At 45.4% G+C, this 60,948-nt stretch overlaps 6 protein-coding genes and 1 long non-coding RNA gene across 8 annotated transcripts; 6 read left to right on the top strand and 1 right to left on the bottom strand.

Moving 5' to 3' along the window:
- Positions 1 to 7,965: 7,965 nt before the first annotated feature.
- On the top strand, positions 7,966 to 11,015 carry LOC307247123 (claudin-7-A-like; the record flags this gene model as incomplete). The annotated part of the gene is made up of 4 exons (XM_080023189.1): positions 7,966 to 8,188; positions 9,860 to 10,024; positions 10,532 to 10,616; positions 10,817 to 11,015. The coding sequence occupies 4 exons, from the start codon at positions 7,966 to 7,968 to the stop codon at positions 11,013 to 11,015; spliced, it is 672 nt and encodes a 223-aa protein (XP_079879315.1).
- A 1,152-nt stretch (positions 11,016 to 12,167) lies between these two features.
- On the bottom strand, positions 12,168 to 15,944 carry LOC307247155 (uncharacterized protein). Its single transcript, XM_080023229.1, has 3 exons — positions 15,453 to 15,944; positions 14,716 to 15,043; positions 12,168 to 13,876 (listed from the first exon to the last, which is right to left on the bottom strand). The coding sequence occupies exons 2-3, from the start codon at positions 14,897 to 14,899 to the stop codon at positions 13,797 to 13,799; spliced, it is 264 nt and encodes an 87-aa protein (XP_079879355.1). The 5' UTR covers positions 14,900 to 15,043; positions 15,453 to 15,944; the 3' UTR covers positions 12,168 to 13,796.
- Positions 15,945 to 17,685: 1,741 nt separating this feature from the next.
- LOC307246852 lies at positions 17,686 to 19,526 on the top strand. Its single transcript, XR_013844717.1, has 4 exons — positions 17,686 to 17,804; positions 18,015 to 18,071; positions 18,299 to 18,403; positions 19,386 to 19,526. It is a non-coding gene; the product is annotated as an uncharacterized lncRNA (long non-coding RNA).
- Positions 19,527 to 20,765: 1,239 nt separating this feature from the next.
- On the top strand, positions 20,766 to 27,134 carry LOC307247122 (cornifelin homolog B-like; the record flags this gene model as incomplete). Its single annotated transcript, XM_080023188.1, has 4 exons — positions 20,766 to 20,862; positions 22,522 to 22,629; positions 23,543 to 23,697; positions 26,973 to 27,134. The coding sequence occupies 4 exons, from the start codon at positions 20,766 to 20,768 to the stop codon at positions 27,132 to 27,134; spliced, it is 522 nt and encodes a 173-aa protein (XP_079879314.1).
- Positions 27,135 to 40,107: 12,973 nt separating this feature from the next.
- LOC307247121 (UDP-glucuronosyltransferase 2C1-like) lies at positions 40,108 to 41,691 on the top strand (the record flags this gene model as incomplete). Its single annotated transcript, XM_080023187.1, has 1 exon — positions 40,108 to 41,691. One exon carries the CDS (start codon positions 40,108 to 40,110, stop codon positions 41,689 to 41,691), a length of 1,584 nt encoding a protein of 527 aa, XP_079879313.1.
- A 1,142-nt stretch (positions 41,692 to 42,833) lies between these two features.
- On the top strand, positions 42,834 to 46,731 carry LOC307247296 (UDP-glucuronosyltransferase 2C1-like). Its single transcript, XM_080023423.1, has 2 exons — positions 42,834 to 43,022; positions 44,736 to 46,731. Exon 2 carries the CDS (start codon positions 44,744 to 44,746, stop codon positions 46,340 to 46,342), a length of 1,599 nt encoding a protein of 532 aa, XP_079879549.1. The 5' UTR covers positions 42,834 to 43,022; positions 44,736 to 44,743; the 3' UTR covers positions 46,343 to 46,731.
- Positions 46,732 to 47,583: 852 nt separating this feature from the next.
- Positions 47,584 to 51,085, top strand: LOC307247311 (putative G-protein coupled receptor 132). 2 transcript variants are annotated; one of them, XM_080023452.1, is made up of 4 exons: positions 47,584 to 47,700; positions 47,834 to 48,165; positions 48,319 to 48,704; positions 49,214 to 51,085. In XM_080023452.1, the coding sequence occupies exons 2-4, from the start codon at positions 48,124 to 48,126 to the stop codon at positions 49,635 to 49,637; spliced, it is 852 nt and encodes a 283-aa protein (XP_079879578.1). In that variant the 5' UTR covers positions 47,584 to 47,700; positions 47,834 to 48,123; the 3' UTR covers positions 49,638 to 51,085. The 2 variants fall into 2 exon arrangements, with proteins under 2 accessions (XP_079879578.1, XP_079879577.1); XM_080023451.1 differs by having other exon boundaries at positions 47,834 to 48,704.
- Positions 51,086 to 60,948: the final 9,863 nt, after the last annotated feature.

The following is a 60,948-nucleotide window of genomic DNA, read 5'->3' as shown; positions in this document are numbered from 1 at the left end:
ACTAACAGATCAAGTGCGTGTTTTAAGGAAAGCTCTTGTTTGCACGGGAGGGTTCCATTAAAATAACTCAATTTGGTCCAGGAAATACTGGGAACAAATCAAATCATCAAATCTGTAAGAACACAATACATTCACCAAAATTCACCCAAAACATGGTGAATTTCCAAAATAATGAATAATAATGAATGCTCAGAGATGAGTTTTAATGTACTGAGTATTTCCACATGTCGTGTTGAGACAGACTGACAGACAGACAGACAGACGGACAGAAAGATAGACAGCTAGACAGACAGACAGACAGACAGACAGATAGACCGATAGATAGATAGATAGATAGATAGATAGATAGATAGATAGATAGATAGATAGATAGATAGATAGATAGATAGATAGATAGATAGATAGATAGATAGAGAGGCAATTATAACAGTTTCACAATCAAAATAGGGAAAAAATAGCAATACACAATAAACCTAAAAATGAACAATACAACCCTGCATCAACAATTCACACTTTCAAAAACGGGTAATCGTGCATGTTGGCATACATATATACAGTATAAAGTCAAGTTTTCCATGGAAACACTATACGTAGAAATGTTTTCGTAAAGAGTGCAACAATTTAAATATGCCTTATATGAGCTTATTGTACCAGACACCAAGAGCTGCTGTCGGATTTGCTTATTGATAAAGACCTGTTTTTAATACAAAGAACAAAGTTATGTAATATGGAGAGGTAATGCACCACAGTACAAACATATCCCGCTGACCAATTTCAACAATTACAGTTGTAGCTCGCATTTCAATTATATGACAGAATGCACTACTATAAAACACTTTTTATACCTTTTACCTGGATAACTGCAGTGCAAGCCTTGACGCTATATCCGTATCGATCTGTAGATATCTGGTGCATGGAACGGAGACGAAAACCGCACTCCAGCAGGCAGTGATGTTGCCTGTCAGGATGCTCTCCACTGCTCCAGGGCAGAAGGACTTGAGGATCCTCACGAGACCCGGAATTTCTTCAGCTGCCTGAGATGGTAAAGACGCTGCCTCGCCTTTCTCACCAGAGTGTGTGTGTCTATAGTCCATGTTAAGTCCTCCATTGTGTGGATTCCCAGGTACTTGAAGCTGCTCACCCTGTCGTCATTTGTTCCAACAATCACCAACGCGCGTGTGTCCTCGTTTGTAATCCTCTCCTAAAGTCCACAATCAGCTCCTTAGTTTTGTTGATGTTCAGGTGGAGGCTGCTGTCCTGGCACCACAGTGACAGGTCAGCCATCTCCTCGCGGTAGGCCTTCTCGTCGTCGTCGGTGATCAGGCCCACCACGACGGTGCTTGGTTGATCATCACTTGATGGTGGTGTCGGAGATGGACCTGGCCACACAGTCATGTGTGTACAGGAAGTACAGTAGGGGGCTAAGGACGCAGCCACAGGGGGATCCTGTGTTCAGGGTGAGGGAGCTGGACGTGTGCCTCCCCACCCTAACCACCTGGGGCCAGGCTGTGAGGAAGTCCAGAATCCAGGCACACAGCGGAGTATTCAGTCCTAGCTCCAGCAGCTTGACAGCCAGTCTGGTGGGAACTGTGGTGTAGTCAATGAACAGCGAGAAGGTCTTCAATCCGTTCTTGTACGGTGTGTAGCAGTGGTCCAAAGTTCTCCCCTGGTGGCACACATGATGTGTTGATGGAAATAGGGCAGAACTTTTTTTAGGGTTCGCCCTGTTAAAGTCCCTAGGCACCACCACAGCTGCGTCGGGATTGTTTTGAAGTCCGCACAACACATCATACAGGTCCGATAGTGCTGCGTCGGTGTCCGTTTGCGGTGGAACATAAACGGCTGTGATGACCGGGCTGAATTCCCGGGGGAGGTAGAATGGACGGCATGAGATGGTCAGCTGTTCGGGGTTCGGCGAGCAGGAGCTAGAGAGAGTATTGATGTTGTTGGGGTTACACCAGCTGATGCTAATCATGAAGCAGACGCCTCCACCCTTGGATTCCCCCCCGATTGCGTACTCCGTCAGGCAGAGCACGCAACAGTTTCTTGTGTCCCGTTGGAATGTAATCCTCGCCTGAAGGTCATCCATTTTATTTTCCAGGGACTGGACATTGGCAGTACGGATGCTGGGCAGAGGTGGACGGTAGGATTGCATCCTCATTCTGGTCCGAATGCCGCCTCGCCTTCCGTGGTGCTTCCTCCAGCGGCGCTCCCATGGAACAGCGACCCATTGATGCTATTGTCTTTGTTGATAAAGTTGCCGCGTTGAATCTCCGCCGGCCACTCTGGATCAGCGGATAAAATGTCCCAAAGTTGTTCTTTCAGGGAATCTTTTATACCAACGAGTGCATCGCACTCGTAGGAGATCACTGCCGATGAGTTTTTGATAGACATGGTGTAGTAAAATGAAAAAAAAAAAAGTAAAATGTGCGTAATCTACGCGGAGCGTCCGCCCAGGCGACCCCATTGGGCGGCGCCAAGCAGCTACCTCCCACCTGGCACTTGGGCTGCAGGGACAAAATTTTAATATTAATATAAGTTCATCCAGTTGGTTGCACAGTGGACATTAGAGAGCACTCTCTTTCCCACTTTCATCGCCACATCCTTGAAATTACTGGACATTTTGGTCAAAGATGCACTCTCCCTTGTACACACAGTGAAAGTGGATTTGGCACACCGTTACCGGATATAGGTTCCCTAACCACCGACCCGCAGACTGTGCCGGGCTACCGAGCGTGAGAACACGGGCGGCATTTTTTCAGAAGCAATTGGCTCCACAGCGGAGCAGCAGCAGGAAACGGAGTAAATTAAAAATTTCATCTAGAGTTTTTATTTGCTTTGTTTTTGGAGAAAAGATCGCTCTGATCAGTTTGATGAGTAACTTAAAAGCAGTGTAGTAAGTAACTTACTGGTTTTTATTCTTAAGTCTAGTTTTGCTAAAGCTCTTAACTGTTTAGGTGTGTTAAATATTGTCATATTTTTGTTATTACCTCAAATTTTTTATGTTGAAATAAAAGTTACGTATTGAGAAGCAAGTGTTTTTCCTTACAAATCAAGACTCGATAGTAAAATAATGGCATAGCCATCAGTGCTGAAAAAAATACATGTTTAAATCGAAAATCAAATGGAATCGTGACCTTGGAATAAAAAGTCAAACAGAATCTTGGATTTGAAGAATCGTGACACACCCACTGTTCTACCTCCGGCCAATTACCACAGATGGCACAGTAACCAATCAAACAAAATATGAGATACATCCAAGCGCGTCTGCGCTTATGCACGCTGCCGCCGTATCGTGGCCGGTCTGTTGCACTTAGCGTCCGTGTTGCTGGGTCTGATCCTGTCTCCAAAACCCACGCACCTCCTCCACTGCGGGGAAAAACAGAAACTAAATATATATATTTTTTCCTTATTTAATTCACAGCTGAGTTTGCCTTCAATATTGTTTATAACTGTTTATCGTAACTACTTATTCAGCATCCCACCTTATTTATCACTAAATGATCTTAATCTCTCAGTTAAGCAATTTTTTCTTTTATTCAACTAAATTACTTCCAGTTGAATTGCTTTCTCATTTATTTCCATCTAACCTTCTTCGGAACAAACTTGTTTTAATCCCTTACTGTTACACCATGCGAAATAAGTAAGCAACACAAGCTGGGACACCTGCAGGAATTGTTTGTATCCACGTTCAAGGCTTCATTCACTTCCATCTGTAAGTTGTTCAACCCATTACTTGTTCCCCGAAAAAGGCATTTTTTTTTTATAACTGTGAAATTGACATTATTTTTCAGTTTTTGGAAACCTAAACTTTTTTCTTTTCAAACCTCTGGCAGCTTAACCGTTGTACCATTTCAGGTTATTTACTTCACTTGGATTACTCTAGTATAAATGATTAATGCAAAAATAAAGCATATTGAAGCATTTCTGATAAATTTCTGTAACATATACTGTAGTACATATACAGTAAAGAACTGCCGTGTTGGTTTTGTAATGGAATGCTGGTTTATTTGTACAGCAAAAGATCCTTTTTAGGTCATTGTGTTATGAGTGGCAAAGTTTTCTTGGTGGGAGAGAACCCTTGCCGGTGTTTTAATAGCGGGCAACGAGTTGATTTTAGGATAATATCTTAAAATCAATGCACTAGAAACTAAACTAAGAAAAAACACTTACATACATATGATAGTGTTTTGGTAGTTTCGTTTCTAGTGCATTACGGTTGCGAGATTAACTGCTGTGTTGGTAAAGAGAACTCAGTATTGAGAAATGTGTCTCACCAATTGTAAAAAAAACAAAAAAAGAAAACAACTGTAATGAGCTAGACGTACAGGAGTGACGAGCCCACCAGGTGGGTGCAGGGGAGGTGGAGGGAGGCGGAGGGACAGCGTGTGGCGCGGTCGGGTTGTCTCGCAGAACTAGCGCCACATGGCGTTGCGTAACAAGGCTGCCGGGAGAGGGGGACAGGAGGAGGCATGCGGAGCCACTTGTTTGCCCCCGCTCCGCTTTGAGCTTCTCAGAGAGAGAAGAGAGAGTGGGAGAAAGAGAGCTGTGAGCCAGGCATGGTTTATTGCCGACGCCTCAGTGGCTTGCCAAAGGCGACTAGCAGGACTTTAATCATTGGATTTTCGCTCAGCTTGCTCACTTCAGAGCCTGGGGTTGTTGGGTGGGGGGGTATGGGGGGGTTGGCGATGTGTGTGTGTGTGTATGTGTCATTGCTCCTCTTTGGGCTGATTTAGCTGTTTTTCCTCCACCTCCTATTCAGCACTGGGCAGGGGCTTCTCCGAATGAGACAAAAGTGTGTTAAAAGTGTGTGTGTGCGTGCGTGCGTGCGTGTGTGTGTGTGTGTGTGTGTGTGTGTGTGTGTGTGTGTGTGTGTGTGTGTGTGTGTGTGTGTTTTTATATGTGTGTTGAGTGGAGGAATTAAGGGGAGTGAAAAGGAGAAAGAATCCATAGAGGTGGGGGGAGAGAAAGGGGCGTTCTTTGTGTGTAGGGAATAAATTGGGCGCCGTACGGCAATAGTGGCCAAGGAACCATCCCATAAATCTGGTTACCAGCGGCAACACCTTGTGGCGGGTGTTTGGTGAAGGGACACTGTGCTTTGTTCTTCACATATCATCTGCTTCCACCTCGTCCTACCATCCTACCGTGACCTTCTTTTGAGGTGGGTGAAAGCGATGAAGTATGTTGCTCTACATACTCTCCTCTTATATTATTCAATATATTCAGGTTTGATAGACAACATTGAATAAAACCTTAGAAAAGCAAAGAAACTTTTTGAAAGGTGGTCTATGTTGCCACTGTAAAGTCTTCTTCTTGCCTTGCGCCACAAGTGGACTACGCACATGCCAAATGCAGATGTTCACGAAAACTTCCGCTGCTGAGGGTCAGACTTGAGGAGGTCCGGATTTTGTCTGCGCCCGGGTCCTTATCGCACTTGAAGGCAGCACCTGAAGCATCACACCACCGCACTGCACCGGCCTCCACATTGAGCCCTTTTCAACACGCACTTGTGTTGCCGGCTTTCAAAAGCTCTCCTGGCATTGAACCCTCACGTGGTCCAACCCTGAAGTTCTCATCAAACGACTTAGCTTTTTAACAAATGAAGTGTGCATGTCTCCTCCAATCATTTGAATCAAGGAACAGGACTTGGATGGAAAAATAAGGATTAGAACATCAATCTGCAGCACTGGAAGGGGGCATCTGAGGCAGCTCAGCCCTGGGCTCTTGGCACGTTTAGACACACACCTGTGTTGCCCGCTTTCAAAAGCTCACCTGGCGTCAAACCCTCAAGTCAACACTGATGTTTGCATCCAACAATTTATCTATTTGAGCCACTGAGTCTTATGATGCTTAGTCGTCTCCTGCAATCATTTGATTCCAGGAACAGGACTTGGATGGGGGAATCAGGACTTCAACCTGTAATGGCAGCGTTGTCATCCTATAGCAAGGTCTTTGTTATGGTCAAGGTCATTGTTCACCTCTGGGGGCTCTAGATTGCAGGAAATGGTGTTTCAGGTGTCAAAACAACCAACATTTCCCCTGCCGCTGAAGAGGAAGGTTTCTTTATCCTGACACCAGTAGTTGTTTTTTTTTTTTTATGTTTCCATTAACCTGCTGGTGGGAATGCCTTCCTCCAGACCCAAATGTTATCACCCCCCCCCCCCCCCCCCGCACCACCACTGCCCATTACCGCGGGACAATCATCTCACCACAGCGTGCGGCATCTAAGCCCCAAGAGCTCCAAGGACAATGAAGCGCATTGTCTCTGTTTTTTTTTTGTTTTTTTTCCTGATCACCACAGGAAGTGACCACAACTCTGTGTGTGTGTGTGTGTGTGTGTGTGTGTGTGTGTGTGTGTGTGTGTGTGTGTGTGTGTGTGTGTGTGTGTGTGTGTGTGTGTGTGTGTGTGTGTGTGTGTGTGTGTGTGTGTGTGTGGCCACAGTATCCACTCTGGGCCAAGGCCTCATGAGTGGATAGTAAAACTTTGAATTGGAATATGTTTGGACTGATAAAGCAATTGTCAGGTGGTGGGCAAACATAGGTTTGTATAGGCTCTTCAAAATTAAAATCCTAAGCTTAAATTCTGAGCTACCTCCTTACTGGACCAGAAACAAATAAACACTTAAAACTAACCACACCTCCGAGAATCTCCCGTAATAAACTCAATCCCATTAAGAAAGCAACTAAACAATCACAACCCTTTCCTACCGAGACTCAACCATGAAAACACCGAATTAAGTCGGTCAACCACTTCAGAGAGCTCTAGCTCAGACTCAGAGACACACACTTCGCCGTGTCCCAGAATCATAGTTCAATAAACCTGTAAACTTTGCAACCATTGCAGACATTAAGTGGTATTTTTAGTTCAGTTACAATGTGCAAAAAGAACAAATGATTTGATCAGCCCAAATAGGCAGATGGTTATGGTCATTTTTTGCAAAGGTCATTGACAGGACCTACAGCAGAACCGTACAAATCAACAGAACCAAAGTAAGATAGGCAAATAATATGTGGCTCATTGTTCATTCATGCTGTAAGTATCAGGAAAATAGCAATTTCTTAGAAAACGATGCAATATGGCCATAGACACAGCCTGGAGGACCCAAGCAAAGTACACTCTGTGACATTTTTTTGAAGTCTTCATATATATTTCGTAAATAGAGTCTTGTCAAAGTGGAATAGTTTTTCTAACTGCTAACTAAATGCCTACCCATATCCTATCCCCCTAAACTATTTAACTTTATTCACAGCAAACTTTATGGTCATTCAGATAGAGACAAAGAAAAAGGTGTGATGCCCATAAGGTTTGTGGAATTGCTGTTAACCATCGTAACTGTTGCCTAATTTGATACATATTGGGCCTCAGATCCCATTTCATGAAGATATTTGAGAATATATATATATATATATATATATATATAATTTTTTGTTTGTTTGTTTGAGAGGGGTGGGTATATAAGGGGATTTTCTGTGGACACCCTGGAACCTCTTGAGGGACCCTTGGCCGGTCCCCGACCACATGCTGGAGACCCCACTGCTCCATATTACTGTATACCTCTTTCTAACTCCTCGAAGGAAAGTGTGTTAAAAGGAGAGTGCCAGCAGCAAGAGAGTAAAAATGAAATAGGAAATGATGCGAAAGGAATAACAGTTTGACATCTGCTCGAAACCTGTTGCCTTCGTTGGATCCCCTAAGAAAAGAGCCTGGAAAGAGCTTGGTAAAGATCTCTAAGTTCATCCCCACGCATCAGCAGGCATGACACACACCCACTGCGCACATCATCACCACCGAGCCCCCCGATGCCCATAAAACATAAGACCCCGCGACACAGGAGGACTCCTAAGGCAAATCGGACTACTTTGCTGCTGCAGCAATTTTAAAAGAAGATTTGGGCTGAAACGAGACAATTAATATTTATTCTTTTTTGGGGGGGTTGGGGGATTAGTTTTGTTTTCCTTCAGAAGATGGCAAATTCGGGAATCCAGCTCCTAGGGTTTGCCATGTCTCTCATCGGCATCATCGGACTGATTATTGGAACTATCTTGCCCCAGTGGAAGATGTCCGCGTACATCGGGGACAACATCATAACTGCCGTGGCCATGTACCAGGGGCTGTGGATGTCGTGCGCCTTCCAGAGCACCGGCCAGCTGCAGTGCAAGATCTACGACTCCATCCTGCAGCTCGACAGTAAGTCTGAGTTTAATGAAACAAAATACAAATACACTTCGCGGAAAAGGGATCAACAAACGACTAGAGCCGACAAATCTGTATTTAGACCTGTGTGGGTGATCGGCAAAGTAAGGCGCATTTGGAAAACTTGGCACCGAGTTAATTACGCGGCACACTGCGCGCATTACGCACGGACCGGACACTGCGTCCGGTCAGCGGTCGCTCACATACGCCCGCGGATTTGAGGCATTTGGTTATTTTTTACGTCTCGTGGTCTGTAGGGGTTATGCATTTCGAGTCAGGAGAGACGGGGTTTGATGAATCCCTGTGGTGAAACACGGCGGTGCTGCGCTCACCGTCTCCAATCGCCAAGCGCGCGCAGTTGAAATATTGACACGGCGGACGTGGCTTTGTTGGAATGTTTGAAGCTGCTGTTGTCTAGGATGGATGAAATAATAAATGACGAATGAAGAAACGAGTCTTACTCAACTGTGATTAAAATTAAAAAAAAAATCTTTGTTTAGCAACACCACCCAATGACCCCCTGATTTCAAGCCCGTTCCGCATCGCCAACCATCATCCAGGCGCCCTAGCAACAGGCCTAGGGCAGGGTGAAAGTTCCATTTTCAGTTTGGCGCTCATTGGGTTTAGAATTGCCTGGTTCTCAGTGCCACTTGCGCTCAAACGCGCTCTTTCTCATGTCCTCCGCTCGCTCTTCCCTGAATTATTTGTCTCCACTTCCATTCAATTGCTTTTCCACCACAACCCCCCCCCCCCCCCCACCCACCCACCCACTCCACCCCACCTCACCCCACCCCACACCGCCCCACCCCGCCCCACAAACCCCCTCGCATCTTCACACCTCCCACCCCGTTGTTCTGCAAAGCTTTTGTTTGTTTGGGGCAGGGCAGGGATGGCCTGGACTGGCACAGACTGGTTCTAGGTGGAGAGGGCAGGGGGGAGGAAGAGGTGGTGGTGGTGGTGGTGGGGCAGTACTGTGTGCTGGGGTGTGGAGGGGGGAAAGGGGGGGGGGGGGGGTCTATCCTGGGATATGTCTATAGTTAACAGTAGACAGAGCAGAGGGTGTTTGCGTGTGTGGGTGCACGCACACGTATCCAAGGGATTCCCTTCCAGGAAAAGCCGGCATTAAAGTATGCTCACACACTAATGTGAGTATAATTCACACCGCATCAGGGGCCACACATAAAGCCTCATGATAAATCTCGGCCTGTTTATTTGACGCTGTATGTGTGTGTGTGTGTGTGTTGGGGGGCTGGAGGTTGGGGGTCTTTCAACGGTTTTTCAGTTTGTGTATCCAGATTTACCGTTGGGGGGGGGGGTTCGTACTGTATGAGAACCCAGCGCTTGAGTTGGCTCATCCGTCTCTTTTCATATTGAAAGAGGTCCTGTGCACTGGAATGTGTGTGTTTTTTGAGGTGTAAAGTGAAATATATGACTGTCCTCCGATGAAACACATTGATCATGATCGCAATGTTCACAATTTCTTTCACAAACGGCGTTACAGATAGGAAGGTAGGTCGGTGTCGTCCAAATCCCCGCCGACCACCCCCTGGAACCGCGGTATCGGTATCGAGACAGTTCTTCGAAAAACCGAGCCATTGCCCTTGGGTTACCCATTGTCCCATGATCTCTTTCTCTCTCTCTCTCTCTCTCTTGCTCCCTCTCCAGGCGCCCTGCAGGCCACCCGTGCCCTGATGATCGTCGGCATCATCGTGTCCATCGCTGGGCTGGGCGTGGCCTGCATGGGGATGAAGTGCACCACCTGCGCCGGCAACGACAAGGCGCGCAAATCCCGCATCGCCATGACGGGGGGCATCATCCTGCTCATCGGAGGTGAGGAACCATCGTCCCGATGGCGTGCGTTGTCACTCCGGCTCTCGCCCGGGGCCCCTATACGAGGGCGTCCGATCCGGGGGCCGGATCAGCAACCGTACGTTTTTGGGGACTGCGTTTGAAGTCTCTGAGCCCCCCTTTTGTGCTTGTGTGACTGAGCCACGGCCTCAGTTCTCGCTTCTGAGGAGAAGATGAAAAGGAGGAAAAACAGCTCTAGTCACGCAACTCTTCACGGGGATGAATAGACCGGCTTCACTTAGGGTGTCTTCTGTGGGAGGCAGGCGTGGTCTCCTGCTCTTTCATCCTCTCTCCACCACAAGGACCATTACGGCCTGCACTGATTCTAACTTAAGAGGCGTCACGGACCGTACGGTACGGCGGGAGGGGGTAACAGCCGCCTAGTGGTCGTAAAAGGGACACGCGCCCTAATGGGGCTTTGCTGTGATGGACCGATTGATCGTCAGGCTTGACTCATTATTTTAATGACCCCTCCCCTCGCTCCAACAGGGCTGTGTGCCATCGTGGCGTGTTCCTGGTTCGCCCACAATGTCATCCGAGCTTTCTACAACCCCTACACCCCGGTGAACACCAAGTAAGCAAGCGCAGAGCCGCATTCTACCTTTCCTTGAGAAGCCGTTTCAAGTTCGCTTGTAGCGTTTACACCCTTGACTGGGTGTTACAGCTCATCTCTCTGAGAGTCTAACCAATCTATCCAGCTATAGGTTCTAAGATCTAGCGAGTAAACGGGTCACACTGATCCCCCACCAACCCCCTGGGTTCCCTCCTCACCAGGTTTGAGTTCGGCATGGCCATCTTCATCGCGTGGGGCGGTTCTCTCCTGGACGTCCTGGGCGGCGCCATGCTGGCGGCCTCCTGTCCCGGGAGCAAGCACGTGTCCAAGTACCCGTCGGCAGCGAGCGCCCGCTCGGGCCCGCTCAGCAGCGGCGGTGGAGGCGGCGGTGGCGGCAGCGGCACCAAGGAGTACGTCTAGGAGCGCCCCCTGCTGCCTTCAATGGGGTCGGGGGGGATGGCGGGGGGAGCCTTGCGATGGACAATTAACTACCGAAACAGGATTTTCCTGTCGCCTTCCTCGATATACCTTAGAGAGCCCCTGATTTACCGCGCAGCACAACATTGTTTCTTCGACTAATGTTTCTCACCCCTTCCAAACATTCCACAATTGTTTACAAGTGGCCTTCACAAACCCATTATAATTGGATAAGCGGTCGAACGGTCGGCCCCTTAGGGTTGCACCCTCTTGAATTTGAGCCATAATCGTGGGTTATGGCCAACGCTGGCACCTCCTTGCTAGGGCCGGCGTCGATTAGCACGGCCCGTTTAATTGGAAGTTATCAATTCCAGGTTCCAGTGCTTCGCAGCGGCCCCCTCAGGGGTTCCCGACAACTGTGGGACTTGTCATGTGTCGATACAGTGTTTTTATATCAACCGTGCCAATCACCGAAATAGATCTAAACCGGGAGCCGGGTGTGACTTCGCACACAGAGCTGTGTATTGTATATGGTGACTGTATCGCGCAGGCCTTTCACAGCTCGGCTCACCGTGGGGCTCCGCGCACACTGCTTTTCATACCAGGCTGTTACAAGCCCTGCTCCGATATGAAATTACTTCTAATGCAGTCACCGTTCCACTTCGGGGCACTAAGTTGTGTTATACCACTACTACTACCAGCTATTTTCTATTTGATTTATGGAGTGTGTAACGGGTGCTCTGTGTCCGGCAGAACCAAAGAAGACAGAGCCGCCCCCTGTGCCAGCGTATAGAAAGATAATTGGTTGACAATGTGATGGATTCACTGATTCATTCCTCATGTTCTCATAAATCAAACGGAACGGCTCCGTTGTGTAGCAACCTATAATAATACCTTCAAAACAAGACGCGTTACGCTTACAAACAGCCTTTCTTTTCGGTCGCCACGTTCGTCGGTCATATAATATGTGGGTTTTATTTCTGTATTAGCGTAGATGATGGTATAATGTAGATAGCTTCTAACTTTGAAGGATGTGTAATGGTTTTCTTTAAAAGGAAGAAAGATGCTGTCCTATATATATATCGTTTTTTTGGTTGTTTTTTTTACGTTTCGGAAATTTTGGATTTTCACACGATAATAAAGACAATACACACATTTGCAACACCATTTTATTTGTGATTGTGTCATAGCAGATAATCACATTTCTGGCTTGAGAATCAACGTGTTTCAAAGCTCCAGAGAAAAAGAGGAAAAAAAAAAAAGGTCCGTCTGTTGTTTTTCCCAAGATGCATTGTGAATATTCGACCGTTTCCATGCAAATGGTATGCACAAACCCCAAATAAATAAAATAAAAAATAAATAAAAAAAATCAAACGAATCAGAGTATGTACCTGGGAAACGCAACGTAGCCCTACACAACTCTCTCTCACACACACACACACACACACACACTAGTAACAGCTTCACAGTCAGCTGAGTAAGAGGACATCATCATCATCATCATCACGTGTCTTTGCTTAGAAGTAGGCCCCCGAAAATCATCAACAACTGACTTTGGAGTAGGGAAGGCCTTAAAAACGACTTCAAGAAGGACCATCGAAAGGCCTCGGCACTTCCGGAACAATGATAACAGCATGAGTAATGAACTGGTACCGAAAAGTATCGAGTCGCCCGTACGGACGAGAAGAGATCCACCACGACGGACAAAAGAGAGGATACGCAAATTCATTGAACACAAGAGAAGAAAATACCTCACCCTCCTTAATCCCACTCAAACCTCGAGAGGGAGCTGTTAGACGTCGTACAGAATGACGTCATACTGCCGAGTCCGCATCTTAAGCCACCGAAACCACCAAAAAAAAAAAAAAACAACAAGACGCAGCTTTTTAAAACACCAGAGAGCAGCTCTTAATAACGGGGATACCGCTTTCACGTTTATTTATTTTTTATTTTTTCCATTCCTCGACAAGATTCCATGCATAGATTTTTTTTTTTTTGAATCAAGTCACTGCGGAGGAAAAAAAAAACGAAACAAAATCGAAATACAGGCATTCCGAACAAAAGTGCACCGTTGCGTTATCCAAAAAACATCAGAAGTGGTAATAATCATCGTAGGCGATAAAAATAGAATCCAGCGTGAAACACAGGTTGAACAAGAATCATTAGCGCCGTGCGCACGCACACACACACACACACACACACACACACACACACCTTTTAGCTTTTAGCAATAAATAATAAGCAGGAAGAGCATTCCGTTTCGATGGATCGTCGGTCGGCCGTGGGAGGGAGCGTCCGAGCGGAGCTCAGTCCGAGCTTGAACTTTCGACCCCCGGGGAGAACCATTAACCCGGCCTTCCCCCCCGTCGGCCTCGATCGAACAGAGACTCCGCTTCAGAGATGACCCCCCGCCAAAAAAGGAAAAACTCAGTGCAAACTTTAGAGAAAAGTAGCCCTTTCTGTCAGAAGCTCAAAAGAATCCACACACACTGCGGTCGCCTCCGAGACACGCGGTGCGCCTCGTCCGCAGTCCAGCCGGAGATAAGAGCTTCAAACTATGTACAAGTGTGTGTGTGTTGTGTGTGTGTGTGTGTGTTGGGGGGGGGGGGGGGGGGCGTTGCCCGGGCAACGCATCCGCCCGCTCTCGTGCCCTTTTTTGCTCAGTGATTGGAAAAGCTCCCGTAGGTCGCTCGAAAAAAATCCTCCGGCCGGGGAGATCCGAGGTGGAGATAGGGTTTTTTTTTGTTGTTTATTTTTTTATTGTTGGGCGCATGGCGGCGCAGTTTAAGACACTGGCGACAGTGAGACGGGACACTGTCCGTTGTTGTTCATGATGTCTTCCAGGTCCTCATCTTGTAAGTCCACTGACGGGTGTCGAAGGGGGGGGGGGGAGGGAGGGTCAAAGGTCAGAAATGTGAATAGAAGTACACTCAAGTGTGTCATCCGAAGAAGCGCTTAGTGTATATTTTCTGCATTCACAATTTCGTTGAATTGAAACCACTGAAGTAGTACTTAGTGTGTTGGGAGTTGTACTTAAGGATGCGCTATAAAGAAGATATAAAAATATAGTGTATAAGTGTTTCATTTCTTTCTGTTGACCAAAACGACACATTTTTAACATGTAAATAGTACAGCTTAGGTTAAGGTCAATGTTCCGATATACTTTTTAAAAGTGTGCTTATACTACACTAACAGCACTTTAACTAGTATACTAAATATATTAGCCAGGTACAATTAATAAGTGGTACTAACAAGTATACACAAAAAGTATATATGTGTAGGAGTATATATTGATATAAATACAGTTTTTACACTTTAAACACTAAAAGTATACGTATAGTATTGATCCTCACTCACAAAAACTAATAAACTGAAAAAAAATACATCTTCCCCCAAATCATTCCGCAGGCCGGATGATGCCCTCACTGCGGGCCGAATCCAGCCCACGGGCCGTACATTTGACGCCCCTGTGGTGGTCTAGTAATCTAAAGGTTGCTGGTTCGATCCCAGCCTCCTCCCGCTAGCATGCAGTAGTGTCCTTGAGCAAGACACTTAACCCCCTAATGGCTCCTGATGGCTGCGTCCGTCGGTGTTTGAATAACTGTAAGTCGCTTTGGATAAAAGCGTCTGCTCAATGCAATGTAATGTCAAAAAATAAACACATACTTTATAATATCCAGTGCCACTGAATGTTTTAACTCACCTTTCTTCGACCGGCCGATTTGCCCCAGCTTCGGGGCCCTCTGCCCGAGCCTCTGGGGGTTGGCCCCGCTGTCCCCGTGGCCGTTCACCCGGGGGTGCCCCGGGTTGTACTGAGCCGCGGGGCCGGGCTGGCGCGGCGGGGCGCCGGGCGGGATCAGCTCCGGGATCCCTGACGCTCCGTACATCGCGGCCCTCTCCGTTGGCGGCCGCCAGACGTCGCCAAAAAGCACGTCGGAACCGACCGTTCCCCTTCTGCCGCGACGGGATCCGACAGCGAACGTGTGGAGCGGGGAGAGGGAGAGGGCGACAGCGGAGAAGTTGCCCGCGGCCTGTGAAGAAACGAAATAATCAAAGAGACGCCAACACAGCTTGAGGTCGCCCGACCTGATCACAATCGGAATCACACGCGGATCCGCTTGTGAGTCGGTGCGCACCGACTGGTGGGATCTATTTATATCGAATCACATTTCCCAAAGTAAATGGACAAACGGCTCCAGCGTTTGGCCAGATCCAACAGGTGGAACCGCCCCGACGGCTACGCATGACGAGTCCACGCCAGACGTTGTTGTTGCTGCTGCTGCTGCTGCTGCTGCTGTCATTTCTGTTTCTTTCTGAATCACTCAAATCAATAAACTACCCGCGACAACCCCACCGGGTATGAGACGAAAATGAACGTGAACCAGGGCCTGGCGGATGGCGTGCCCTCCCAGCGCTCACGGCCCCACGCACGGACCTCACCTCTCCCGGCTCCCGGGCGGTGATATCGGAACAAGGGGAGACGCGCTCCGTGGGAACGCGGCTGCTGCTGCCGCCGCTGCTGCTGCTCCTGCCGCCGCCGCCGCCGCCGTTGTTGTTGTTGTTGTTGCCCGGACCCGCGAGTGAGGAAGTGCGGATTTAAAGGGGCAGCGCCGCCGCCGCCGCCGCCTCCTTCCCCGGGCCGCGGGGGGGCTTCCCTCGCGCGGTGGCCCCCTTGTCCTCCCCGAGCGTCGCCGAGCGTCGCCCCGAGCGTCGCCGAGCGCCGCCGAGCGTCGCCGAGCGTCACGCCGAGCGTCGCCGAGCGTCACGCCGAGCGTCACCCCGAGCGTCGCCGAGCGTCGCCGAGCGTCGCCCCGAGCGTCACCCGACGGGCGGCTGTTATACTCGCCCGCGCCCGCGCGCGCGCGACTGTGACGGCGCTGCGGCGTGATGACGTCGCCGCGCCGCTCCCCCCGCGTGAGCGCGCCGCCGCGGTCGCCTCAGTCGTGACTCGGCCGAGGCGCGCAGCGCGAGGCTCAGCGCGACGTCACGCACGGAGGCGTGTAGACGATGAAACGATAATGAATGATAAGAATGATAATATGTATAATAACATAATAATAAGCGACGTTTAGGCTTTTTTTTTTTTTTTTTTTTTAAAGGGGAAGGTTTGTGTGGGGGAAAAAAAAAACCACATTTGTAAAAATCAATAAATAAAGGCGGATATAAAATTGTAATTGTATTTGTATATATAAATTGTATATATATATAAATGTAAGCTTTGGGTGGTCAGACATAATTTTATATATATATATATATATATATATATATATATATATATATATATATATATATATATATATATATATATATATATAAATAAATGTAAGCTTTGGGTGGTCAGACATAATTATATATATATATATATATATATATATATATATATATATATATATATATATATATTATATATATATATATATATATATATATATAGATAGATATATATAAAATTATGTCTATGTGTGTGTGTATATATATATATATAAATGTAAGCTTTGGGTGGTCAGACATAATTTTATATATATATATATATATATATATATATATATATATATATATATATATAAATGTAAGCTTTGGGTGGTCAGACATAATTTTATATATATATATATATATATATATCAGTAAAACTTAAACAAATATAAGGAAAGATTTGTAAATAAATTAAAAAAAAGAAATGTGTGTAATATAAGAAAAGGATTTTCGAAAAAGGGAAATTTGTAAAATAATTCTAAAATAATAAATAAGATATGATTCGTTTGAAAAAGGGAACATGTCAAAAAAAGCGTTTATAAAAAAAAAAGAATAGAATTGTGAAAAAACGAATGGACAAAGATTTGTGAAAAAAAAAAAAAAAATGAAAGTTTGGGGAAAATGAGGACATTTGTTCGAGTAAAGATGCTTGAAAAATGTACTTGGGTACAGTCGCAAAGTACTTTTACCCCGTTTCTTTCAACCAGTTCTATCTGATACTTAATAAAGAAGTCTGCCGTCCGTCACTGTGTGGCTATTGCGGAAAAAAAAAATAAAATAAAAGTTTTCATTTTGTCTATTTTTGTAACATGTACGGCTGGGCGATATTGAAACAATCGAATATCACAATATGTTTTGACGAATACCTCAATCGATCGATGATTAGACGATATATTGAGATGACCGGAGCTTTCATAAGAATATCGGAGAAACATAAACTAGTAATGTGATGACCAAGCAGGTATAGAGGCATTGATTAAAACAGCTAGAACAGTCTACGCAGTTCATAAAATTGCATTTCTTTACTGTTATGCAGCCTTAAATACATATACACTATCGAGGATATATTTTTAATTTTTTGTGAAGAAGAACTACTTCAATAGTGGCTGCAATCGCATGTGACTGTTGACCTTTCTCTCGGCCATGCACAGACGTGTTGTTTTCAGCAAAGAAAAAGTCAATGGGTAACCTACGGTCATCACCTCGGTGAACTATTTGTACCCTACAGCGGAAGAAAAACAACGAAATGTTGTGTGGCCACATAATGTGAGTTTGTGTGTGTCTAGATTTGGCTTCATCTCAATTTCATATGAGCGACAAAACTATGAGGAAATAGCTGGGGACGCGCTGCGACTCGCCTTTGTGTTGAGAAATCTCACAACCGCCTCAGCTGACCCGACAATTTAAATAACCGCCATCAGTTTAGACTCCAGAGAGTGAGGACCGTTGTCATCCCATGAAAAGCTGCCGCCATGTCAACAATCCTATATCTGACTCTCCTCCTTGTCTTGCTTGCTCCCATCCGCTGTGAAACGACAGGTAAATCATTTTATTTATCCTTATTACATTGTGATATTATTTCTTGTACCGCTGCTACCTCTCAATACGGGAAGCTTGTACCGCTCGCGTTGTCAGTGGGTTAACGTTTCCGGCCTCGAGTGTTTGAGGCAGCTGATCGGTGATGTATTATCCCTCCAGCGTGTCAATGATCCGTTGCAAATCCATGCTTTTATTTCTGCTGCGCCCTAGTCCCACTTGCCGGCATGCGCGTGGACGTCCGACAGCTCCGCAGGTGCAGGTGCAAAGGTGAGCGGGGGCAACATTTTGAATTAACCTTCCCCTCCGGTTTGACACTCCTACAGGTTGGGAAATGTCTCACCGGGCATAGGGGGACGGTCTCTTCTAAGGAAAGCAGCAATGCTCTGCTCCGTAAAGAAGAGATTTGGAATTTAGTTTTGGTTTTGGTCCATGGCCCCCCTCCACCGCCCGCTCAAACATGTTCGCCGTCGTGGCGTCTCATCCCCTCGTTTCAGCCCTTGCCAATGGGAGACGAAAGTGTCCCCGTCCGCTGTTCCCCAAAGAAGCTGCAGAGCAACGGGAGCTGGTCACATGCATCTGCAGCAACAAACATCTACTGCGTGAGTCGTTTTTCAGTCGGTGTTAGCGAGGTATTGTGGGAAAGAAAGGAAGAAAGAAAGAAAGAAAGAAAGAAAGAAAGAAAGAAAGAAAGAATAGAGAAAGCATTATGAAAATATAGAAAGAAAGTAGGAAAGAAAGAAAGAAAGAAAGAAAGATAAGAATCGATAGAAAGAAAGAAAAAATAGAGAAAGAATTATGAAAATACAGAAAGAAAGTAGGAAAGAAACATGGGATAGAAGAGAAACAGGTAAGGGAAGACAAAGAGAAGGACCCAAGAGAATGGCAGAAGGAAAGCAAAAAAGAAAGAAAATATATAGAGACAAATTAAGAAGGAAAGAAACAGAGATACAAACGAAGGAAGAGCTACAAAGAAAAGGTTGAAGTAAAGAGAAAAAAAAGTAGGAAGAATTAGAGGGAAGGCACTAGAAAGAAAAAGTAAACATAGAAAGAAGGAAATAAAGAAAGAGAATATTCAACATTCAAGAGGTTTATTCGTCACATACATAATCATACTTTCATACATATATGCAGTGAAATGTCTTTGCAACGCACCCGGAGATTACGCACAATAGTTACTAAACCGAACATAATAGCTAACCTAATTCCTACCTAGCAACTAACTGAAACGAACTGGTTCCTAAAACGTAACGCAGTTAGTGAATATAGTAATATCGATATCATAAAAAAATAAAATAAAGATAATATAAATAAATAAGATAATACAAAGCAGGGGTACAAAATAGAAGGGAATAGAGTTATGTTCATGGGATAGGCCATTTGTATATACAGATATACAGATATGTAGATATGTAGATATGTAGATAGAAGAAGGAACGAGGAAGGAAGGAAAAAAAGAAAGAACGAACAAGAAGGAACCAGAAAGAATGACAAAAAAGACGGCAGAGTCGAAAGAAAGCGGTGAAGAAAGGAAGTCTTGCCTTTGAAGTGTTGATTAAATGAAGTGGGTCTGTCTGTCTGCAGGCTTGGAGAAGTTGCAGCGGCCGTGCAGACGCTGGCGTCCAGACCATCCACTCACTCTCACATGAAATATATATGTATATATATATATATATATATATATACAGTATAATGGTTTTCCAATAAAGGAGGCTTTTGTATTCAGTACGACAGCTGTGTATTATTCATTGGCTATTTTGAGTCCTGTCCAAACGTGTGTCTCGCCCACCCAATCCAAATTTAAGCAGGCGCTTCAAGTTTGTATGGGGTTAAGACGAGAGACAGCGGGAAGTGATGCTGTAAAAACTCGTAGAAGACTGTCATTCGCGTCGGCAGTCCCCGGGTCTGTTGTCTTGGTAGACTCGGTTCATTTCTTCCCCTGACTTGGCTTCACCTCTGACCCGTGACAATGTAAGATGTTCGCCCTGCATTTGGGAGGAGTCCGTCTGCGTCGGGTTGCACCCCTACGAAAGGGGAAACGATCAAGGCGAGGAGGGACCCGAGTGCACGACACAGAGACGGTAGGCAGACGGACAGGGCTAAACAAAGGAGGTTTATTACGTCCTCGGTGACATGAACATCCACGTGGACAGTGCGAGCTCGGTTGACTTCCTGTCTTTGGTTCGCTCATTCGACCTAAGACAGGTCCCGATTCCACCGACTCGCCAGGCTGGCAAAGAGCTGGATCTCATTCCTGCTCGGAGCTGCACCACAGACAACCTAATGGCCACCCCTCTCCATCTCCCAGACCACTTCTTCATCCGCTTCAATATTAAGCTTCCAGAACAACCCTCTACCCCCCCCCACCCATGGTTTCCATCCACCGCAATCTCCACAACCTGTCTCCCACCCACTTCTCCTCTGTGCTCTCCTCTTCTCTTCCGCCTCACGGCACTTTCACTTTGGTCTTCCCGGCCAAACAAGGTATTTATCACAACATTGATATCAAATGTCAAATCCAAGGCTGCAAGGAATCTACTGTAGGTGTCATTATCGATGACCGACTGACATTCTCGGACCATGTTGCCGCTGTCTCTCGGTCCTGCCGTTTCGCACTTTTCAACATCCGAAAAGTCACGCCATACCTGACCCAATATGCCACTCAACTGCTGGTACAAACAAACAAAAGGAGGGATCCTGGTTCCCTGGGTGGAGGGACGAAGAACCAGGCTGGACGAAGCAGGACGGAAAGACTCGAACGAGGAGAGAACACAGGCAGGTTGGGACGAGAGCGAGATACTAGGACACACAGACTAGGATCTACAGACTAGGAAGGAGCCAGGAGAGATGCAAACTCTTAGCTGACGATCGATGAGTGACATCCGGAGGATGAATACGGCGGTTGATGATGATGATGATAATGATAGGTGTGTGTGTGGAGTTTGCCGGAGGGAGGAGTAGCAGATGAGGAAAGAGCAGCCTCTGGTGGCGCCGGGAGGCCGTGGGCTTGACACCGACCTCACGGGGGTCGTGGAGAAACCGCAGGGGCGTCGATCACAACGTAGGTTATTACCGGGAGGGCCTTGGTTGTAATATCATCGCCGTCATCACAACAGCTTATTATCAGACCGTGAGTTGCTGTGTAAGACGAGGGCGAATGAGTCAGATGGTCAAAATAAACAACAGCCTTAACACTGTGTGACTGTTATTATTGCGACCTGTGATCATATCGTGTCACCCTTGGTGTGGGAGACATTTTCACATCAGCGAAAAAACTCTTGTAGAGGTTCCATAGGGGCCAGTGCTAATAGTCAACACACCGAATCAGCAGAAAGCGGATGACTGGACCACGATGAATCAAATCTCGGCACCGTTTCAAAAGGGAGCCGGAATCTCTCTCGACTATCGTTTGAAGCGTAAGTGAGCGAAATAATCCACATTGTGGTTGACTAGTCCTGACACCGGGTCCCGCTGTTCTCACCACCAGGTGGTTGGAACAATAGGACACCGACCCGATCAGTGTTTACACCAAAACACCAACACGCCCGTCCGGTTGCAGGAGCTGAGCGGGGCGGAAGTAAGGCATTCACCGGAGAGCAGGAAAAACTGCCCCCGATTCTTCAATTTCCAAAAGAGGACTTTGTCAACGGGTGAGTAAAATACCACGTTTTACGTCACGGTGGGACTTCTCTCTCCATCTAAATATGCTTGGTGCGCAAGTGATCTCATCTCCGGTCGCCACCTGTGACTTGCAGTGAATAATTAAAACGCACTCTTAGCCCAGCACTCCCTGATGCATCGCCTGATGGAGATGGGATCCAAGAGCTTTGTGGTATTCACGGTGAGAGGAACAAAATGCATTTAAGTGAAGAGCGCTGGAGAGAAGAAGAAAAACAGGGCAGAGCGTAACGCTTTGTGTGAAAGGTGTGGGAGCCCCCCCACCAGCTGCTTTTGTCCTCCTCCACTTACTGTAGATAAGTTTCCTGCGAGAACCTGCTTGTGTATAAAGAATTCAGCTCCAGCTCTAATTATTATTATTATTATTATTGTTATTATTATTATTATTATTATATCATCATCATTCAAATCATTACATGAGACGGGTGCCATTTGGCCTTTCTAATTTCAGAATCGTTATTTATTTTTGGACATTTCATCGTCTAATATACATGTTGAACTTCCTAGAAAACACGTTTTCCCACCTTTTATCATCCATGACAGAGGGAAAATAAGAAGAAAATAAGATGGTGTGAGGGGAAAGGGGGGCGCAAAACTGAGAGACAACCACAAATCAGCATATTTTAATTAAAGATAATGTTTTTATATCTGATTAATATGGGCTGTGGGGAGATTGTGATGTAACATATATTTTATTCTGTAATATTTCTGATGCAACTTCCATGACTCTTTATACGAACAGGAAAATAAACATTGTATAAGTTATAAAAATATTTTAATGTTGTGCACCCAAATGGCGCTCCTATCATGGAATGAAATATAATGGTGTGTGATATAATGTCATATAATAGGAAATCGTAGGAAAAAACCACTTAAAAATCGAACATAACTTCGCAGAATAGAAAACAATACAATATTATATAATGTGATATAATACAACAATATAATACTTCCGAGGCACAAAGCGTCAAATGAACAGTTTAGTTGGAAGTAAATCTCCACGTCATCGCGTTTTAATTGTACCGATGTACTTTTTGTCCAGGGATGGAGAAATGGGGGAGGGTGGTGCAGCTCCAGCCGCAGGGTGGGGTGCAGCATCCAGGGCAGTGGAGCAGCGGCCTGTGTGACTGCTGGAAGGACATGGGCGACTGTGAGTGGCTGTTTGAAAACCATATATTCATAATTGCATACAATAACTTTTGCACGAGGGATACATCTTATTTAGTTACATTTGATGCATGTGATGCACTACTTTTATATATTTATTTATTCTTAAACTGTATTTTATTATGTGCACTATTTTCATTTGTTTCTTCTTTACTTTACGTTTTTATTTATTACCATTCTTTTATTGTCTTTTATCATGCATTATTTTTTCATGTGCTTTTTTTCCTCGCTATTAAATGATGACTATTTATTTAGTCGTTTGTGTGAAGTGCTGCATAAACAAAGTATTATTTCATTACTTAGTTATTATTATTATTATTATTATTATTATTAATATTATATTGTGCATTTTTTGTTTTCAGCTATACTTTACTATACTATACTATTTTTTAGACTTGTTAATTTATTCACTTATTCACTAAAATGATATATTGAGTATGATTTAAGAAATGGAAAGAGAAAATAACTTGATTGATTGAAATAAATAGCATTGATTCAAATAAAATTGATAATATTTTCATATACATATTTCTTAACTGAAATTATTTTAAAATACACAAAAAAAAAGACATAAAAGTTGGTGTTGTATTTCACAATTAGACGCTCAGAAGCTACACTCAGTTTGCGTCTGCCTAGATCCGGGTCCGGACATATTTAAAAATGATCGAATTATACACTGGAACAGAAATAATATGGAGTCATGACACTGTGGTGTGAAAAGCCGCTCCTAGTGCAGAAGCACGTCATTTTGGAATAGTGCTGAGAAAAGCCTAAACAGCATGTGTTTGTGCACCCATGTATTGTGCGTGTGTGTGTGTGCGTGCGTGCGTGTGTGTGTGTGTGTGTGTGTGTGTGTGTGTGTGTGTGTGTGTGCGTGCGTGTGCGTGTGCATGCAGGCTGCCTGGCGCTGTGCTGCCTCCCTCTGTTCACATGTAAGGTAACCAGAGCCGTGGGGGCCTGTCCCTGCCTGCCCCTGCTGGACTGCGTCGGCTGCGTCCCGGCCGCCTCGCTCGCCATGCGCGCCTCTGTCCGAGAGCGCTACGGCATAAAGGTAATAATACACCCCGATATGGATGTGTGATATCAATGTCAACTGCGGGGATATTCAACTGCATTCTGTTGCCATTGCTGTGCACAAGCAACTACTGCACTTAGAGCCATAGGTGAGAATTAGGTAAACGGTGAGAACTAGTGTCTGGAGGATGTGACTCTGAAACAATAATTCTATTAATACACCACTGTACCCCATGCTCCGGAATTCCACCCAAGCGACACGTTAACTGTATCTGACACACAATTCTTCGATTTGATTTAAAATGATCTTTACCTTATTTGGCATCGTTTCGGTATGGGCATCCGGGCTCTACTGCTCACTGTGAAATTCTCCTGCGTGGTCGGTGAGGTTCATCTGCCCGCTACAAGAAAAAAACCCCAGAGAGTATTAAATCATATTTATTCTGCAGAATACAGAGAAAGAGTCAGAGGCGCTCCAAAGCGGTGTTCTGATCCGTTTGCCCCTACTACTGACCAAGACAGTTTTATACCAAAGAGAGGTTGTGTGCCTTGGTCAGATGTCATTTACAAGACGGTGCGCCTCAGTTGTCTCCCCTCAAACAGTGATTTCACAGGTACAATCAGACTCCAGTTGCAGACGCAGCCCCACTATCCCTTACAATGCTCTTTCAAGCTCCCCTGGGGTTAACTTTATCTCCGTACCAGGTTGAATGAGGATGAAATGTGATCAGTATTACAATTAACATTGTAGAGAAAGAACTCTTTACATAAACTCTGGGGGGCTCCTAAAAAACCCAGAGGCAATGTTTTAAACCCACGTAACATACAAAAAAGGCTATGGTCCTCATTCAAATAGTTGATGATATGCATTTTTCTCTCACAACGCCACTCCCGGCCTGGTGCACAGAAACATAGGCATGGGTAATCAGATAGAGGTTTTGGAGCGATGAGCTCGCCACGAATCCCCCCTCCGTTGGATTGAAACGTGGAGCCCGACAGATGGATGCAGGGGAGGCGGAGGGAGCAAAAGCATCGCGGCAAGCAAGGCAGGCAGGGCCGGAGGGACCCGCTGCTTAACAGGGCCAGCCCATAAGGGCGTGGAAGTGTGGTGGCGCTGTCGAGTCGTCTGACAGGACTAGCTCCGCAAGCTACGATTTTGTCACGTATCTAACGTATTGAAAAAACGACAAGGCAAGTCGTCTGGAAAAAAATCCACCGATCCACCAACCTTGCACTTGAGTGCTCACTAAATTCCCGCAGACGTATAAACTACTCTCATTGCATGTTACTGCGGAATACTCAATTCCGATTGGTTAATAGAGGCAGTCGGCGGTCAGTTATTCTTAAATAAAGGCCACTGTCTGTTAATAATGACCGGCGCCATGGGAAACCGCTTCTGCAACTTGCGATGCAACTCTTTATTCATTCTTAAATCAATAACTCTGTCCTGTGGACGACCTGTGGGATGACAAGAGCACAGTTGTTGGTTATGGAGAGCCACCACCAACCCCCCTCTTTGGAGAACTATTTATCTTATTATTTATGTTTGGGTCTATAAACAACTGATCACTGCTCCAAGAGGGGGAGAATCACCACGGGTGAGACAAATAAACTTAGAAACAAACAACATTTACACAAAAAGATAAACATTGGACGACAACATGTATTGAAAAACAATTAATCAGGTCCAGGAAAACTGGAAGTACTGGGGTGCACTCCAAGCAGGTGTGGTGATGTGTGCGTGTGTGATGAGACCGCCTGTATGTGTCTGTGTGTGTGTGTGTAAAATGTCAACCGGTGAATGTACATGACTTATCCCCATTGGTACTGGTGCAGGAAGACGGTATTATGCCGCGGCGCCTTCAAGCATTCGAAAGGGCCCCGAAGCCCCCCAAACTCCGCAGCCCTCTAGACACCCTGGAGGAAAGCCCCGAGCACCCGCCCGGCCCCGAGGGGCATTACCCACTCCCCGGGAGCATGAGGAGACCCCGCGCCCCAGGGGTGCACTCATACAACCAACCCCCAGGTGCAGGCACAAGACGCAGCTGCAGGCACAGAACCCAGGCCACGGGCCAAGGCACGGACCGCAGGCCACGCGGACAGACCGACACCCCGCCCGAGCCGCCTGCCCCGCGGGGGAGCCGGCGGGACCCCCATGCCCACCCACGCCCCGCTGCCCTCACACGCCCCGCTGCCCACCCACGTTTGCCATTGCTTTCAACTTTGACCCCCGATAGTCATCAGGTCTCGGTGCACAACAACCAAACTCAAACATAGATGCAGAGCAAACTACGGTTGGATTGTGGATGGATTTTTGCCTGGATCGTGAAGACGATGACACCTGAGATAACACAGCGGAGGAGGAGGGAGGGAAGGAAGGATTTATTTATGTGGGGGTTTTTTTTGTTTTTTTGTTTTTTTTTCAAAGGAGCAAGTCGTTTCATAACAGGCTGAAATGGCGCCAGGGAAGAACAGCGTGGTTAAGTTTGTTGGTTGTGTTGATTATGTTGCACGGAGGTGGAGTGGGTTTGCGCGTCGTGTCAACCTCACGCTGAGGCGTGCGAGGCACTGTGGGAAGCTTCCCAAGGATAATATAACAAGCCGTTTTTCTGTTGATGTGTTTATCAAATGCAATAAATCCATTATTTAAAAACGTCTCAATAGTTTGGGAGAAAAAGGGGGGATTTCGATGGTGCCCGATGTAAATCGTGAATCTGATCACACAAATTCAGCCTTCGACGCGAGAAAAGGGGGCCGAACGAGTTAAACGGGGCATCCAATTGTTGAAATCTATTGAATTCTTACGTAAATGAAAATACTGTACGCCAGCACTGACCAACGCACATGAGACGAGAATAACTGCAGCAGGGAGAAAATATGCTCGAAAAAGTGGTCGACACTGCGGCGTGCAGAGCTGACAAAGAGGAAACCAGCAGTTAATGTGCAGAATGTAGTCTGAACAATCAGTGTTGCTGTGTTTGAGATTTTAATGATGTAACGATGATGAATAACAATAATGATTATAGTGATGAGGATGCTCATAATAATTATATTAATAATGATGATAATATTTATTATTATATGTTATATAACATTAAAATATATAGATAATAATTATTATTCATAATTACGATTTATGATTCATAATTGTGATTCATGATCATTCGTCATTATTCGCGTTTCAGAGTACAAAGCCACGAAGGAAAACTTTTCCGACTTGAGTGTACATATGGCTCTAAACTCTCCCTTGCATCCTTTCACCCTGTGTTCCAACCTCCCACGCCCCTCCATCACCCCTCTGCCTCCCGACAGGGGGGCGTGTGGAGCGACTGCTTCTATGGATGCTGCTGCTACGCGCTGTCGTGGCTCCAGATCTCGCGCGAACTCAAGACGCGAGCGGCCGCCGGCGCCAGAAGCGCCAGGGGTTCCGGACGCGGCGCCCCGGTCGGCCCGCAGGGGGCGCACCTGATCTAGGCAAAATAAAAACATCTCCCCCCCCCCCCCCCCCCCCCCCCCCCCCCTAACTTGTACTGACACTGACTTCTGCAGTGAGGGCCCAGAGAGGAATTAGAAAAACACCACCATAAACACACATAAAACACAGGATTTGACCTGCGCGCAGGAATTATACCACATCGTTTTGTACGATGAGAATTTATTTGAGGGAGTTGGTTATATATGTGCCCAACCTTCCTATACCCGCCCCAGTGAATACTCCGTGTTGTGTATTTTTTTTTTAAATACCACCATAAACACACATAAAACACCGGATTTGACCTACGCCCAGGAATTATACCACATCGTTTTGTACGATGAGAATTTATTTGAGGGAGTTGGTTATATATGTGCCCGACCTTTCTATACCCGCCGCAGAGAATACTCCGTGTTGTGTGTTTTTTTTTTTTTAAATACCACCATAAACACACATAAAACACAGGATTTGACCTACGCCCAGGAATTATACCACATCATTTTGTACGATGAGAATGTATTTGAGGGAGTTGGTTATATATGTGCCCAACCTTCCTATACCAGCCCCAGAGAATACTCCGTGTTGTGTATTTTTTTTTTAAATACCACCATAAACACACATAAAACACAGGATTTGACCTACGCCCAGGAATTATACCACATCATTTTGTACGATGAGAATTTATTTGAGGGAGTTGGTTATATATGTGCCCGACCTTTCTATACCCGCCGCAGAGAATACTCCGTGTTGTGCTATTATTATTATTATTATTTTTTAACTGTGATCTCTTCTGTGAGGTGGAAGAAAGGGCGTCGAGGGGTTTTATCCAGCAGCAGTCGTTTATTCAGCCGCTTCCCCACACATGGAATCCCTTGATGAACCCATGAAAACAATTGTGTCAAGTAAAATAAAGTACTCAAAGCTACGCCGTCTCACGTTTTGGGCCTGTGTATTAAACTCAATGCAAGCGCACTAGTAAGCTGGCACACATGTACGTATAACAGATATAAAAACATATTGTCAAACAATAAATATTATGAACACCTGGGCAGGCCCTCGGTGAAACCATAACACAACTGGCTTCACGGTAACCGGTAGTGGCCACGAGTAATGCGATGGCCACAGTTGGTAAACAAACAGAATTAAATGAACAGCGTGCCCTGTGGCAGCGACTTCAATGAAACACAGTCCTTCATCAATAAATCCCCAAAAATGACAATAAGCAATAATATTCAAAAGCAAATCAAAAATAGCAAACTGTGCAACGCTTCAAGATCCTCATCAGACATTTTGTTGACTTATAACACTGTTTTTGGATGCTTTTAAACAAGTGCCATAGTAAAGGGTTTACGTAACCACTGTCTGGATTTGCTCATAAAAATAATAATATTAATAAAAGCAAAGATCTAAACATTTTTTTAATCAGGAATTGGGTCATTTATGACAGCCATCAACGGCAAATTATTATGGGACCAACGGGACCAAAACCATAAATCAAAATTGAGCAATATGTTCAGATTTACTCTTATTTCCGCTTAATTAATTTGGCAACCAAATTCAAAGCATTATATGAAGATATCACACATGGCTTTTGTCTTGTGTGCAGGTGTGTACCACAGTGTGTGTGTGTGTGTGGTGTCTGTGTGTATAACCTTAGATTGTCAGAAACGGATCAAATGGATTCAAGCCATCTGCCAAACATTAAAAGGCTCAAAAACAAGACATCTGTGAGTCATTTGTTCCCCAGAGAATGTAACTCCTCTTCACAGGCCACCGCAGCCCACAACTTGGTCCAAATGATACACAAAAAAATTGTTATGCAATGTGTTCAAAAATGAAATGAATGCGGGACTTTCTCTCGGATAAAACGCGCGGACCACCCGTCCTCCCCCTGGCGCCCACGGCCCCTTTGTTTTTCCGGAACTCGCAACCTTGCACGCCGCGCGACCGGACGGCCGGCTCTATTTCCCCGGAAAGCAAAAGCGAGGCCTATTTCGCTGCGTCTCGGGCTGCGGTGTCGCTGGGGAGCTCGGTGTGGAAACAGCGCGTTACTGACTCCGCCAAATGTCACTGTGGTGAATCCTGCATTTGCTTCGACTCCAATCCGCCAAAATGTCATTTTGACACGGAGGAGGCTGCTGCGCGATTTCACACCGAACGGTCTTAACCCCGACCTGAGCGTACAGCGCCACTGTTCCTCACATCCATCCGTTTTTTTTCCCCCCTCATAAAGCAAAAGCCACATGTGCTATTGTTCGTGTTTTGCCACCGCTGCGCGTGTAACTCATGATCCGCGGCGACGACGTGGATATGGAACGTCAATATCCTCCTGGCTTCCTCATCCAGGAAGAGTTTGGCGATCCACGGCGGGGCCCCCGGCGTCTGGCGGAAGCGACATCGTCGCGATGACGTCCGAGCTCCGTGAGAGGTCCATGGGGGTCGAACGATCTGATGTCTGGGAGTCTCCGCGCCGAAAACCGGACGGACTGGTAGGTGACGTGCAGCCGTCGCCGGCCCTGTCACGTTTGCACCGCTCCGCCGCCCCTATAAGTTTCCCGCGCCACCTTGAAGGGCTCACACTGTCGTCCGCCCTTGCGAGTGAGGTCAAATACCGTTTCCTTGGAGAGAGCAAGAGGTAAGGTCGCCCGGCTCTTCCGCTCGCCGCTCTCTTTCTTTCTGGAAATTGGAAAAATGCAATTGAGATTTCAATATGGTGCGGAATTTGCATTAAATTCCTCATCAAAGAAGGACGCTACGCAAACACATTTTTAGCCCGTTTTCTAGTCCGCACATACATTCTACATAACCACTGGCCATTTCGCTGATGAGAGCTCACATTTTTAGATGTTTAATATTTTCACAAGCTTTTTAGCCGCCAGAAATGTATTGGTGTCACAATGTAATTGTTATCGTCGTCGGTGTTGGAAGCCTCACAGGAGGTTTGTATCCTGCGTGCAATTATTTTATTTTCCCCACATATACATTGAACACCGGTATTTCACCGCTCCCGCCGCTTCAATTGCTGTCCGTGTGTCTCCGTCAGAAGCCGCCGCCATGTCAACAAAGATGGTCATCAGCCAGCCCAAACCCTTCATGGTGACCAGCCCCTACAACCAATGGAGCTCCGGCATCTGTGACTGCTTCCAGGACCTGCCGCAGTGTGAGTGTTCGCAGCGGTGAAGGGACGCTATTAACCGAGCGCGCTCTTTAACTCCGACTCGGGAACGCCGACGTACGGTCGGAACCTGCAGCGGAAAAGAACAACCCATCTGGCTCTTGTCAGGTGCCAACATTCCGCGGTGATGATCCGTGCGATAGTGCGAGCCATTTATCTCTCCTGATAACGGCCGGGTGACACACAATCCTTGAACCTCCCGCACGAGGAGTCCAAAACCAACAAGAAGCGCCGTTGTGCCGACCTTGCCGTGAACTCAAATCTTTTTTTTTCTCTCTCATTTTTTTTTTTAAAACCTTCAAATCATTAGCTCAGGTGGAGTTTTGCAAAAGATTTGTGTTGCCGAGAAGGAACCCTATTTGGGTTTTGGGGGGGGGGGGGGGAGTTGAGATGGTTCAGCAACTCTGTCCTTCAACCCGATGTTTTTCAGCCGCTACGCCGGAGCTCGCCGGGTTTGCCGCTTCATCGATCCCGCCGGTCGGGGGGGGGGGGGGGGGGGGGGCCGGGAAACACTGCCTAAAACCGACGACTGTTTCATTTCAGGTTGCTTGGCTTTCTGGTGCCTCCCCTGTTTCGCCTGCAAGACCTCCTACGAGGCCAACGAGTGTCTCTGTTTACCCCTGCTGGACGCCTGCGGATTAATCCCGCCCATCACCCTGTCCCTCAGGGTGTCGGTGCGCCAGCGCTACGGCATCGAGGTAATGGCCGTCCAAAGGGTCCTGCTTATAAAAGTCGTCTTAGACCCCGGGCGGGTGTGGCCGGGGCGGGGTGAGACGCCGAAGCAGAAGGGGCTTGCACAGACTTGGACGACCGCTTTCAAAATGTCAGACCAGTAGAGCTCTAAAAGGGTGTTCTCCTGTTAACCATCAGTCTAATCTCTTTTTTCTTTCCTCAAACCTGTTATGGAGACTCGCCACTCGCTGTATTTACATTCCTGCGCTCTAGATGTTCCAGAGGGAGGAGTAGATAGAACAGCACGTTCTGATCCCTCAATGATTATCTCCGACAATTATTGAGCGCTTGACGGTGGCTCAGAACTACAGGAGCCCGAGTGCCAAGTATGGGCTCGCATCTCTCTGCCGCTCCCCGCCCCTCTTATCCTACGGGATTTTTTTTAGTTCCGATCTCTTCCCTTTGCACGTACGATTCGATAAAGGATCCGCGGAGAGGCGCGGTCCTTCATCGAATCGGCGTCTGCAGGGGGGAGAGACGACGTCCTAAGAGGGAACTTTGTCCCCCCCGCCCCTGCAGGACACGGTGTGCAACGACTGCATCTACGCCTGCTGCTGCGGGCCCTGCACCTGGTGCCAGATGGCCAGAGAGATCAAGACCAGGACGTCCCCCATCACCATCATCAACTCCAGCCCCAGCTGGCACGGAACCGCAAACTCCAACCGTTGACCGGGTCGCCGTGGCCAAATCCCCCCTCCCCCCCCCCCCCCCCTACAGTAACGCGCCTTGGAAATGACTGTCGCTGTCGCCGCTGCCATTGACGTCAGTGCTAAAATCACGATAAGGAGCTTGTCGCCGCCGCCGCCATCTTCTATTAAGACAAAAATCACAAAAAGACCCGTCTCCATATGGTATTTACATAGGTGTAATGCCAAAGCGTTTACCCTTTATCGCCACATTCCTGTCGCCCTCTCGTGCCGCCCCCTCCGCACACACACACGCACACACGCACACACACACACACACACACACACACAGACACTGGTTCTTGATTTGTTTATAGCCTAGGTGCCGGCAGCAGATACAAGGAGTGACGATTTGCTCATGAATGTGTACAGCTGGCACGCAGCCCCCACAGACAAGCCTCTCTATGTCTTTCTGACGACAGATCACTGACGCTGATAAGCGAGTAAACATGTTTCAACATAATGCTACGGCCTCAATGAATTCAACAATAAATTGATCAGGATTCAATGAAACCGTGTTAGTTGTATGCCAAATCTTGTGTGTATTACTACAGCCGGTCTGTTTTTTGTTTTTTTTTGGGGACCTTGAACCGACCATTTTGCCTGTTCCAACTTTTCGTTTTTTTCCTTGTGTGGTAATGTTCAAATCTCGCCAGACCTTTCCCTATCTATCCATCTATCTATCTCTCGCCCCATCATGTGTACGACGCTTATGTGTCCATGAAATATTTTCATTTGAAAGAATGACCATAACTGACACTACCTCCACTTGTGTAAGGATCCCTGAGCAGTTTAATAAAAATCTCTCGCCACTAAAGTCTCTTTTCCTATTGAGCGGTTGAGTGGTGGTTGGGTGGCTTCTATTGAGGCCGACCTATAAACCTCAGTGTGCTCTATCTATTATCTATCTCCATTATGCAAAACGACATGAATGCAAATCGTCACTGTTCGGGGGCCTCGTTCTTCCTTGAATTACCGAATAGCAACTTTGCCCAGGACGAAACACGCAGTAGCTGTGAGTTTCTCTGCATTAGGTAAGTACTTATAAGAATAAATTCAATGTATAGGCAGTTGAGCCTTTAGTCTATATAGGAAACTGGACACAATATTTTGCATATTTCAAATTTTGCAATATGACCGTATAATGATTTTAGTTTTCCACACAGTCATAATGTTTGCCTCTCATTTATAGAAGGAAGTATGTGTAAAAAGAGGTAAGCATATTCATGCGTAGAAACATTTGCATTTTCACCTAACCGAGGTCTTAAAAAATGCAAGTTGCCAAATTGTGAAATAAAGAAACAAGCAATCGAACTGAACTAAGCCCTTTTTCTTTTTTTTTTGTACCCGTGGGGCAAAATTTACCCAGTTTATCAACTTACCCTGCCGAAAGGAGAGTGAAAGTCTAGTTTTCTTGATTAAAGAAAACAAAACAAAAACAAAACATTGTTCGTCTTGAAGAAACGCTGCTGTGTGGTTCAATGTATGTTAACTGTAGTGTGGAAATAAATGTGCTTGAATAACTACGCGGCGCTTAAAGCAATAGTGAAGATGACTGGGGAAAAACACTCTTGCTGACTGAAACTATGCTGGATGTCCATAAGTAAAAAGGAGATGATAATTTAACTTAATAAACAGAAATGGAAAATATAGATGCACTGGATACAAACATGAAATTTAGAATCTCTGGATGTGTGAAGGGGTTAAATTCGGGGCTCAACTCTGAATTCCCTCGGATTTCAGGAAAACAAGTGTTTTGATTGATGGCAATAGGTTGTCACCGGCTGGACGTACACAACGGCAGTCTGAGTAAATGTTGTGAATGCATTGGGGGACATTAAAATAAGTCATATCATGTCACGGGACAATTGGAGGAAGGAAAAACACTACGGGCGAGCGTGCTGAAAGCTTTGTTCACGTATTTGGGCCCGAAGTCAAACCTCCGGCGCGGCACGGCGAACGTGAGAAGAATGCCACGAAAAGACACAACGTTTTAAATCACTGCGTTTCAGGACGTTCCTCGCTGGCCGCCACCGCCATGGCCACAAACATGATAATAACCAACCAGCAGCCTCAGGCCCCGGCCCTGGTAGCCCTCCACTCCAACGGGTGGAGCACCGGCATCTTCGGCTGCTTCGACGACTTACAAGTCTGTGAGTTCACCTTCAGCTTTACGGCTGTTTTCTCTGGCGCCCGGACGTTTTTTTCTAGAATTTCTTGAATTGAACTTGCGAGTCCACTCCGAGGCGTTTTTAAAGGATCGCACGACAGATAAAATGCTGACCTGCCCCTTTGGTTTTTTCGTTTGCCTCCCCAGGCTGCTTCGCCTATTGGTGCTTCCCGTGCTTTGCCTGCAACACCGTGTCCGAATTCGGCGAGTGCTTTTGCCTCCCCCTGTTGGATTTGCTTTGGTCCACCCTCCAGATGGGGCAAATCCCGACGTGCACCCCGCCAATGTCCTTTGCCATGAGGGTCGCGGTGCGCAACCGCTACGGCATCCAGGTATACTGTATGTTAGAAAGATCAGGGGTTCTAGTTAGAGATATGTAAATATTGACACTTCATTTACAACCTGTTAATGCCTACTTGTTGAACATCACGAATACGCGCGCGGCACGCGGCACGCGGCACGAAAGCCGACGATATTCCAGAGATCCCCCCCCGGGGCTACCGCATCTAAGATGTGAACCGCCGCGCGCGTCTTTTTTTAAACTTGTTGTTTTCCGTCTCCTTTCTCCGGCACGTCTCTCTCTCTCTGCTCAGGGGGACATGACGGGCGATTGCCTGTACGCCACGTTCTGCAACGTGTGCTCCTGGTGCCAGATGGCCCGCGAGATCAAGAGACGGCGCCAGACACTCACCATTGTGAACGCCCAGCCCATGATGATGGCGCCCCAGCAGGTCGTCATGACTACCCAGCCGGCGGTCGTCCTCTCCCAGCCGATGGTCCCCTACGCGGTGGCCCAACCGGGCGTCTGCTCGACCGTTGCCATGTGAATGCTGTTTCACTCAGCGGCATTGCTTTCGTTCCTGCCAAAGCTAACCTTTGTGCGCCAGGCTTGAACGCAGTCCATTTAACTGAAAGGGGACCTATTATGCTCCTTTTTACACAAGTTATTATAGGTCTCTGAGGTCCCCAAAACACGCCATTGAATTTTTTTTTTTTTAAGTTTGGGCTCAAACTTTTGGACTTGTTTGGACTCAAACGGGTTGTTTCAGGACATGTATACTGACAAAGCCTGCCCGCAAAAAACGGACTCGGTTGTCTTATTTCACAGTCAGTGTGTTAGTAGGCCCATTAGAGACCCAAATCAATGTGCCCAAGCACCGAAAAAAGTGAGTTTTTCATCATAGTTCCCCTTTAAGAAGTGTAGCTGTTATCTTGATTTAAAAAAAATAATAATAAATGTGCTATATATATATATATATATATATATATATATATATAGTACGAAGAAACGCTTCTGTGTGGTTCAATGAACTGTATCGGCAAATAAATGTGCTTGAATAACTACTCGACGCTAAAAGCAATAGCGAAATGGGTGTAGTATAGTTGAATCATCTTAACTTGGCAACAGGCAAATAAATATGCTTGTAAATATGCTGTGGGAAGAAAAAAAAAAAAAAAAAAGGTTCTTGACCCTGCTCCCCCTCTTGAGCAGTTCAGCCAAGAACCGCCGGGTCCTTCAGGCACCGTGTTGTTCCTATTGCATTTTTTTTTATAACTCCGCAGGGGGGAAAAGATGGCGAGGAGGGGGGTTGGGTGGGGAAGGCTGCGGCGCTGTGATATGACTGTTCACGCTGGACTGACTCGCGCTGTTATTGTAATCATCCAGGCAGACTGTGTTTCTCCCCAGCGGTGACCTTGCTACTTCCTCCTCCTCCTCCTCCTCCTCCTCCCTCCTTTCACTGCCGCGCCCCCCCAGAGCACAGTGGTCACATCGGTCAACACAATGGAGGGATGAATAAAGTCTCAAAGATTGGTCCTTTTAGTTTACTCCTGTATTGTGATTAAACGGCTCGTGGGGACTTGCTTGTGGTGACATATAAACCCGTTGATTGCTGCCGATATGGGAATCCGCCAAAGCAGGCACAAACAGAACCGTCAACGATAACGTGAGGGTTTGGATCCGTATGCAATGAACCGTGACTTTGCACCGGCAGAAAAATGTGTGCGGGAATGTAGGGGGGTGCTGCCGAATATACATGAACGCGCATGGTCGTGTAAATACACACCTAAAGCCAGAAAAACCAGGACTCAAGCTGTAGGTAGCAAAAAAATATATATATACAGTACAGTATATATAAATTTAATGCTCCCTCCATAGTATTTTCCCTGTAGAAAGCTTGAACTTTGGCCGATTTTCTAATATTCAAAAAGTTTAATATGGATGTCTAAATAAGAAAAACTGGGCCGTTTCATATTTTGGACTGGACAATACAAAAAACACCACATTTTTGGATTTTGGATTATTATTATATTATTAATATAAAAATGAGCGAATGATTCTGTGGCATTGCTGGGATGCACCATCCACCAACCCCATTCAAAATGTCTCAATAGAAGAATCAACTTTTAATATATAACTTATTTCTTTATTTATTTATTTATTTATGTTTCTTTTATTTTTATTTTAACTTCAGCCAAGGAGCGAAACTCGGGGGGGGGGGGGTAAACACGATTGCACTGTGGGTAAACAACAGGAGAGACCTGTGTTGGTTCATGAAGGAGTTTGTATAAACAAAAACAAAGATTCAGAATAATTCTCCAGAAGAGACGTCATTCCCGCCGCAGTCGTCCACCGTTCAGGGCGTGTGCCGCCTTGTTGCTATGACGCGTGGGAGCCCTTATCTCCCCGCAAAACCGATGCTGCATTCCATTGAAATCGGGACCTGACTGCGCCGGAGGCATCGTGGAACACGGCTCTTAAGCCTCGTGCGCGATCCGCAACAGACGCAGGCGGCACGCGCAAGCACGGTTCTGTACATACTTCGACGCATTCCACGCACGCACCGTCGATGGAGCGCACGGAGAACCGCGTCAGCGGATGCGCGTGCTCATTCTCAGCTGTACGACCACAGATGCGATGTAGTGATTACCGTTGAGTTGAAACGACTGCAGCGTTGTGCGTCTCGATCGCCTCCCCTTTCTACCCGGCGCTGGAAGGATGCAGGTTGCTGCTTTGGGTTTGGCGTCCTCGGAGGAGCCAGAGGACAGCCGAGGCACCTCCTCCGGATAGGGCTGATAATGCTCAAAGAGGCCGGTGGGTCAGGGGTCAGACTGGACCCTGGACACAATTTAAAGGAAAAACACCCAATGTCCAAGGCACACGAAGGTGTCCGTGTAATACACACCACGTCATAGTCACTGCATGCAGGATGGTGGGGACAAAGGCTCTGCCACCAAACACCGATGTTTGAGTCAGATGTTTGGCAATGAAACCTATAAAATACAAACCAGCACATGGGCATGGGTGACTCACCTGTTGCGCTGGGACTGAATCATTGGGTGTTTCACGGCGCTAGTGACCTCACAAGGCGAGGCCAAATTCAGTTAGCTTGACCCCAAACGGCTGCCGTAGATGGTCGACAACCATGACGTTCTGAGGCGCGCGCCATTCCCATCATTCCCTTTGGCCCTCTGTAAAAGTCATGAGCACACAAGAGAAGATCATGTATATACTGTTAGTTATTAAGTTTATATTAATGCATTGCGGAAAAAAAGAAAAATGTCTGATCTACCCGATACAAAATTGGTCAAATGTCTTAAAGAGGAAGAGGCGCGTCTGCTCCCTGCCTCAGGAACTCTCCCAGACTCATGTCCAGCAACTGAAATACACATCCAAATACAACCCATCCTCTGTGGGTGAATGTACCTCACAAGGTTGCATTTGTCAGAGTCAAGATGCCTCAGTCTGTTGAGGATGGACTCCTGGGAAAGGGTTCATCAAATTGTTCATTTCAGTTGTTCATTTTGATTTTGAACAAGCAACCGTAAGTTCACACGGCATCGTTCAATCAACCCAACAAACTTAAATTGATGTTTACTGAAAAAAACAAAAACCATGTGATATGTCCTCCTTGGAAAGACGGGTCATTTCAGGGTCGTTCCATATGACTTTGACGGCCACTGTCATGCTCCAGGGAGCCGTGGGGAGAGAGAGTGCTGGGATCGCCTCCTTCCACCGGTGTAGGTACCAGATAACTCAACCCTGTTACTGTTTTAAGACATCTTCACCACGGTAAGCTTGTAAAAAATAAAAATAAAAAAATGAAAAAAAGGGATTTTATACGTTACATTACATACATTACACATTTTTCGATGATTGATTTTCAACAGCTACAAGGGCTAAATGGCACCCTAATTGTGGAATCACCCATGTGTTAGAATTGAAAAGAGAAAAAAAAAACGAACCAATTACAAATTATCTCTGGGACATGGCCTTCAGAATCCAGAAAGTAGGCCCTGGCCATTCACTCCACTAGGACAGATATGTGGAGTGACAGCTTGATTGACCAATGACATTTTCATGGGACTATTAAAAAATATATAGTTTCCCACTCCCTTGGGCAGCTAGCTCCTTGGGTGCTGGGGTACGTCATTACTATGACAAGTGACGCGATAAATTCCCGCACTCCCGCATTTGCTGTTGTAGGGGGGAGCAGTGAAATGTGCACTGAGCGTCCATTTAAACGGGCGGGGTTAATCCAAGTCCAAAAAGGGGCCTCCTTATACAGCCCGCCTAGTCCAGATGAAACGTCCCAAAAAAATAAATAAAATGGATTATAGGTCCTCCCATCGGTGTCACAAAATGGCAATATAATATCTATCTATCTATTTATATTATGAAACTTAGAGCTGACGTTAAGATCTGCCGGACAAGCATGAGGGCACATTAAGAAAGCAGCGGGAGTTAAGGCGTTCCCAATGATTTTGATGATACGCTAAACTGTACAAACTGATCCGCAGCACAAGTCAGCAAAGGTTCAAAGCATAGCGATTACTTTTTCGACGCAGAGACAAAATAATATATGCAAACGGCTCACACAGGTTCAGGGATTTTATTGCAAATCAAGATTGTCGTTGTGAAGTTCTTGTGCAGGCCGCAAATAAAAGGTTGGGTTTGCACACTCTCCTGGTTATGGTAGCCCGGGGCACAGAACCTCTGCATGTGACGGGCGGACAGACCGTCTCCTTTAACCGCTTTAACAACCGCAAGACATGGAGAAGCCTCCTCATCATTGACGCGCGCGAATGTTCGGCGTTGACGCGAGGGGAATTATCTCTCCACTGCTTCTGCAGCTGCGACAGGGGAACGCGCCCGGTATGGGTGCCCTTCGCTCTCTGTTGGAAGGCACGCGCACTTCACGAAGGCCCCCGGGCCAAAGTATCACCCAGGCTTGAGGCGCCACTGATAGAGGGGCTCTCAGCGCTGCCACTGTCCACTGTCCGGGGAAGCGAGCCGCCACTCCGCCTCCGAATCGGAGAATATAACCTTACACATAAAATAACAGGTGAGGCGCACGATTGTTTAGACTGGTGTTTGAGAAATGCATTTTTGAACTATAGGTTCGACGAATGGTTATGTAATAGTCATATCATAAGAAAATTTGATTTATTCATTTTGTTTTTGGTGGGAGGGTCCAACTCTCTCTTTCTCTCTCCTTTATTGACCTCGAGCAGCTCCACAGTTGATAATGCTGCACTAGTTGCTTGGTAACAACATCTCTGACATAGCCCGTTAATCTACTGTTCCTGCAAATGCTCTTTCGAATCAAACGCTTCACCAGAGTTCCTGAAAGTCATTCCTATCTTGGGGAAAAAAATGGTTCACAGATGCATCACATTTCATGGAACCAAACATTTCTTGAGTTCTTGATTGATGGGTTATGAGAGCCAGGTGCTTTGTACTTGCTCTGCTGGTCTTTTCCTTGTCTGACTTTTGCAGGGACTTTATTTAGCTGGCTGTTAATCATTAAACATCGTCAGCTCAATAGCTGTGCTAAAGTCCTCGCAAGAGAAGGTTCAAACAGTCATCTGCAACGAAAAAAGGAACAAGTATCATGGATGAAAAGAGCATTAAAAAGTATATATTTCTGACTATATACAATATAAAGTGCAGGATGTGTGTGCATGCGTGCGCGCGCGTGTGTGTGTGTGTGTGTGTGTGTGTGTGTGTGTGTGTGTGTGTGTGTGTGTGTGTGTGTGTGTGTGTGTGTGTGTGTGTGTGTGTAGGCTTACCAACATAACAGCATGACAGATGAAACCAGGAAATGATCTAATATTATTTGTATGAAAAGTATATGGTAAATTTCACATTTACCTTCCCGATGATACCTACTTCACACAATGTTTTCTTTATGTTCCTATCCTAGGAAATCATGAGAGTTCTCCTCCCCTTCCTGGCAGTCTTCAGCCTCTTGCTGCATGGGCTCAGCTGTTGCCATGGTAGCAAGATTTTGGTGGTACCTATTGACGGCAGCCATTGGGTCAATATGGACGTGATTCTCCGAGAGCTGCACTCCAGAGGTCACAGCCTCACCGTGTTGCGCTCTGCTAAAAGCTGGTACATACCTGAAAATTCCACCTACTATACGTCTATTAATGTCTACATGCTTGAGGATGAGACCAAAATGGACTTCTACTTTCGCATGCTTCAGCGGGTAATGAAATATCGCACCTTGCCAACATTCATACGTACTTTTCGACAGCAGTATGAGCTCACTTCTATGCTGACTGTGGGCCATATAATTTGTGCCAGAGCTGCAGCCAAAATGTTAGATGATCAGGTTTTTATAAAGATGTTGCAGGATGCTAACTATGACTTGATGTTGACTGACCCTGGCCTAACAATTGGGCTGCTATTGGGTAGTTACCTGCAGCTGCCAATGGTCTTCAATGTGCGTTGGATAAATACTGGTGAAAGCCATTTCACTACATCTCCCTCACCAGTCTCCTACATCCCCGTGCCAGGCACCGAGCTCCAAGATCACATGGATTTCCTGGAAAGAACCAGCAACCTCTTGCATTACCTCTACAGCCTAATTGAGCAGTACATTTTCATAAATCCTGCCTATTCAGACCTGCTGCAGCGCCACTTTCCCACTGGAGCTGACCTGCTCTCCATCCAGCACTCAGCTGATATCTGGCTGGTGAGGGAAGATTTTGTCTTTGAGTTCCCACGGCCCACCATGCCCAATGTGGTCTACATAGGAGGTTTCCAGTGCAGCCAAGCTAAGCCCCTTCCTGCTGAACTAGAGGACTTCATGCAGAGCTCTGGAGACCATGGAGTTATAGTGATGTCTCTTGGGACACTGGTGTCTGCCCTGCCCAAGGAGATAACAGAAGCTGTTGCTGAAGCTTTTGCCCTGCTCCCTCAGAAGGTGGTGTGGAGGTATCTGGGCCAGAGACCATCAACAGTGGGAAACAACACCCTGCTTCTGGACTGGCTGCCTCAGAATGACCTCCTGGGACACCCCAAGACTTGTGCTTTTATTGCCCATGGAGGCACCAATGGCTTGTATGAGGCCATTTACCATGGAGTCCCAGTTCTGGGGCTGCCGCTACTTTTTGACCAGTTTGACAACCTCATCCGGCTGAAGGTGCGTGGGGCAGCACGGATTGTGGAACCCGCCACACTCAACACAAAAATCTTCCTGGAGGCCCTAAAGGACATCCTAGAGAATCCCTCCTATCGCCAAAACATGCAGAGGCTTTCTCAGCTACACCATGACCGGCCTCTATCCCCTTTGGACACAGCTATATTTTGGATTGAGTATGTCATAAGGAATAAAGGAGCGGCTCACCTGCGTGTGGCAGGCTATAGCCTTCCCTGGTACTCCTACCACAGCCTGGATGTGGCATTTTTTCTCCTGGTTCTCAGTGGAGCCTCACTCTGGGCGTCCATCTCTGTCTGTAGGCTGCTCTGCATCAAGGCATGCAGACGTAAGAGGAAAGTGGAATGACAAGCATTTTCTGTTTTGTGCGTGTGTGTGTGTGTGTGTGTGTGTGTGTGTGTGTGTGTGTGTGTGTGTGTGTGTGTGTGTGTGTGTGTGTGTGTGTGTGTGTCTGTGTGTGTGTGCGTGTGCGTGCACGCGTGTGTGTGCGTGTGCGTGTGTGTGTCTGTGTCATTTAGTTAAGCTTCAAATCTTGTCTTCAAATGGTTGCTACACTAACCATTATTTTTCATGTTTTTCCAATCATTCTCAATGTCTGCCTTTTTTTAAATACAGTTCATGATTTGTTGTTTGATTGATTGATGGTCCCCTGCGGGACTGAAATGTTTACTTTTTTTTTGTCTTTGTGCACTTTTCTTTTGCAAATACAATGTAAAACACAAAGATTATTTGGATCTTTAAAAATCATCCCCCACCTCCCTTTAAAGTTATTGCAAGATATCTGTGTGTTTATGGTGCGCTGGTGCCATTAACGCAAATCCTGAGTGATCAGCTCAACTATTACTTACCTGACTGATTCAGCTTGGTCTCCATGAGTGTACTTCATTTATCACAGACAATCATGTGAAAATAAAAGGCTAAATGGAAATCCTAAACTAATAAGATCCGAGCAGCAGCAATAACTTTTTTCATAAATTTGGAAAATGTTCTCATATTCTGTACATGTCAACCTCATAGAGCAGGTATACAGCTTATCACCACATTATTTGAGCGTGAATGAACTTGAAGAGGGGGGTTATACTTGAACCAAAAAATGGGGATTTAGGTTGGATGGGGCAGTATTCAACGAATGGCCGATTTGTAACATCCCTGCCCTAATTTAGCCATGTGCGGCAGTATTGCACAACCAGTTTAACAAAGATCTTATGTTTCAAGATACTAAACACACACAATTCTGGCACTAAAAAAGCTGGAGTTAGACAGAAAAGTGTGAAAGCGTGTTTGATTTCTGTGTTTGTGTTCCAATCTGTGCTCCAGCCTGTGCTTATCGGGTCCATCCTGTCCTCAGTTCTGGATTATTTTGGTTTTCATTCCCAGAAAGGGGTTAATTTATTTCTGGACTGGAGCCTCCTGGACAGTCACTTGTGTCGCTGCACGTCGATTCTGCTCAGCTGCTTGTTCCGGCTGAGCAGAATCTGCTGTGAAAGCACCAAGCTGGAAGTGGTGCAAACATAATATTGCAGGCCACGCCGAGTTTATCATTAGCTTCGCCCGTTTTCTGAATGCTGACTGACTGACTGACACTGCACCGCATGGAGGAGCTTATCGAGTGTATTTTCTTTGGACCGCCGACTTGGAAAAACTTTTAATCCTCGGGAAAACATCAGAATTTGAACAAGGTACTATATGTGTTTTTTCTCTCCCTATTTTACCTCACTGTCATTTCTGTTTATTCACTTGCTTGGAAGAATATATCACCCACATGACAAAGATAAATCTCTGTCTTTTTTCCACCTAACTCTATTGAGATTGAAATGCCTATTATTCCTAAAATGGCAACATGCCTGCCACACATTTCCGACGTCAGGAGAATAGTTTAAAGTTGACAATAGTCCCCATTACCTGGGGGGGGGGGAGGGGGGGGGGGGATCGAGGATTTTAATAACAAGAATGAGATCATGCTGCTTTGTTGCTGCCAAGTTTAGAAAAGAGACTTGGATGACATTGAGTTGAGGATTTTAGCATTGTGGTTGTTAAAAAAAAATACATGGTTTTAATGTTTCAACAAAGTGAAAATTAACCGCACTAGGTTTTTTTTAATTTTTTTTATATGATTGTGTAAGTAGTTAAAACAAAAATTGGCATGGATTGTGTTATTTGATGTAGTAAACAGTGGCAGTGAAATATGATCCTACTGATTTGCTGCACAACTGAAGTTCCACAAAGAAAATGATGATTAAACGATTTACCTTTCCATATGAGAACCAAGCAACGTGTTACATTTTCTAAAAGTAGGAATAAAGTATTTGATTCAAAAACCGCTTGATTTACTTAACACGAGTACTTCGCCCATTTGGCTCATATGAATCACATTTGATACAATATCTCTGTCCTCAGACATTTCGTGTTTGTACTCAGCTGTTTCAAGATTCAAGAGGTTTATTTGACACATACATATACATACTTTCATACATATATGCAGTGAAATGTCAAGAAATGTTGGTTTATGGAGTACACTACATTCAAAACTATTTTAATGCAATCAGTCCTGCGCCCCCCCCCCAAAAAATAAAAAAAATAAAATAAACATAAAAAAATAAAAAAATAACCAAGAGCATGTTGATTTGTAAATGTTTTTCAAGGTGGAGTCTTTCGGATAACGGTCCGTAGCCTCGAAGAAGGGCTGAACGAGGAGGAAAATTTTGCTTGAATTGCTGCCAAAAGACTTCAAGACAGCTGTTCTAAACCCATTTATAACACGATTTGGCATAACCTTATATAAACTCAAACAACAGATACACGGTACACACTGAATGTTGATAGTGCCAACAACTAGAAACGCATTACTACTGCCAAGTATTTTTAACTTGACTGTATGCCCCATCTTGCAACATCCAACTTACTCAACCCTATCTCAATGTCTGTGTACTGTAAGTGAGGATAACTTATATCTTAAAATTTTAAGAGTGTGAGGTGAACTTTTCATCAAAGTCTCAAGTGAAGTATTGCATGTGTGGTGGACTTACGTATGACATTTGGGTCCATGTCCTCATGTTCCAAGCAAACGATACATCTCACCCTTACCTCTGTCCAAATGAGAAGGAAAAATCCGTGTGGAATATAAGGAATGTCATCTTATATAGAGTGAAGAGACTATTTCTCCAGTTGAGAGGTCGTTTGGAGACTTGGTACAATACGGTATGTACGGTAAAGAAAATTGAGTGTACTCAAATGTACACGGCCCCACAGGTAGTGTGTCTCAGAGATTTATACACGTCAGCAGACCCACTTGGATCAGCCTCCATACATATGGCATAGAGATGGCATTTGCTGCTTAATTCTGTTGATCGTGTGGATAAGGTTTACAGCTGCATTTATTTTGTGATTTACAGCTTTGAAGATGGGTGTGTGGGGGTCCTGGCCTCATTTTCTTTTGAGCCTTTTCATCATCTTTAAAGTAAGCAGTTGTCATGGTGGCAAAATCTTGGTCTTCCCTGAAGATGGCAGTCACTGGATCAACATGGAGGTGATCCTGAGAGGGCTGCACACCAGAGGTCACCAGCTCACTGTGCTGCGCTTGGCTAAGAGCTGGTACATCCCTGAAAACTCTGAACTCTACACCTCAATAACCATTACCCCTAAAGACACACCAGGTGAGGGATTCAGGCCGGACATCTTCTCTGTCCTCATGGAGCAATCATTACAACTACACAAGATGACACCAATCTGGCGCTTCATTGAGCAGCAAAAGGTTAGGGCAGGTATACTGCGCACTTTTCACAGTACACATCTTTGTATGATCTCCACCATTTTAGAGGACCGAAACTTGTTGGCCAAGCTAGAGAATTACAGCTTTGATTTGGTGTTGATTGACCCTGCCTTCCCTGCAGGGGTCTTACTGGCCCAATATCTTAGGCTGCCAATGGTCTATAATGTCCGGTGGATCAACGCCGGAGAAGCTCACTGGACAGTGGCTCCATCCCCAACTTCATATGTTCCAATCTTTGACTCTCAGTTCCATGACAAGATGGACTTCCTGCAGAGGACAGAAAACTTATTGCGTTATGTAGCTACCTTATTGCAAGAGCAGCTAGTCATAATGCCTATCTACAAAGACCTGCTGCAGCGACACTTTCCTCCTGGAGCTGACCTGCTCTCAATGCAACGCTCAGCTGATATCTGGATGGTGAGGGTAGACTTTGTCTTTGAGTTCCCACGGCCCACCATGCCCAATGTGGTCTACATAGGAGGTTTCCAGTGCCGTCAAGCTAAGCCCCTTTCTGCTGAACTAGAGGCCTTCATGCAGAGCTCTGGAGACAATGGAGTTGTAGTGATGTCTCTCGGGACACTGGTGTCTGTCCTTCCCGTGGAAATGACAGAGGCTATTGCTGAAGCTTTTGCCCTGTTGCCTCAGAAGGTGGTGTGGAGGTATCTGGGGAAGAGACCATCAGCTGTGGGAAACAACACCCTGCTGCTGGACTGGCTTCCTCAGAATGACCTCCTGGGACACCCCAACACTCATGCTTTTGTTTCCCACGGAGGGACCAACGGCCTGTATGAAGCCATATACCATGGAGTCCCAGTTCTGGGGCTGCCGCTCCTTTTTGACCAGTTTGACAATCTCATCCGGCTCAAGGTACGTGGTGCAGCACAGATTGTGGAACCCGCCACACTCAACACAAAAATCTTCCTGGAGGCCCTAAAGGACATCCTAGAGAATCCCTCCTATCACCACAACATGCAGAGGCTTTCTCAGCTACACCATGACCGGCCTCTGTCCCCTTTGGACACAGCTATATTTTGGATTGAGTATGTCATAAGGAATAAAGGAGCGGCTCACCTGCGTGTGGCAGGCTATAGCCTTCCCTGGTACTCCTACCACAGCCTGGATGTGGCATTTTTTCTTCTGGTTCTCAGTGGGTCCTCACTCTGGGCGTCCATCTCTGTCGGTAGGCTGCTCTGCATCAAGGCATGCAGACGTAAGAGGAAAGTGGAGTGAAATCTGTGGGTGATTTTGTTTCTAGCATAAACAAATATTATAATTAAAACTTAAATATTACCTTTATAAAACATAATTGAAATATAATGAATGAAGGAAAATGTGCAATGTGCTGGTCTTTCCAGTTAGGATATTCCACCTTGTAGCATTCATCAAACCACAGCCCGGTGACATTTACAATGAAACATACAATCAGTGACAAGAACCTCCCCAGTTTGTAACCAAGTTGTAAAAATACTGCTTTGCACCCATTGTCTGAAAACTCCCATTCTTCACTCAACAATTGAAATTGTGCCTTATTTTTTCTGCTGTGCTTGAGCCAAGTTCACCGATGTGGAAAGGTCCACATTGTTTTTGCTGCAGGACTGTAATATTGCTACGTGTTTTGGCTTCAGCTCAAGTCAGTTTGGTTTAATATCTCAATAGTAATAGTAACTTTGATCAATAATAAAAAAAAAGAGTTGAATTGAATTGAGTGTCTAAGTTTCTCATTTATTTGCCCCTTCCCAAGTTCTAATCTTCGGCTGTCAATTGTTTTCTCCCCCCAGAGTTTTCACCAAGAAGCATTCATCTCTTAACTTCTTATCTTTGACAGAGAAACACACAGAAGCAATTATTGCAAAAAACATTTCCCCCTCACACACACACACACACGCACGCACGCTCACATGCACGCACGCACTCACGTACGCACGCACTCACGTACGCACGCGCGCATGCACGCACGCACGCACACACACACACACACACACACACACACACACACACACACACACACACACACACACACACACACACACACACACACACACACACACACACACACACACACATATGCTCCATTGTCCTGCCTACAAAAAAAAAGAAAAATTACATAATATGTCAACTATAAAATATATACAAAAGGTTCAATTATATAATTACATTATTATGAACATGTGATCATGTGTTATGCCTCTGTTATTATATGGGGTGTTTGTGGCCAGACTGATCAAAGGGTCATCATTGGTCACACCTCATTATTTTCTGTTGTCAAAATATAGTCTCACACAGGCCAACGTCCTTCTCTGTCCTTCTCCTTCTCTGGAACTGCAGCATTGTAGGAGAGGTAGATAAACAGAGGAAAGAAAGAAAAAGAGAGGGTCTGTTTTTGTTCCCGGTGAGAAAAAGGCGTTCTCTTGGCTCAGGAAGTTGCCTTTAAAACCGAAGAAGTGGGCTTCCTGTTGAGGAAACGATCACAGAATAGACGAGGCTCGGCGGAGACGCTGTGTTCTCTGAGTGCCAACACTTCTGGAGTACAGGTCAGTGAGACGCAGAGTGGGGAACACACAACTCTCTGGAACCGCTCCTCCACCAAGGTAAGCTACCAGACTTGGAGCCTCAGCACTCGCTTATGGTCTAAAGGTCTCAATTGTTTACCTGTTGGCATTGCAGGTGAATTGTGCCCAGGAAAATTCTTTGCTGAGACATTTTTGTTGTATTACTTTCCAGGTTTTGGACTTCTCTGGTGGATTTGATAAAAGTAAAGCACGGGGGCAGCACTTGATTGACACACGCTACACCTGGCCAGTCCTCCAGGAGAAGACAAGATGATGGTCAAATCAGAATTGGAGAAATCTATTTGAAAACACTGTGCATTTTCACTTTATGCTCTTTGGGATTTTTTTTCAACCAAGTGAATAGGTATGAATAGTTCACATTTCCATGTTTCGGTAAAGAAAGACCGGGATATTGCCATGTGATGTGTTTCGGGGGCTGTCACTTCTGAAGCTTCCAGAGACATGTCCAATGACAGCTGTGACCTCCCCCTGGACACGGACACGGTGGGTCTGACCTACATCTACAGTGTGATCTTTTCTCTGGGCCTGCCCAGCAACCTGCTGTCACTTTGGGGACTGTACCAACTGGGCCGCTCAGGGGGGGGTGGCTGTCAGCTGGTCTACATTCTCAATCTGCTGCTGTCTGACCTCCTCCAGCTGCTCACCCTGCCGCTGTGGATCCTCTACCTCCAGGGCGCTCACCGCTGGCCCTACGGCCGACCCGCCTGCGAGCTGGTGGGCTACGTCTTCTATGTCAACGTCTACGCCAGCGTCATGTTCCTGTGCCTGATCGCGCTGGACCGCTGCCTGGCCATTGTATACCCACTGAGCAGCCGCGGGCTGCGGACCGTGAGGGTGGCGGCCGTGTCAGGATTCGCAGTGTGGACCCTGACCTTCCTGTTCTGCCTGTGTGGGCTGTTGCCCTCTGTCTTTGACCCGGAGAGGCTCCTTTGTCTGGAGCAGTACCCAGTCACCCCCAGATACGCTCACTTTAAGATCGCCACCGTGGCCCTTGGGTTCCTGCTACCATGTGCAATACTGGGGTGAGTTGTCCAGAAATCAACCAATTAGGTTCCTTAATCAACCATTCTCATCCATTACCAATGGTGTATTATTTGTGGACCGTAAAACACAAAGATAGTTGCTGGTGATTCTGCTGGCTTGAGCAAGACACACTGCTCCTGAAGAGTTAAATTGGTGCCTTGCGTTGCTGCCTCTGGAATCCGACCCTGAATGTCCCTCCTTTACCCAAATTTCCCTTCAGGATTAATAAAGTTTCTCATCTTATTTTAAAATAAATAAATAAAATGTCCTTTCCACTGACATTATGAAAGCCACTAAAGACACTTAGACACTTTTTTTTTTATTTGTCACATACATATACATACTTTCATACATATCTGCAGTGAAATGTAAGAAAGCTACACGTGATAATAGTACAAAGCAGCAGAAGAACCAAAAGCCCCTCATGTCATGGTTTACTACCAGGTCTAAATCCCTTGGTCTCAATTTTAATGTCTCTTCTTTTATCTCTTTCCCTCCTCACCCTCAGCTACACCTCAGCTCGCATTGGGCTGACACTGCAACGATCGCCATCTGTCACCGACCACGAGCGCCACAAAATTGTGGGCATCCTGGTGGTCATCACCATCAACTTCATGGTGGTCTTCGGACCCTACCACCTGGTGGGGGGCTACAGGTTTGTGTCCCTCCTGATGACCGACCAGCCGTGCCGCTTGGAGCACTCCATTTTCCTCACCTACAGGCTGTGCTATGGCCTGACCAGTCTCAACACGCTGCTGGATCCCCTCTTCTACATTTTCCTGTGCCCCGATGCCCGTTTGGAGCTTCGGAGGTCACTGGCCTGCACGGGAGAAGGCCGCAGGGTCCCCAAACAGGCCTCTTTCAGCCCAAGAGGTCAGGCAGACCTCAGCAGGGATGAAAGAGAGGACATTGTAACTGGACATGCTGGGTGACATCTTCAAGGTGGATGGATTGGCTATTGCGGGTTTATGATGAATCAAAAAAAGTGTTGCACGCAGCGTGAAAGAGAGAGAGAGAGAGAAATCTTGTGATTGCATCTGTCTATTCTCATTAATCACACGCCTCCTGTTATATTATTTGCAAAAATAAAGCATTTGTGCCACCCAGTGGCAATACGTGGACATAGCTATGCTTGTGACATAGCTATGCTTGTGATTTAAAGGGAAATTCCACTGCAAAGGAACATTAAACCCATTTCACAGACTGAGGAGTAGCTGTTTAAGTCTGCCTTTGTGGCATTTTACGTACACCTCCATAGCTGGAGTATCCAGCAAGTTAGCGTATAATAGAATAACAAAAGCTATGTTTTATTCCGCAGGAAACAACCCTTCTACTGATAGAGCTGAGACTATCCATTTCTATCTGTGTGACTTTCTGTGCTCTAATGTCTTCAATTAAACACTAAATTACTACTAAATTACTACTAAATACTGTATAGTACACTCTAAATTAAAACTTCCCATTGTATCATCCTCCATTACAATATTGGGGAAGCGGCCAAGATTGTTGAGGAAAGACCTGCTGGCAAAAGACACAACAATGTAATGTAATCTTTGGAGGGTTAAAGCTCCATTAAATTAGTTTTGCATCAGCATTTTAACTGGTGTCTCACACATCATGCTGTATGAGCAAAATATGATGGCATAATTTACAGAAAAACATATGACGTGAGGAAATACCCCTTGAAGTCAAATCTGGTTTAAGAATGGGCAAGTTCATTTCCAGTCTTTGTTTCTGTCATGGAGTGGAAATATGGAACAAATCTGTCCTTAACCGAAGAGGATCGCTGTTTATAGCACCGCGACTGACTGGACTCCAACCAAACACGTACATTCCAACAATGGACGGTCACTTAGTTGCATATAGGCTGTCCCACACTACTGCCATCTAATGGACAGCAGCCAAATGTTGGGGTTGCGGGAACATAGGCCTACATTAGTGTTGAGGAAACATAGGGTTGAGTAAATTGGATTGTGCCTTATGGCTTATGTGGCTTGAGTGTGGAGTGTTTTTTCGGCCCCTTATCTTGAGAGCATGACATATTTATCTCCTTATCCCGAGATAACAAATTCTTGGTCTTCCAGACATTCCAATTGTACAGCCCCATTGTTCGCTGAGGCTGACAGAATTGACAATGTCATACATTGTCGCCGAACCACAGTAGAATGTCATGTAGTTCAACCCCCAGCTTGACGCATGGTCTACTGACAGCAAAAAAGCATGTAAATTGCCTTTTGTTGATATCACAAGGTAATTAAATGATAGGCTGAGAAAAGTTATAACAAACCACAGCTGTTCTCGGTTTCTGTACCATAGACTATCATGGTTCCTGGGTGTTTTTTTTTATTTTTTATGAACAAATAAACATTGATACAGTATATTAGAACAGTATTGCAGATTAATTTGTACCTCTTCATTCATCTTCCTGTTGTGAACCATGCTTGACACAAAATCATGTGTTCTTCATACAATATGAAATAAATCTTTAGCGCTTTCTTAGGAAAAGACAAAAATGTGCTGCAATTGTCTACAGATAAGTCAAATACAGGAAACTAGATGGAATAAATGGAAGCATGTCTAGACTTACAACATTTACAACACCAAAGCCTTATAATTATCATTATAACTGTTGCACCCATAGACTCAGAAAATCTATTTAATGAAAATTGATTTAGAATATAGTCAATATTGATATAACACTCTTATTTGTAGTAACCTATGAGATAGAATTATGTTGTTGAACCGAGTTATCCTCTTTTTGTATAATTATCCCCACTACTGGGTTATTGTGGAACACCTGGCAACCACACCTTGTCACTGGACAGGTAATTAGCTATTGCTCATATTGAGGCCAATATTGCAGCAAGCCACTCTCTTAGTACTCATCATGGACAAGGAGCTGGAGGAATCGCTCCCTGCGTGACAAAAAGACCATCAAGCGTTAAAGCATTAATAATTTTACCAAGGGTTATTAACGTTTCTTCAAGCGTTTTCATCATTACACCAAGCAAGAGCGTAACAAGTGTCTTAGTAAATAAACCCTGGATCCATGAACCTACTCCACTCACAGTTATCGCCACTACCAACCATCACGTCAAACTTGTGCGCAAAACTCAACACTAACCCAATGGCCCGCCTGTTTATTCACAACCATATGGGCGCTGCAGCCCATATGCCTCATCCCTGATGAGGATGGATCTGTGACGTGCGCCTTCTGTCCATAGAAAGCTTTACTACTGAGAAACATACCACTGCACTGTAGCTTCTCACTATGTGTAAATGCAGTCCAATGGAGCGAACATTTAAGGGACCCTACTGGCATCAAATCAAGTTTTAGCCCTTTTACGTTACCCTTGACCATTTCCCAGAAGACAACTCAAAATAATTTGCGACTGTGCATTTTATAACATATTTTGGCCACATCTGCACGAACGTAAGAGACTAGAAACAAGAAGTAGCTGCCGCTTCATTCCCCCACCCCTAAACGTAAATGCAATCAGCGTTATAAAAACGTGGGCTGTTCGCTGCTGCTCATTGCAGCCAGAGATCAGCCCAGGGAATGGTGGAACCCAGGATATTTAACCTGGGTTACACCCTCCGTGGGCGGCTTAGTAACAGGCTTGAGGAATGGGCTCAAGTACGTTTTCGAATCTTTGGCCTCTAACAAAGCATCAGTGATCGGGCAGGCAGGCTGAACTCGGAGGCAGATGGTTTTTCTAGGAGACCCCACGGAGAGCTGTCTGATTATTACGTATGGAAGTGTGTATATGTATGTGACGACTTAACCTCTTGAATCTTGAATCTTGAATCTTGAATCTGATGTGCCATAGAAAGAACCAGAGCGTATAAGTCAGTTTGCCGAAACACATTGAGAAGAAGTACAGAAAATAACCTGGCAGTACAAAAATAAGTCGGAAATGAAGATGGGTGATTTATGCACATTGAGGAAAGATATTTAGGTTATTTAGGCATATTGAAGAAAAATGATTTAATAAATGAAAACTTAAAACCATAATAAAAATGTAATCTGAAAAGATGAATTATTATACTTTCCCGCATGGAAGTGAGCAGTCACGCACGATGAGTGCTAATGACCTTATAGAAGTTGATAAAAGTAGTGAACGAAAAGCAGTTAGAATAAAATGTTTGAATATATATAATTTTCGTGAGTACCACCAGGGGACGCTGTCGTCGCTGGTCGTTGAGAAAAACCCGCATGGATAGATACCTGGCAGATCGCTAGCCGCTAATGATAACGCATACAGTGGGGAATGCCATTCACATGTGCTAAAGGTATTGACTATGCTAATTCGAAGTGGAAATGTAATTTTTTGCAATGTGATATAAGTGTAGTTGATGGGGCACTAAACGGTATTTTTGCTAACATTTAAAATTTTCGTGCATGTGGCCGTAGGTAGCCATAGCATGGTGCAGGGCGCACGCGCACGTGTGCTTTTGGTGTTGAGGCAGATATTTTATGCCAATTACCATGTGCAGAGGCGATTATTTTTAGAATATGAATCATATTCTCTCAGTATTATCACATAATTGCATCGTTGTTTTCGGGAACCGGTGTGTTCTGAAACGATGATGACGTAAAAAACGTGCTTTTTATCCAGAAAAACCGCAGCCCCCCCTCCTTGTACTTGTTTACTTACCAGTCTTGCCCGAAACGGTCAATGCAGTGTCTATGTGTATATGTCTACTATTGCACAACCAAAATAAATACAATTAAACAAATTGTGCCAATTTCAGACCTCTTCAGTCAACACGCTTCTTTCTTCTCTCCTGTTTCCAAAGTGTGTTGATCTCTTGTTTCCAAGTGTGTGTTGATCATTTCCACGGAGTGCGCTGAGGCGCAAAAGTTGTCCATTGCTCCTTTTACCAAGATATAGCAGCTTTACTGATATACTGTTATCAGTAAAAAAAAATTCAGATAGGAGCTGAGCCAAAAGGTCGATATTATTCCCCCCTTTTGTTGTGGGCAACCATTGAAGCCCCAAAATCTGTGTCAACTCAGTCACACCTTACACGACACTTTTCTGCTGATCGTGGTACTTACTGCATCTCCTTGGGTCCTTTGCTGTCGCCTCCCTCTCAGCAGAATAGCGTGAGCGCAGTCGAGGGAATCATGTTCTTGTTTCATCTGCTTCGAATCTTCCTCATTAAAACGAGTACAAGTAAGTACATGGCTCCCGTCTTAGTTGTAGTTGTGTTCATTTCATGCACAGTGAATCTTTTTTAATCTTTTACAAGTGTGCAACAGGATTTTTCATTTCGAAAATGAGTGAATGGAAGTTCCCTTCTCAACCATTCGGTCTTGCAGACGCGGCACGTCCCGACCGCTCCGGTGAGGGGGTGTCTCTGCTCTACGCCAACCTGGGAGACAATGCGACGCTGCCGTGTTCCAATCCGAGGAATGTCTCCGTACTGTCGTGGTACAAGCAAGCCATCGGCGACATGCCTCAGCAGATGTTACACTACAACCGCCACTCCACCAATGCGCACCCCTTCATCAACCAGTTTGAAGACGATGCCCGATTTTCTGTGGATATTCACAGAGGGCATCTGAAGATCGCAGGCCTTCGCCAAACTGATTCGGCCGTCTACTACTGTGCGACAGTTGGAACCGCTTTGACGGAATTTAAACGTGGAACAGTTCTTATTGTGAAAGGTGAAAGACTTTCTGCGTTTTAAAATGTGAAGGAGTATGTATCTTTATTGTAATGTACTACAGTTAAATCCTGCTTGCTGCCATAATTGTATTCCGTTCTTTTCTGAAAAACATATATGCTAATAATAGAGCCATTTCAGAGACGTGGAAGCAGGGTAGTCACATGTGTAGATAATATCATTAATATTGTCTCTGTTCCAAATAAGGTATTTCAGTTCTCCAGTAGAGTAGAGACACATTGAAACCCATGCGCAGGAATAATCAAATAATGTGTGTGTGTAATAGATTGGACCAACAGGTTCTGTAAAGGGGCACTAATATACTAGTTTACCTTCTATTTGATATGTATATATATACACAAAAACTTGCACTAATTGCTATGTTTGACCGCATGTGAATTGTTGATACAGAGCATTATAGGTTTATTGTGTTCTTTGCATCATGTTTTGTTTTGTTTTGTTTTTGCTTTTGGATTATTATATATTGACTATATTTTCCTATTTTCATTCTTATGAATTCATTATTAAATTTGCCTATTGTTCAACGTGAGCTGCTGAAACGCCCCAATTTCCCTCCTGGGATGAATAGTAAATGAAAATATCTATCTATCTTATATCTATATGGTTTGGAACATACATTTTCTCAGGGTGCATGTATGCATTTAACCCTTTCATAAAATTGCCCAGTTGCTTTTTTTACTAGAACCCAGTCACAGATATTACTCACAGCAGCCGCCGTCCAGGCCCGTCCGGCTGGATCGCTCCTTGACCCTGAACTGCACGGTCCGAACCCAGACCTGCGAAGAAGAGAGCGACGGGGATGAGGCGTGTGAGTGGAGCACCAGGCTGTGCACGCACAGCTCCCCCAAGAGCGCCATCGGTCAGTCGGATGCCGAAACGCACTACTGCGCAGTGGCCCTGTGCGGCGAGATTCCGTTCGGGAAAGTAACACGGGGAGATGGTGCGGGTGAGGAAACCACTCTGAAGATACGCTATAATAATAGATTTCACGCTGTGTAGGCATGTGTTTGATTGCTGTGTTTTCTTTTCAAAGGTGAAGGGAATGGGCCCTGGGAGAAGTTACCTGCTTGGGTGCATTGCCTGGAAGCGGCACTGCTTCTGTCTTTCCTTCTAAATGTGGCCCTGGCGTCCATCCTGTACAACATGGCCAAAGGGAGATGTGTTGTACGGCAAGGTACGATTCACCAATATTTTTCAAATAAATCCCCCTCGATGATGATCCCCTTGTTCACCGCCGATACAGAGTCTCAGTCCTGAACTTAAACTGTATAAGTCGATGCCAAAGTGCACGGCAAATTGATGAGATAGTTTGCTCTTATTGAAACACAACAAATGACACGTCATCCATTTGAATGTGTAAAAGTCTAAGCTGAAGCCGTTTTTCTCTTAATTTCTTACATTGAAGATGGTACTGTATGTGCATTGCGTACCCTGAATGGATTGGTCGGGTTGTGAGACGTGTATTTGGTATTGTCGCATCTCTCTAATTGTACCATCATCCTGAAAGTATTATCCAAAATATTTTAATGATAATATTACAATTAGAGCAAAACTGGCAGTTGTGTCAACCTACATGGTCTTGAATACAACTACAGTTGCAGGGAACATTTTCGCCTCGTAGCCGTACAATTGAGAGAATTGTAGCCCTCGAAACCATGATAAATGTCCAGGTGGGAAAAACGAGAAGCTCGACCTACTCTCAAAAATGACCACATCTTAGAAATTGATGGAATGTTAAAGTGACTCGACTCGCGAATGATTAATTCATGGCGAACAAATCTTTTAAATGACTCAGGAGTCTGGAGTCACTGTCACTGAGTGACTCATAAACTGACTTTAATTTAGTGCTCACTATTATTATTTTATTACTATTTTTCATCTGTCCAAACAAGTTGGAACCTTTGATCACTAGAATGTCACAAGATAACAACATTTGCTCTCAGTGAGCCACATTGGGCCATTCACATAACTGTATTATAAAATAATTGAAAATTGTCCAATTTGGCTTGCTGTACACAGTCTTTCAATTAGTAGCAAGGAATACATTCTTCGACCCTTGTTCCTGCAAGACCAAGTATTGCTAGGGAACGGGTTGAAAACATCCGGAGGCCTCCTTGGGCTCGACTAAAGTGCTGTGGTTGTTCTTCAGGGATTCCTCCACCTTCCGGTGCCCCGGCAGAAAGTTCTCACCATCAGGTACCTTCTTCCCTCAAACCACACAATCCGTTTCCATCATTACATGACAACCCATCTTCTGGAACTTGCATCCGGCCCTCTCCTATCCCCGTAGGGTGAAGAACTAGACGGGTTGCAGTATGCAGCGCTGGATTTCAGCAAGGCCAAGGCCGTGAGACAGAAAGGCTCAGAGGATGAGACGATCTACTCAAGAGTGAGACGGTGAAACTCTGATGACAGCTCCATGACAGCTCCACCCTTAAAGGTGGCTCGTGCTTAAAGAGATTGTTGTTGTGCCATTTTTCCCCACCGGGCTATTATTTGGAAAGCCAGAATTGATTGATTTTGATTGCTTACTTGATTGATGGCACAACACATTATTTAATCACAGAAGACACTTGCTTGGAAAAATAAATGAGCAAGCGGCATAACAGGCCATAGGTGAGCAACTTGGCCTCAATTTTCATGTCTATGAAAATAAAAAATATTATTTCAATGTATAATTCTCTGTGCATTAATTCAAGAATCAAGATTCAAGAGGTTATTTGTTACACACATATACATACGGTCATACATATATGAAGTGTCATGACACCCGTTGATTACGCACAATAAGCTCTAAAAGTACTTACAATATAATTACTTTGCAATATGTTACACTTTGAGTAAAGAACCTTGACCCTTGAGTCCAATCAAAACCTATTTCATTTGAACAATATACATTGTGTGGATATTAACATGCGTCATGAATACAACCTCGAATCTGAATCTTACATACCACATTAAGATTAAAGATTAAGATTAAGATTAAAGATTAAACAGGACAAGCTTCGCTTGTGTTTATTGTCAAACACACACCACAGCACATGCATTACGTGCAGCTAAGGCTGACACACACACACACACACACACACACACACACACACACACACACACACACACACACACGCAGATGGAGGCCGTAAAATGTCTTCTCCGCATTTATGCCATCAAAGCTTATCCTTCCTCCGGGGGGCAGGCCAGGAGCTCATGTATATACACCGATCAGCCACAGCATTGAGACCACTGACAGGTGAAGTGAATAACATTCCTCATCTTGTTCCAATGCCACCTGTCAAGAGGTGGGATATATTTGGCAGGAAGTGAATAGTCAGTTGTTGAAGTTGATGTTTTGGAAGCAGGAAAAAAGGGCAAGCATAAGGATCTGAGCGACTTTGACAAGGGCCAAATTGTGATGGCTAGAAGACTGGGTCAGAGCATCTCCAAAACGGCAGGTCTTGTGGGGTGTTCCCAGTATGCAGTGGTTAGTACCTACCAAAAGTGGTCCAAGGAAGGTCTGTTTCTCCAATAAAGCCTTTAAAAGTGCACCTTTTAAAGTGTAAATGACTTTACACGCCTGCATACTGATCTCTCCATTCGCCCAAACACATCTCTTTTCGCTTTCATTTCTCCCACTCACTTCCTCTATGTTTTGCTCTCTCTCTCTCTCTCTCTCTCTCTCTCTCTCTCTCTCTCTCTCCGTCGACCACCTACTGCAGACTGGGGTCGGCAGACGAGGCCTCCGTCCACAACGTGGCTTTCTTTAACTCGCCTGGTAATCAGCTCACCTACCCACTCACTTTTTTTTCTCTTCATTTGTCACTTCAGTTTTTTCTTTGTCTTTCTGAGTAAAACGACCAGCTTCTGAGTGCTCTTTCTGCCCGAGACCTCCGAGAGCCTTTTTTGGCACGGCCAAGGTCCTCCACCCCCCCCACTAACAGGATGTCTCAGTGGTTTATCTTTTGTTGCTCTCGCTTTGTTTCTTCCTGTTGTTTTCACGGCAACACCCTGTGTGTCATGTGTAATGTGATGAACATGAGGAAACATTGCGGTACTTTGACGTCTTACATTTCTAAGATGGTATGTTGGACAACGGTATACTTTGACACCTCAAAACAATCATTTAAATTAATAACAATGAAATTTTAAATCAAACGGTGGCTCAATAATAATACAAATGAGGTATAATGTGCAGCCAGCCCGTTGTTATTGCAAAATAACACCTGACAGGGTGATCAGGAGTTGCTGTCACTCTGATTCTCCCGACTGAAACTCCCCCAGATGACCAACCAATTCACTGATATGTGAAATTGGACATTGTCACATTCATGTCCTTAAGTCTTGCACTAAGCATGAGGATGTAGGCAGAGTGAAATGAGGTGTGAAATGAAAAAAAAAAAGTGTTTGCCGTGGCAACAGTCAATAATTTACAGACGGCCTCTATTGACCAATCAGAACAGAGAATTCCACGCGGGCATGTAATAATGGGTAAAGTGCATTCACATAAATAGACAATAACAATGCATGAAAACACAGCCAATGGATGCCAAGGGATATATTTATATTGGTGGGTGGGTGCATATGTTACCCCCCCCACACACACACACACACAGACAGAAACACTGCAGGTTGACAGATATGGTAGTGCAGATCTGTCTGTCATCGTATTAACTGCTTTCTAATCTGTGTCTGTAATTTCTTTTTAGATTGAATTTTAAAATCCAAGAACACGTGCAAAATGTATTTCACTGTGTTCACTGTGCTTAGTCCTGTTCTGTTGTCTCACTGTATTATATTTTCTGTGGGTGATGCTCCCACTGTTATGTTGATGAGACTCTCATCATGAATATTTGAAGAAGAACTTTTGGGTGGGCCACAACAAGAGCTCCCCACAATGGTGCTGCTATGCAATTCATGGTGAAACTATAGCAAATTTTATTTGTGTGCTTAGATACCCTGTCGCGTGTCTCCTTGTTTACGAAACGCACAAACGTCCTGAAGCAGCATCCATGAAACACCAAAATCCAAAAATCATCCACCTAATGGATGTCTGATAACTTCAAGCACTGCCCCTGTCTGACTCAAGATTCCGAAGCAGCAAGTCGCCCTACAGCACCATCCAGCGAGCCAATCACAAGCGGCTTCAATCTTTTCTAAAGCATCCATCCATCAACTCTGCCCTGGAGAAACAGCTTGAACAGCCTTAGAGATGAACACCTGCTGCATCATGCTCGTTGTGCTCGGTGAACTAGGTGAGCGTTTGAACTATTTTGTGCTTTTCTGTGCTCTTCTGAACATGATGTTGTGACGATCAGTAACTATTTAGCCGAGGAATTTGTGAGAAAATTGAAATTCCCGCGCTTGTGTGTATTCTAATAATAAGGTTTGTTTGCGATGCAGCCCAGGCGGCAGCTGTGTCCGCCCCATCGAATATAAATCAGGACAGAAGGGTCAAAACAGCCACAGTTGGGGACAGCGTGACAATGGAATGCTTCCATCAAGGCCCTACAACGGTTTATTTATTGTGGTACCTCCAAAACCTCGGGGGAAGACCTCGCATGATATCGTCTTCCCTCATTTCTGACAGGAGATGTATATTTCACAAGGGGTTTGAAAACGACATTCGTTTCTCACTGGAAGTTGATGAGGGAGTGAACCACCTCACCATTAAAGACATTCGCCCGTCAGATTCAGCCACGTACTACTGTGCCATGTCGGATCTCACTGCAGTCGACTTCACGCCGGGAACCTTCCTCCACGTCAGAGGTTCAGAGTCCGAGGGACAAAACGCGGTCCGCCGGGGCGGGCACGAGACGGTCCCGCCGGGTGGATCCGTGGATCTCAGCTGCCTCGTCCACGGCAAGCGATGCAATGGCGAGCGCGGCGTCTACTGGTTGAAGTACAACAGATCCCAACACGCGGTCGTCTACAACAATGAGGAGCAGTGTGAAGGGACAGAGTCCACAGGGTTAAACTGTACCTTTCACCTGGCTGTGAGCGACATCGTGCCCTCAGATGCCGGAATCTACCGCTGCGCCGTGCTGTCATGTGGGGAGATTCTATTTGGCAGCGGAACAGCGTTGGCCATTGCCGGTGGGTCATTAGAGCTAATATTATAATCACTTATATTTGTATAGCACCTTTCATAAACCACATGTGCTTAACATTAAAATACGGGCATACAGTGTATTGTAGTGACAAATTAAAGGTTGCATCTGTTTAAGGACTTTGCCAGTGTCAAATTGAGCCCATTTGCTAGCCAGAACAAAAATTGGTCCCACTGACAATGATGGTAAGAAGTATTTATTGTCTAAATCACTTAATTGCTGTATTTTGCATTTGTCAATTCCACTTGAGCGCCATGGCATTAACACGAAGGAGGAATCAAGAAATGCAAAAATAAATAATGTAAAAAAATCAAAGGTAATGTACAATGAACACGTCTCTGTTGCCTGTTTTGACAGAGGTGAACTCACACAGCTTCCTGGTTTTTGGCTTGGCAGCAGCATTGGGCATTTCCCTTGTCCTGATATTTGTCTTGAGCTGTATCATCTA

Source organism: Zeus faber (genome assembly GCF_960531495.2).
Source record: "Zeus faber genome assembly, chromosome: 22".
Lineage (NCBI taxonomy): Eukaryota > Metazoa > Chordata > Actinopteri > Zeiformes > Zeidae > Zeus > Zeus faber.
The sequence above is the reverse complement of the archived record's forward strand: the minus strand, read 5'-3'. Positions and strand labels throughout refer to the sequence as shown.

What these genes read in the sequence shown, in the direction of transcription:
- LOC307247296 (XM_080023423.1), top strand. Translation starts at nt 44,744, where the DNA reads ATGGGTGTGTGGGGGTCCTGGCCTCATTTTCTTTTGAGCCTTTTCATC.
- LOC307247311 (XM_080023451.1), top strand. Translation starts at nt 48,124, where the DNA reads ATGTCCAATGACAGCTGTGACCTCCCCCTGGACACGGACACGGTGGGT. An exon ending in CTACCATGTGCAATACTGGG is followed by an intron (nt 48,705 to 49,213) that starts GTGAGTTGTCCA and finishes CCTCACCCTCAG; the next exon opens with CTACACCTCAGCTCGCATTG.
- LOC307247155 (XM_080023229.1), bottom strand. Translation starts at nt 14,899, where the DNA reads ATGTACGGAGCGTCAGGGATCCCGGAGCTGATCCCGCCCGGCGCCCCG. An exon ending in AATCGGCCGGTCGAAGAAAG is followed by an intron (nt 13,877 to 14,715) that starts GTGAGTTAAAAC and finishes GACACCCGTCAG; the next exon opens with TGGACTTACAAGATGAGGAC.